At 40.1% G+C, this 72089-nt stretch overlaps 1 protein-coding gene across 1 annotated transcript; it reads right to left on the bottom strand.

Annotated features, from left to right (window-relative positions):
• Positions 1 to 16940: 16940 nt before the first annotated feature.
• LOC126262835 (serine/threonine-protein phosphatase 2A activator) lies at positions 16941 to 34859 on the bottom strand. Its single transcript, XM_049959692.1, has 8 exons — positions 34688 to 34859; positions 34514 to 34602; positions 25906 to 26109; positions 23022 to 23239; positions 22813 to 22937; positions 19268 to 19368; positions 17801 to 17908; positions 16941 to 17541 (listed from the first exon to the last, which is right to left on the bottom strand). The coding sequence occupies exons 1-8, from the start codon at positions 34698 to 34700 to the stop codon at positions 17386 to 17388; spliced, it is 1014 nt and encodes a 337-aa protein (XP_049815649.1). The 5' UTR covers positions 34701 to 34859; the 3' UTR covers positions 16941 to 17385.
• Positions 34860 to 72089: the final 37230 nt, after the last annotated feature.

The following is a 72089-nucleotide window of genomic DNA, read 5'->3' on the forward strand; positions in this document are numbered from 1 at the left end:
TGAAAAAGTTTCTCATCAGTCATTGACACTGTTTTGCCTATCACTGATATAGTTTCGCAAAAGACGTAGTGATTCTCATGTGACACACACTTGTGCATTCTGAAATGTATCAGACATGACAATGACTACGGCAGAACTGGCGCTTGGATGTAATACCACTGGACATCTTCATACGGGCACATACGAGCACATCGCACATCATGCGACTGAGCACAGATGATCTGACAGGCAAATTTGTCTCTGAGTGACGAAGGTTTCTCGGGTCTCCAGCTAGTTGGTAGCACTGATATATCACGACGTTCTGGGAAGTGTCATACTACCCTTCTTGTGGCGAAGTGTCAAGATTCGCGGAGAGTGGGGTATTTATATGTGTGGACACCCCCTCCACTAGACCTCAGGAGGCTGCAGTGGACCGGCAGCGTGTGCACAGTGGTGGGGGTAGCGGTAGCCCCCAGCGGCCGCCTCCAGTTCTCGGTGTAAGCATCCTGTCTGCATCCGCAGTGGACGACGTTGACGGGCGCGCTCCCGACGGATTGCTGCTATCGCAGGTTTCCATGCTGCATTGAGTTGGTATCCCTCATCCCGGTTAACCAGTTTGTCGTGAATCCTTATTTCTAGGGATTATTTGATAATACTTTCCCAGAAGCCAGATGCTCGGCACAGCACCTGCTGCTACAAGACAAGGCCTACAAGAGGCTGAAGAAGGATCCAACCCCGACGATGAGCAGAAAGATGATAACTCTGCTGAAGAAATCTGACTTACCTGAGCCAATGAAGAAGTGGGTGCACCCCAGAGCGCCAGCGATACCACGCTTCTGTGGACTCCCCAAGATCCATAAGGAAGGGGTACCTCTGACACCAACTGTGGACCCCATCAACTCTCACAGCTGTGGACTAGCTAAATACCTAGCGACACTGCTCAAACCCCTTGTGGAACACTGCAGCCACCATGTGAGAAACTAAGCCGAATTTGTAAAAATACTCAGGGACATGCGACTACAAAGGGAGGACCTACTTGTGAGCTTCGACGTGACGTCATTTTTCACGAAAGTGCCCCTTCAAGATTCCTTAGCACTTTTGGCTCAGCACTTTGAACCACAAACAGTCAGCCTTTTCAAACACACACTAACAATCACCTACTTTCAGTGCAATGGGGAATTCTGCGAGAAGATCGACAATGTGGTCAGGGGCTCCCCACTGGCTCCTGCGATTGCAAACCTCTACATGGAACATTTCGCAGAGGTGGTCCTTCAAACTGCCAAACCAAAGCACTTCTTCTGCTATGTGGATGACACTTTTGTCATGTGGGGACATGGCAAATAGGTGCTAGATGAGTTTCTGGAGAACCTCAATAGCATCTATCCGAATATCAAATTTACAATGCTAATGGAGGAAAATGGATGCCTCCCCTTCCTTGACATACTAATTAAGAGGAAGGCAGATGGTTTACTAGGCCACGCAGTACATAGGAAGAAGACACACACAGACCTATACCTTCATGCAACAACCTGCCACCATCCAGCACAAAGACAAACAGTACTGACCACCCGCGTACATAGGGTGCACCCCATCTGCGACAAAGACAGCCTACCATCCGAGCTGCAACACCTGAGGGAAGTCTTCCACCAAAATGGCTACTGTGAAACGCAGTCAACAGGGCGCTTAAAAGGAAGAAGGAAGCAGTGGCAACCCCAGAAGAAGAAGAAGAAAACGACTCACATTCCTTCCAAATGTGCGTCCACTCTCTGCCAAAATTGCATGACTTCTGGGCAAATACAATATCAAAACCATTCTCCGCCCACCACCAAAGACGAGGAAGCTCCTAGGTTCTGCCAAAGATCTGCTGAAGCTTAACACACCAGGAATATACAACATACCATGCGAATGTGGTAAACAATACATTAGACAAACACAGTGATGTATATCTAAACACTGCAAAGAACATATCAGCCAATAAGCCATAGCAGAATACACCATAAATGAAGAACACACCTTCAGCTTCAGAAACGCGAAGGTGCTGAGCTGAGCATCTGGCTTCTGGGAAGATGATATCAAAGAATCCCAAGAAATAAGGATTCACAACAACCTGGTCAACAGAGATGAGGGATACCAACTCTGCGCAGCATTCAACCCTGCGATAGTGGCAATCCATTGGGAGCACGCCCGGTAATGTCCTCCGCCGTGGATGCAGACAGAATGCTTACACCAAGAACCAAACACAGTCGCCAGGGGCGACCACTAACCCCACCAACTCGCACATACTGCTGGTCCATCGCAGCCTCCCGAGGTCTAGTGGAGGGGGTGACGCACATATAAATACCCCACTCTCTGCGAATCTCAACACTTCGCCGGAAGATGGGTATTATGACACTTCCCGAAACGTCGCGATATATCAATGCTACCACCCGGCTGGAGACCTGAGAAACCTTCATCAACAGTTTATGCCAGGAAAGCCTACAGTCAGAAATTTGTCTGTGATAAAACTTGCACTAACTAGTGATTGGGGAGAGGGAGGAGGTGGGAGGGGGAGGGGGATCTATTTCTCTTTGGTGTAGTCACTATGAAGAAATGTTCTCCCACAAACATTCCAATCTGGTAGATCTGTTTTTCTTTCTATGCTTTTAGTTAACATTTTGACTGTCTTTGGAGTAAAATTTACATCAGCCACATCTGCAATTTTCATTGATATACAATGTTCTTTCAGGATGGTCAACTTTACAACTACAAATATTTCAACTTGTAAACAAAAAAGAGACAGCCATTGCTACGGAAGAATGTCTCATGTGATGTATCACTTTATTCCAGTAAAAACTCAATGTTGCCAAAAATGTGATAAAAAAAACTTTGAGGGAGATCTTCAACTTATTTTGAGGTCATCTAGGTAAGGAAGTAATACATAGCCCATTAGGACAGGCTGTGTGGAGGAAAGTGAGCTGTAATTACTAGTCTCAAGAAGCCACCACCCAGCCCAACGCAGCTTTCAAAAACAGGGCTCATACCAGATACATTTCTCAGTGTAACTGGAAAATCTAAGTGGGATTTTCCACTTAATAGCTACAGCAAGAGCTAGATTAGTCATCTAATACAGAACCACATATTGTTAAGCTCACGACAATTCTGCCCAATCACAACATTAAAGTCATCAACAAAAGCCACCACCGATAATAATGAACTTGAATGACCTTGTTGCACCAAATGTCTGGTATATTTAGTATCAATCAAGTGACAGCTGGAACTGTGTGTCCTCTAGCATAGCTTGGAACACATTCAGTGAACATTTCTTAATAAGAAGGAAGAATTCTATGTTCACATATCATAGCCTCGATAAGGACATACATCCAATGTCAAATGAATCATGAAGTGAGACATAGCAAAGTGCTTAGTGAAAGATTCCATGGGAATTGGAAAAAAGGGCTTAATTCACTAAGATGGGAACTATGATGCAAATTTCCATTTGAGACCCCATTCTGGTTGAAGTACAGGATTAATGTGTGCTGCTATTTACATACATTCTAGTTTGTGCTTGTAAACTAGAAACAGAGTGATGGTTCAAAGACTTGAGTATGGTGGTAGGAAAGAAATGAGGCCATTATATTGTGGAAAAACACAGGGCTACCAGATATCTCAACACTTTGAAAGAAGATTGGTGAGAATATCTATGAAATGTGTTTTTTCTGCATCCTCACTTGGACTGGGACCCAACAATGTTATATATCAGTGCACAAAACTACATTAGCATGGAAAACAAATGTAATGTTTGTGTTCAGACACTGGGCATTACGGATTTCTACGAGTAAGTAATTAACATTTCCTTTGTAACAGTGGAGGCACTGCCCATATTTACTCAATTATAAGAGGTTTTGCTCACATTCATCATTCAAAAAATACAGGGTCATATTAACATTTTCAAATTAAACTACAGCTGCTGCCGTTGTAAATGTTTTTACATTGTATAGTACTTATTTTTATTTTTTCGTGTCCGGAAACTACAATTTGTTTGCCCAATATTGGGCAATGTCCAATGCTTCTTCTTTAGCCAGCCATAGATCGTCGAGGGTGCATCTGTGCAGGCAGCCTGGGCATTGTAGGAGATGTTCCATGTCCTGTAGAGTGTCGCAGTCGCATTTGTCGTCATTTTCGTCCAACAAACCCCATTTGATCAGATTAGATTTCACAGGAGCCACCCCAGTTCTGATGCGGTTAAGCATTCTCCAGGTTTTCCAATCACCAGAAACGCCGCTTGGTTGGTCCTCTCTTAGTGTATAGTAGATGGGGGGCTCATCTAAGGTGCAACTTAGGAAACGACGTCTGGATTTGAGTCTGCTGGGGCCACACTCTAGGCCAAATATTGAGTGACGAGCATCAAAGGTTTGTTTTAGCTTCTCGGTATGTTCATGGGCTTTCCTACTTGAGTCAGGGTTTGTGAAACCTGCGGCCCTGTAAAGATTTTCTATGGGGGTAGGTTTTATGTAGCCTGTCACTATCCTGCATGTTTCATTCAAGCTAATATCTACCTTTTTTGCATGGGCGGGTCTGCACCATGCCGGGCAGGCATATTCGGCAGTTGAGAAGCACAAAGCTTGGGCTGAAGTTCTGATCACGGTAGGTTTGGCACCCCATTTGCTGTTGGACAGCTTTCTTATTAGGGAATTTCGTGCTTCTACTTTTTTGCGAGTTTTTTCGCAATGATATTTGTATGTCAATGTTCTGTCCAGCATGACGCCAAGGTAGGTGGGAGTATCTGTGTGTTCTAGTAATGTCCCATCCCAGGTAACATTGAGCCTATACTTTGCCTGCCTCGAGTTCAGATGGAATGCACTCACTTGAGTTTTGGAGGGATTGGGTTTTAGAGAATTCTTTTTGTAGTAGGTTGACATTATAGAAAGGGCGATTTCTAGTTTATCCTCGATGGCTTCAAACCTGTTGCCTTGAAATGTTATTGCCAGGTCGTCTGCATATACAAAAGTTTTAGTTTTGTCTGGAGTTGGTTGGTCATGTTGAATAGGATTGGCGCCAACACGCTCCCTTGGGCGAGCCCATTTTTCTGATTCCGCCATCGACTCTTTTTCCCCTCAAGCATTACAAAGAACTGTCTATTTTGGAGCAGGGATTCGATTATCTTGACTAGGTGGTAGTCTTTCAGGGTCTCGTAGATTTTATGCAGTAGTGTCCGGTGATCTACTGTATCATAGGCGGAACTTAGGTCGACTAGTGCCAGCCCGGTGATTAGTTTATTCTCAAACCCATCCGCGATATGTTCCGTCAATGCTAGAATTTGACTGGTACAGGACTTTCCAGGTCTAAAACCTGCTTGGTGTGGAATTAGCTTCGAGTCAACGATCTTCTCTATTCTGTTGAGTATCAATCTTTCATAGAGCTTAAACAGGTGGCAGAGAAGGGTTACGGGTCGATAGCTCTTCGGAGACTCTGGGTCCTTCCCGGGTTTAAGGAGAGCCACCACTTTTGACTTCCTCCACAGTTTCGGGATTTGAAAGGTTTCACGGCACACGTTAAAAAGTCCAAGTATCCAGTCCCTGGCGCCAAGGCCGAAGCTTTTAATCTGTTCCACGCAAATATCATCAAACCCAGCGGCTTTCCCATTCTTCATGGTATTTATGCCATTGTTCAACTCTCTCATGCTAAATGGTTTCTGGAAGTTGGTGTTTTCCGTTGGCTGTAGGCGTGTGATCTTAGTTTTCTGACGTTTGGAGTTGATCTTGCCGTTTAGAAGGAGTTGGTTGGCCACCTGGTTTGGAGTTACGTTGGCCGGGGCCTTGCTTAGCCTTGGGTCACCATCCAATTTCTTAATCAGGTTCCAGGCTATTTTGCTACTGTGGGACATATCCATTCTTTCTAGGGTTGCTATCCACTTCTTCTCGCGTGCCTCGCTGAAGGCTGACATTAAAGCTGTGCCACAGGTGATGGTTTCATCGCTGAATGGGTCTTCCGTGAACAATACTTGATACTTCTCCAGGATGTCCTTTGAGGCATTTGAGAGCCCTGGGATATAGTGTTGTCTGCAGCCCCTAGGAATATAGCGTCTAGATACCTTTCGCAAAGTCTCAACAAAGATAAGATAATTATTTGGTGTTGGGGTCAGACTGGCTAATTCCTCATCCAGCGCTTGGGAATATTCTGACCACCTAGCCTTTTTAAAGTTGAATCTCCTACGGAAAGGTATTTTGGTTGTTTTGATTGTTGAGTAGACTTGGATTCCAATAGGTCGATGTTGTGTCTTTGTGATTGCATCATATACTCTTTAGCAGTGGTGTCGTAGATGTTCCGACTGACAAAGCAAATATCGGGATTGTAACCTCGCTTCCAAATTTTGCTGTTGAAGGAGCAGGGGAGCTTGGGGTCGTGGAGAAGTGAGAGGTTATTTGCTTCAGCCCATTGGCGTCTGTCTCGTCGTAGCCCCAGGTGGTGCTGTGGCTGTTAAAGTTGCCCACAACGAAGTGTGTCCTTTGGTTGTTGAAGCTTTCTGGCATTGAAGTGTGTAAGTTCTGGCCGGGGGGTTTATATACGGAGCATATTGTAAATGATCCACTCTCTATCGCTAACACTTCAATGTTGTTGGTGGTTGTCTTACTCGTGGAAGAGAGCAGCATCTCGGGTCTGGTAAATATTGCACTCCCATATCTTCTGTGAGGTGCTTCTACTGCCAAGCGCATTCCTTTGATATTGGGTCTGTTTGCTGTTTCATCTCTATGCGTTTCCTGCAGGCACAGTACGTCCCACTTTTCTGATTGGCATAGTTGCGATATTACATCCTCCTTATTCTTGGTGATTCCCTCAACGTTCAGGCTGACGATTTTCAGGGTTGGCCCTGAAGAGGACCTGTTTTTGTGTAGTATTTTAATATAGGGGTAGCCTCACATTTACAGATCAAGCTCTGGCAACAGTAGTCATGTACAGATTTAATCTGAAGAACTAAAAAGAGTTATAGGGAGAACATCAGCTTTGTTGCGCTCTAGAACAAATTTTGGGAGGGAACTGGGCAGCAAATTTTCTTCTGCTGCCACCTAAAAGAATGTATATTATGAACCTTGCAACATTTACCATGTTTAAAAACTGTGGTCTGCCAAAATCCGTTATTAGTCAAAACTGAATTGAGTTCAAAACCAGACAAATTATCACCAGTACACATTTCCACTGGATATGAATGCTAACAAAAATATGTTCTTTCAGAACAAATGAAACACGAGGTCAACAATAAAGCTTGCTATAGTGCTATTGCACTACAGCACTTTCAGCTTTCAAGGTTGGCTACCATATTAATCAAAGTGGTAAAATTTCTGCAGACCCAGCTGTAGGGAGACAAGTCTGCTTATATTGTTAGTGCAGTAAGAATTGTAAATAGTAGCAATTGATAACATATGCAAATTACAACCATGACACTACTGAAAAATGTGGATCTATGAGTTTGCAGCTCACAGTTTGTTCACGCAGATAATATTAAGCAAATTTTAAATTATTTGTGATTCAAGAAGCAGAGGTAACAAACAAGATGTACAGCAAGAAGAAAATTTGATGTCACAGAAGCAATGTTTATAGGTGATATCAGAGAAAATAAGAGCAGGATGGTGTTCAGTACATGCAAGAGAAATCACGTGACTACTCAAGAAATTATCCGAATTAAGCTGCTGAAGGTAAAGAGGAACTTCCCAACTACAGTTGTTGCAGAATAATTCAAAGCAAGTGCTGTAAATTGAAATGAAGTGGGTCAAAATTTGATGTTTTCTTAAGAAATGAGGTTTAAACATTAACAGGAATCTGGAAAAACTGTCTAGTGATTTACATTTTTGATCTTTCCTGGTGATAACATATTTTTACAGGAAACATTTATCAACATACAAATTTTAAATGTCTGATTCACTTTATTCCACTACTTGGGGTAAAACGGATCACCTATATATTTTCATATTTAAACCACTTGGTCCCATTCAAGATGAAAAGTGGAATACTGTAACGCCTTTAAGAAGAAACAATGGTGTAAATTTAAATAAAAAATATCTTTGATATTACAATTAAAACTGAAAATGCAGTTAAATGACCAATACTGAAACAAATGTCTTGTGAAGTGGTCCTCTTTTTATCTACCACACACTTTGAACTTTCCACAACTCTCTCTGTAAAAGATGCAAATATACCACACTTAGAGGCTGGCATATGAGTAGATTTTGATGGAAGGCAATACAGATGATTGCTTCACAATCTGGGATAGATGTTAAGTGACTTGAGAGATTTTCACACATGAGCACTTTTGGATCATCTATTTTTCGGCAATATGGCATAATTATTGTGGACAGCCATTCATGGTAAGTGTCTGCGTCGAACCATACGCCTGAGTTTCAGTTGTAAGCAGAACCACTAATTCCAACTTTAGTCCATCCTCAGTAAAAGTGCTTAGCCTTATACATTACATAAGGGTGAAGGAACATTTCCATCTGCAGCTGTAGCAACCGTAACACCAGTGTTAGTTTTGCTCCAGTCCACAATTCTACCATGAGGTTTCACACCCCTCTTCACAACTTGCACAGCTCCTGGATTATACATAAAATTTGTCTCCTCATAATTTATAACAAGGGACAATGAAAATCCTATACAGCTCTCCAAGTTTCTCAAATAGGATACAACAGATTACTGTGACATCCCAACACTTAATCTATTAATATTTTCTGAACATTTCATTGTCAGGTTATGACTCCAAAACATAAATGACAAACTAGCATACTCTCTGTAAATCATGACTAGTCCTGCCTACCCGTACAGGTACTGCTGATTACAGTTGCAATGTCTGTGCTTCCAACCTCCAGTGTGCACATACAAGAAAGCCTTCAACAAGACACCTCTCCTCCTTTTCACTTAACTCAGTCAGCATTCCATATTTCTTTATCACCTTCTTTAACCCATTTCTGAAGACTAGTAGTAGATATTAAAGTGCATCTCTTCTGAATATGAATGTCCTATCTGTGTTCAGTTTTTTCTGAACATGAGAGTATATTTCCAGGGCATTGTCTCATGCACTGTGAAGTCCTATACTTCGAATATCATGAGGTGCACTAGTTCAAGTACCATGTATTACTAACATGTAACTAAACATGCTCTGTTGGTCAATTCCATTACAACATGTATGGCCATCAGTCAACACATGGACAAAACATACTCTCATCACTGAAGACGGCACAATGCCATTCCATTCTCCAGTCGACTCTTTCGCAACACCAGGGTAGCCACGCTTGGGGGTTTCATAGCGTAAGTGGCAGCCTGGCCAGAGGCAAGCATGATGTTAGTCCTGCTGCAAGCACACAGATCTTTGGTGACACATAGGTGTAACACGGACCCAGATTTGTTCCATGGATAATGCACAGTCGGCCACAACTGCTCACAAGACACATCAATTTTGACGTGCACCTGTACTACATGGACATTCAATATTTGGTCCATGGGAGTGGGAATGTTCCACAGACCACTGCTGAAAGCAGTGACACACCACCAATACATTGTGCACAACATGTGCAGAAGTCTGTCAATACGTCCATTCAGCTTCCTGCAGATCCACGATGTAACCACATGCAAATGCCTGAAGTAACTCAATAGGAGTATGTACTCATCAGCAGGCCACAGTTGTACTCTAGAATGAATGTTACAAACACTGTTCACCTCTAAAGGCACCACAGTTACTGTCTGCAGAATCCAAACAGATGGTGTGTAGACAGGCATTCTGAGTACCATCTGATCGCTGATTAGCATGACAATTAAATCAGTAACACTACAATCCCTCAGTGCCTGGCACCACTGAACATGGTCCCTGAGGGTGTTACTTTTTTCTGGCAGTGTATTAATACAACACATTTAATTTTTATTAGTCAGAACACACGAGATAAAAATTTCTCGTCGTGCCTCATAAAAAAGGAGGGTTGTATTATATTCATGGTTATCTTGCAGCCATGTAAGTACAGTACATGCATAATCTAATTACACAATATAAACTATTCCTACCTGATGAGCAACAAAAAGCACAAGGAACACATTAGAAAAAGAAATGTGTGATATACTTCAGTATTTAAGTATTTTTATCATCATCTGTATGTGTGCTCTTTCCAATAATTAAATCTACATGGAGTTTCAAAGTGATATTTCTGTTATTGGATTCCAAAGGGCAATAATGGTTATTTCCACTTTTCACCTTTATGATAACTAATTAATCCTCTCGAACCAAATTTATAGGAAATGTTTACATACGAGCAGCACACAGCACTTCCATAATTTTTGTAAAAAGCAGTGCTTGCATTGGCAGTATGTGATTGTTCAATGTATCTTGGTTGTTTGTACATTTATTTTCAATGCACAGCAGCAATATGACTTCACACAGTCGCAGTTGCCACAATATGTATAAACCTGTTACAAATTAAACGCTCTCAACAAGCCCACTTGCAGATTCAACACTCTAATTCCTGTAACACAACAGCTACTGTTTTTCAATTTACACATCAAACTACCCATACTGTTTCCCGCTGTCTTGTTCTGTCAGTTATAAATTTTCTACTGAAATTTGGTAACAGACTACCCACAATTCATATATACACAGCTCAGCCACTTGTGTTTTTGCATCATACTGTAAGACACAAACAACGACACAGCCACAATAAATGAAAGTTTATTCTTCTTCCACATAGAAATGAACAACAGTTGAGAACAGACATAAACACAGAAACAATACAGGTACTGCTACAAGCAGTTGCTCGTAATAAAGTATTAACACAATAAGAAGGTGAGTGTCTGCCGCACTGTGCTTAAAAAGATGGTGGCTCCAGCAGACAGCACTGCAAATACTGTGCCAGGCACACAAGTCATTTGGCCCAGAAAAGGCAGCCTCCGGTGGCTGGCCTGTGCAAATGCCAGTGTGCTGGCAGTGTGCAGTGCAGTGTGCAGTGTGCTGGCGGCCTAGTGCTCCTGCACGCATCAAAGTATTACACATTGGATTACAGCACTCCCACCCCCTTGGGGAAAGGTTGCTGTGCCAATGCGGGCATCAGAGCAACCGTTGAAACATACATGGCCTATGTGGCGGAAATTGCAGGCAATTACAGCAACAGCAGAAGGAGATTCCAGACCAGAACTGGTGAGTAGGGGCAGAAGTGGCACAGGATTCCAGGCCAGAACTGGTGAGTAGGGCAGAAGTGGCACAGAACTGGACATGCATGGCCCCCACTTCCCTGTTTAGTACCATATTATAAGACTCTTGACAAGGGCATTGGTAGCAACTCAAATTTCTGGTTCCTTGACACGGTGGAGCTGCGCCAATAGCAAAAATGCTAGCTGCTCAGTCAGAGACGCTGGTATTGAAGAGCCCTAAAGGCACTGGCTCAGCCTGTGAAGGAATCGCCGATGGCAGTTTAGTATCACAGGAAGGCCTAGCAGCAGCAGGTGCAGGGTGGTTGGACACTGGATGAGAGATAGGAGGTGACAACATTCACAAGGACAGCAGATCCACCCTGCAATGCTATCACAGGCACTGAGGGGAAAAACCAGAGGATCCACAGTCCTCACCATGGCACAGGGATGCAGCTGAGTGTGTTCATGCGTCACCAGCTCATGACTTGTGTGTATCATACAGAAACTGCGGCCTCAGCAGCTGTGGATCATAGCCGTAACCCACTTTGATCAGCAGCCAAATCACCAAGCCCAGACCGTGGAGCCATGAGTAAACTGCGATGAGGACTGCACCAATGGGTGTTGGTGTTGGTGTGGTGGCATGAGAAAATGCAGGAAGGTGTGTGGCTGGCAACATGAAGCATCTCAGGCGGACTCCAATCCCCCACTGGGGTAAATCTGTAGAACTCAAAAAGGGTGTCAAGGTGTTGTCCACAGTGGAGTCTGCAACGTACTTCTTCATTTGTACCTTGAACACGCAGACGAGACATTCCATCTTGCTGTTACACTGGGTGTGAAAAGGAGCAGCAGTCACCTCACAAATGTCTTGATGGGCACAAAAATTGTGGAGAGTTTCAGACAAAAAATGTGGACTGCTATCTGTCACAAGTGTATTAGGCTATCCTTCAATTAGAAAATTTTTGGAGAGGGCCTGAAACATAGCCATGGCTGACAATAAAGGACAGCAGATAATGTACAGAAATTTAGACAACACATTGACAATCAACAACCAGAAAGAATTTAGGAAGTCTCGTGAAATCCACATGGATGTGTTCCCACAGACACCGTGTGGTGCGGGCCACAGAGAGAGTGTCGCTAGCACTGAGAGCAGGCTGCAATAAGACGTAAAATGTCACCATCACCACATCAAAACACATACCGATGGGCCAATAACTTTATACCCGAGATTCAGCAGTGTCCCTGATTTAGGAACTGAAGCACATCCTGCCATAGAGCAGCGGGGATCACAACCCTAGGCAACAGCTCATCCATAGCCAAGAGAACACTAAATACAGCAAGGTAGTGATGTAGAGCAACATAGTTATCCTAAAGATCAGAAGACCCACCCAGAAGCCTGTTCAGCCAACTATACTGAACAAGATGAACAACTTGGTGCAAAACCAGATCAGGAGTGACAACACCTGGTACCTAGGAGCCTGTAATAGGAAACCCTTCCACTGTACATTGCACTTCAACATCTAAGTGAAAAAAAAGGAGTTCATCCTCTTCAAAAGTAGACTCCATTCCCATTGCAAGTCAGGACAGTGCATCGGCATTGGCATGTTTCGCGATAGGCCCAATATGAATTTCATAGTTGTAATGAGACATAAACAAAGCCCAATTCCGGAGGCAAAGTGCTAGTTTGTCGGGCAGTGAAGTAGAAGGATTAAACAATGAAACCAAGAACTTGTGGTCAGTAATGAGGAGGAACTTAAACTCACACAAGATCACATGAAACTTTTTGAGAGCATAGAAGATAGCAAGCATTTCCTTTTCAACTTGAGAATAGCACTGCTGAGCAGAGCTGAGTGTTTTTCATGCTTATTCTATCGATATTTGGAACCATCCTCATAGCAATGTGTACGAAAAGCCCCAAGTCCATACTGAGAGATGTCCATAGCCAAAACCAGGTGGTGGCCAGGATGAAAATAACCAAACAAGGAGCAAAATATAATTTCAATTTCAACAGTCACTGAAAAGGAATATTCTTGTGGAGCTGTCCAGTTGGTTTTTAACAATGACAAGTGGGATAGACCACTCACTTGAGGTAATTGTTGGGTGACCAAAAACTGTACAATTCTGATTTCACTTGATCGCGCAAAGCAATTGGAACACGGCGCGCATGGAAAAAACAGGGCCACATCCAGGTTTCTGGCTAAAGTGGGTTGCAAAATTAGTGGCATAAATTAGCCCATTCAAGAAAAGAGACAAGAATTCAAACACGAGGTGCACTGTATCCAAAATGGAAAAACTAAAGGCACTGAAAGCATCCAGACCAAAAAATATTATGGTAACAGCATCATCCACTACTAAAAATGTCAAGGAATACACCACAGATTTATACATAATGGGAGCCATAAACTGACCCAAAACTGGAACATGCTGGTGGTTGCAATTCACCAAACATCAAGTAACCAGATGCAACACCAGAGATCCCAGATCAACTTAAGTTTGGAGATCCGTAAAGTCACTTGTTGTCCAAGCATTTGGCCACCACTCACACTTTGACAAACACTTTATTATGATTTGTAAGTAGTGGGGACACACAATTAACATCCATGTGTATGTCCGCATGAGAGGGGTGGGAATGGCACAGACACTACATGTCCTGTTTCCTACAGTTGTTGCAAGTCGCCCAGCACTTAGGGCACCCCGCCCTGCCATGTTCCATGGAACAGTATGGACAAGATGCAACCATGGATTGGAGCAATTTCTGTAGTGGCTGTTAGCCACATCATTGTCCACAGTCGCACTGACCACTACCACGTCATTGTCGTCCTGAGAACTAACCAATACCTAGTGACCAGGAACAGGTCTTGTCTCAATTTGATAGCTACCAGCATGAGATACCTCGAAAGAGTGAGCAATATTTAACACTCCAGCCAAAGATGATTCCTTGCACTGTAGTGCACTTTGGTGCATCAATTTGTCAGGAGCCAACCAAATGATGGTATCATGGACCACAGAATCAGCAAAGGGATCATCATGAGCATTGGTAACAAACTGACATTTGCAACTGAAGTTGTGGAATTCCGCCAACATGCCTGGTAGGTGGGACTCTTAATGACAACGGTAGAACAAAATTGTTGAGCAAAAGATCCGAGACCTATTAGATCCGACGACGTACCGAAAACTAAGCGCAGATCCGACGCAGCGTATCACTCGGAATACGAATCGATTAATCAAGGCGTCTTCTCTGCCGGCCGACATACAGAGAAACCTGCGCAACATGGAAGCCCTACCACCTCGGCTGTATGGATTACCCAAGATCCATAAGAACAACGTTCCACTGAGACCGATCGTTAGCGCTCTTGGCTCACCAACGTATAAACTGGCAAAACACTTGGCCTCTCTGCTCCAGCCACACGTGGGGAAGACCGACACATACATTAAGGACTCAGGACATTTCACTGAGAAGCTGAAGAAACTGAAACTTGCACCAAACGACATCTTGGTCAGCTTTGATGTTGTTTCGTTATTTACGAAAGTGCCACTCAGTGACGCTCTGGAGCACATCGGTTCCATGTTCCCGCAAGACATCAAAAAGCTCTTCCATGCATGTCTCACCACGAGCTATTTCACGTGGAATGGCGATTTCTACGAACAGCTGGAAGGCGTCGCCATGGGTAGTCCTCTCAGTCCAGTGGTGGCCAACTTCTTCATGGAACAATTCGAAGCACAGGCACTGGACTCGGCGACTTGCAAACCTAAGGTGTGGTACAGGTACGTCGATGATACTTTCGTGGTGTGGAGCCATGGTGAAGAACAGCTCGGTGAATTCCTGAGACACTTGAACAGCCTCCATGCCAACATAACATTTACCATGGAGGTAGAAAAGGACAGGAAACTGCCATTTCTAGATGTGCTGGTCACAAGGGACGGCGAAAACCTGGGACACAGCGTGTATCGAAAACAGACACACACGGACCGATACCTCCACAAACTGTCAAACCACCACCCGAGCCAGAAAAGAGGCATGATTAGTACGCTCGTAACGAGAGCAGGACGAATATGTGAGCCTCAACACCTCAAACGAGAAATGCAACACCTGGAAACTGTTCTGAGGAGCAATGGGTACTCCACAAATTACATTAGAAGTGTAACAGAGCTAAACACTCGGCGAAGTAAGGAACCAGAAAAAGAAATGTCGGGTACGGCCTTTCTGCCATACATTCCCAGAGTGACGGACAGAATCGGCCGTATATTGCGCAAACACGGCGTAAAGACGATTTTCAAACCGACAAGGAAGATCAAAGAGTGTCTTAGATCGGCGAAGGAGAAAAGAGACCCACTTGCAATGTCGGGAATATACCGTATATCTTGCACATGCGGAAAAGTTTATGTCGGAATGACTGGACGATCCATTAACACCAGGATCAAAGAGCATAAGCGACATTGCAGGTTGGGGCAGGTGGAGAAATCGGCCGTGGCAGAACACGCACTGAATGAGACCGACCACGTAATAAAATTCGCCGACACGGAAGTTCTGGCTGTAGAGAAGCACTATCACACGCGCTTGTTCAGAGAAGCTGCAGAAATCCAAAAACACGCGAACAGTTTCAACAAGAAAGAGGAAAGCCTTAAGGTAAACGGATCCTGGCTTCCCGTACTGCAGCGAACGACCGTCGCAGGTAGCAAGAGGAGAACCGCACCGGAAATGACCGCGGAGAAGCCCTCGGACGTTGGCGCGCCAGGTACATATAGTCTGCGGCCGCGAGCTCGCCTCCAGTTCACCACCGGCAATGGAGGGTGAAGCTTTGACAATGCCAGCCACTCGTGCTGGCGAAACGTCAGAAAAATCATTAGATGAACGTCGGCCGAAGAACCCGAGACAGAAGCCAATAGGCAGTTTGGCACAACGGTAGAACTTTACACATGCAAGAAAGACATGTGCATTTACAGTGATAACTGTACAACAAACATATTTCGTTGAACAAAAGCAGTGCAGGCTAATTGCACAACAACTTGTAGATTTGAGGAGAAATTCAAGAAAGGAACAAACACATGTTTATCAGTGATACCAAAAATGAGGAAGTGTGACCTAAGTTGCTTCTCATAAGCCTCCCTGCCTTCAGTCACATTGTCGTAAGGGGGGGGGGGGGGGGGGGGGGCAGTGGGTACACCAATAGCATGGAAGCCTGCATAGTCAATGTGGCCAACAAGTTTGTGATAGCAATTGTGAAGGCATGCTGCTGCTCAAGGAGTGATTGGAGCAAACCTCCATGGACATAAGAAGCAAAGGAACAACCAAATAGACTGAACACGCAGAAAACCGCACTTGTCACCAGTTGTACCATACTGTAAGAGAGAAACAACAACACAGCCACAATGAACCAAAGTTTATTCTTCTTCCACATGCAGGTGAACAACAATTAAGAACACTGAGATAAACACAGAAACTATCCATGTACTGATACAAGCAGTTGCTGACAGTAAGTACGAACACAATAGTAGGGTGAGTGCCTGCTGCACTGTGCTTACAAGGCTCCGATAGAAGGCACAGTAGATGCCGTGTTGTGTGCATAAGTCATGTGATCCATCACAGGCGGCCTTTGGTAGCCAGCCCATGCAAATGCTGTTGCCTGGTGCCTTGGCACATGTGCAAGTATTATGTACAGAGTTACAGCAGATTTACTTATAGAACTTAACAGATTTGCTTTTTAAGTGTCTCATCTTCTCTTTTGTATGTAAGGTACGATAAATGAAATAAACAAAGCAAAGAAAAATAATTTTTAGTGCCTGCTGGATAACAATTAAATGTTTACCATTGTATGTCCGTCCCATTTATACTCTGGTAGATCAGATTTTATTTTCCAGAAAGGAGAGTTCTCACAACATTTTCAAGACACTGAAAAACAGCAGTAATAACTGTAGAATAACTTACATTCCACATTCTTGCCCTTGTCAGCATCTCAACCGTAATACTCAACGCCATTCACAGAAACTCAAAAATTAACACAGAAAGAAAAAGTAAGTAACGTACTAAGATTTGTATACAATAAGTTATTTATTAAAATACATATTTTACAGTATCTAACACTGTCGCAATTTTGGTAAGAAATTTTACAAATTTAAAGTGACTGCATAAGAATCATTACTTTTTTGGTATTTCATTAGTTGAAGCATATATACAAATGATGATCCTGAAATAGCTCTAAAATTTAATTTTGTAAATGCAGAGGTATAAATTTATGTAAAATATAAAATACCATTTAGCTTTGTCTGGGTTTAATTTTTGGGTGGTGGTGGGGCACGGAATGAGTCAGGTGGCCTAGGCCTCACAGATCCTACGCCTCTTTCAGAGAAATGGCTTAAGGGGGCTGCTTCAATGGACATTAATGAACCGAATAAAACATGTTGTACAACAGGAAACTTCTCCAGCACCTGTAAAAGAAGAAGAGAGCCACATTAGGAATGGTATGTCTAACAGTGTACATTGCTTAAGAAATGGTTATGGCCACAAAGGGGTATAACAAATAAAATAATGTAAAATAAAATAAATACATCCAAAACCTGTAATATGCCAACAAGTAGAGAATACTTGAATAAGAAGTAAGCAGAAAATACGAAAAATTGATTCTGTATCAACACAATAATTCTTTTTTTCATTACATAAGAGCATTTTATTAGTTACTACACTTACTTCTGCAATGTACATCCTGATCAGACCAGAATTTATTTTGGACCATGAGGGAACATCACTGATATTCCATAACTGGTTTGAATGCTCCGCAAATAACCCAGTTTTTACCTATTTGACAATAATATCTGCATATACATAAAACTGATATGTCAGAATTTGGTACATTAATTTCCGTTGTTTTTCAAGTAAGAGTTTAAATTTCATATGTAAGTATAATTTCATACAAATCAGCAGAGTATTTATGGTGTAAAATACTCAGCATGTTGTGAGTATATAGTTTCTATCAAAACAATTATCTCTTGAAAACTTTCACAAAATAAATTATTTATTTCACACAGTATATTATTTACAAACCTGCAAGCAGACTGGTGCAACAAATGACTGAGGCATTAGATTGGTCATACAGCAAAGTCATTAGCAACAATATAATGTTCGAGTCATGAGACGGCAAGCACACACAGTAAAAGAAAAGACCACATAACACACAGTAAAAGAAAAGACCACATAACACATACATTGACAGGCTCATGGGATACTATTTCGTAGATCACTCCCTTAAGTGGGAAGAACTTTGAGAAGTACATTCTGCACTTCAAGATATGATGCATGGTAACTGATGTCCTGGAAAAGGATATCATTTACATGTTCGAGACTTTCATGGCACTGTATGTTAAGGGGAGCATTTCTTTGTAGCTGGTTAGTGTCTCAGCAAAAAGTGTCAAGGGAATGAGAGGATATATTACTGGATATTTGTTTGTGAATCAGGTAATAAAAAATAAAGCACTTTTGTAAGTTAAGGCCTTGGAAGATTTTCGTATTTCAACTTCCCACTTTTCTTCCTTATTTTGTTCTTGCTATGTGGCTTGGCTGTCCATCACTTTTTCTTCTCCAATCCAAACTTACACCTACTTAGCAATGAGAGAGGCTATGTGCTAGCTAAGGCATTGGACTCTCACTTGGGAGGAATGGAATTCAAAATTTAAATGATCAATTTCATTAACTATTCTTGTTCTATCCAACCCTGTACTCAATGATAATCACACTGACAAGAATGATTAAACCCTAATTTGCCATCTCAGCACTTTCTTACACCTGCTTAGCACACTGCAATTGATATGTTACAACTAATCTTCCTTATATGATTGACTGCACTTGTAGTTCATAATGTAACTGGTTTTGTGAGATATGTGCTGGGACCAGAATAATGACACTGCCACCTCTTCTACAGCTAGTATCTGATACATGAGCAGCAACAGATCTGCCAGATAAGATTGCCATTCTTTTCCACTTCTTATAAAAAGGGATTTCTTTTTATATATTAGTATTTTCTTACACTCAGTGGTATACGCGTTTAGTCCCAGATATTTTAGTTAGAGTGAAACATTTTCCCATTACAAAACAAATCACAGATTTATCATAATCTAAGTCGCCTTTGAAATGTTACTCTATCATCAATCGAATACATACCTGATTAATAAATTTAATACACCCTAAAAATAAGTAATCATCACAATAGGCCTCAACAACTTCATTTACTAAGAAAGATTTAGGCTCAATCTGTGAATGATCTGCAAAAAAGTAAAGAACATGAACTTAGATCAGTAAAGGACAAGAACTGCATGTTTACATTTATCAAACTTCACTTATTGCTGTGCTAACACATGCAAGTTTCCTTTTCATAAACCCTATCGTAAAGAATAAACCTGGTAACATGTGCAAAGAAATTTGTAAATTCATTGGGTAATGAAGATCACTTTGAAACAGAAATGTGAAATACATTATTGAAAGTTTATTTTCAAATCTATTGAATAATTAAATTCCTCTTATTGCTCTATGGAAGATAAGTAATATTCAGTAAACAGTCTTGTAAAATGGCTATAAGTTTTCCTTTGAATATTACAGGATTAAAAATCTTTGAAATGGTTAATTCTTGGCACTTACACAATAACTAGTCTAGATCACACATATTTGTTAATGCTTATCATGACATGTTTCAGTAACAGCAAAAACAATACGTAAATAGCAATCTTGACAACAATCACCTTGAGCCTGACACAGCTTTCTTACAAGGTAACTATCATAGAATGAAGAGATGTTGTGAAACTTCTTAAGATATATTAAGTTAAAAAGACAGTTGAATATATTAATACTAAATGACTAAAAGCCAAATGAGTATATAGACTGAAGCATGGCACCCAATGCTGGCATTCAATTTAGAGAGCACAATGCTGAATGTAAACTTCAAAAGTACGATAGCTGCTCCATGCATCTACAGCAAATGTCAAGAATCAGATATTTTAATAATTGTCATTTGTGTGGATGACATGTCAATTTTCAGTAGCTTACTCGCGCACGCGCGCGCGCGCGCACACACACACACACACACACACACACACACACACACACACACACACACACACACACACAAACAAACAAACAAACAAACAAACAACAACAACAACAACAACACACAATAACACACACACACAATATTTGTGACTAGACCAGACACACCACAAACAGTAAATTCTCAACGTATTCAACATGAAAAACTGTAACCTAAAATTCCTACAATGCTTCCCCCACCTCTCGAAGCAGTATTCCACTGCCCATCCAATCTACACAATATCATAGTCCAACCTTATACCATATCCACTCCCAACCCCTTGCCACAAGGGTCGTATCTCTCTGGATAACCCAGGTGCAAGAACTGTCCAATACAGCCACCCAGTACATCTTACTCCAGCCACGTCACAGGCTTATCCTACCCAACCAGAGGCAGGGCCATCTGTGAAAGCAGCCATGTCATATACAAGCTCGACTGTAATTTCTGCAAAGCATTTTATATGGACATGATTACCAACCAGCTGTTCATCCAAACGAATGGCCACCAGCAAACTGTGGCCAAGAGCAGAGTTGATCACCCAGTGGTGGAACACATTGCTGAGTGCACATTGCTCTATTTTAATCGTTGCTTCACATCCCTTACATTTAGATCCTTCCTCTAATTTAAGCTTCTCTCAGATGTATAGATGGGAATTGTCCTTGCAACACACCCTTTGATTCCATAATACTCTTTGTCCCAACCGACACTAGCCCCTTGTCCCAAAACCCATACCCTTCCCTGGACAGTAACTTCATTCATCCTGCACCAGCACCTACACCTTCCCAGCAGTCCCCTATCCCCAACCCACCTTCCCAGCAGTCAATCACCCTTTCGGAAACCACACTTCCATTCCCAGTCTCCTTTCTGTCCTTACCCACTCCTCCTGACACAACCCGTCAAATCCAGACAAACAGCAAGTATGCAGAGGCAGAACAATGTAGTCAGGTGGCACAATGTAGCTCTAAATGTTTATGTATATGCTGTTGAAAGGGATTCGTCTGAAGGCTAGCGAAGTTCACAATCTTGTTTATGTCCTGATAAATCAACGACTCTAATATTTTGTTTTATTGTTATTTTATTCCTTAAATTATTTATAAAAATACATATTTCTGGTAGTAATTAGAAAATGCTGTTTCCCTGTGAGGTACAGCATCCAAATATTGCAAAACCTATATCAATTTACATAATTTTGTCTGTTGCAAATAACTGATTTACAGATTCAGAATCAAAATCCAGTATGCAATATATGTTTATCCAAACCCTTAAATATTCAGGGATAGTCACTGACCTCAGCTACATAATGTTCATATTATTTCTGGTGCACTTAAAGAGGCTGTGTGAGAATAGGCAAGTTGCATCTATGTAGATACAGAATACTACACAAACAAAACTGATGAGATGGTGGCCAATTATTCTTTTGGTATTCTCGTCTGGTGAAACGTACAACTATCTCCTCACACTAACTAGGAAAATAGGCCAGAAAAATCACACTCTTACCCTGTCTGACAGTGCAAAAAGGATCATCATTAGCAAAAAGCTAGTGTAAATAGTGCCACCAAAGCATCTGTTAAGAGAGTGTGGACCTGATGTCAGAGCTGTCCAGATCTACCTGCTGTGCAGACAGTTTACACCAGATATCACAGACATCAGGACACTAACAGAGCATTCACAAGACACCACTAACCCTTCTCGCACCTGATAAGTTGTCACAGAGGACACTCATGGGTTACCTCTACCAAGCTGTTTTGCTGTCAATGTTTATCTTTTACAATTATACAAAGAATTAGGGAGTCCACAGACAACTTGCAAGGTTACTGCCACACAGTCTGCTCAGGGGCTTCAAAATGTTTACAGTTTCACTTAACATCCAGTGTTCTGTCAGACGCATTTTAATAAATTGGGGGTCTGGCATCTTCTCCCACAGCAACTACATATGACAGATAAACTGGAACATGCATTATACAAACTAGTAAGAGATTGGTAAATGAATAATGTGAGGGATGATTACTCATCTGACAAAAAATTACACTTTTTGCATAGCACCAGAGAGACAACATATTTCATTTCTTAACAATTGTGACACTGCATATAAAATTACTATCATTCCACTTGGGACCTGTGAAAGGTACATCAGCTTATTTATTTTAGTTGTAAATATTTGTCATGTATTATTGTTTTTCTGACATGTTCTACATCCTGGAGGACCTCCCCACTACGGATCAATTGGAATGAAAGTAAATCTAATCTAATCTAAACACGAAAAATGCAATGAACATTTAATCCTACTTGACGATCCAGTACAATGATGTTTGTTAACTAGAAGAAAAGATATGGCCTGTATATTAATGAAGAATTGTATTTTTCACGTTGTAACAAAACACTCAGCAGACTGCTCTGATAACTGATTAAATACACACGCATAAATTTCCTATCATAAACTAGAAATTTATTTAAAGTGTTGCACAACAATTTAAACTTCAAAATGCCTGTTATTCATTCTGTAAGTTTCTACAAGAGGACATTACAGCATAAAGAAACTGGAGGTGGATTGGGAGCTGTGGCCAAAAGCACAATCTAAAAGATAGAAAAATCAAGTAATACACTACAATTCTCTTCAGATGCTTACCTATAAGCTGAGAACTTCCCCAAATAAAAGGGACAAACTGATAATCATCTAAACTCCACACACCATGGCTTCCTGCAGGTTCCATTCTGTACGTCAGCTGAAGTTTGCGGACCAAAGTTAAGTACCTGCAAGTCATTAATTTTTATAATATATAGTCATAAAGAGGGATGTGGAAACTGAAAGAAACAGATCATTGGTAAAAAATCTACCTATTAAAAACACAAGTAACAACTGCCACAGTGTCAGTTTCAACAAAGGCTCCAATCTTGAACAAGCAACATAGCAACATAAGAAATGCCATTTCATGACCTGTACCGTAATCAATTCGAGTTGAATTTCCAAAGCCTTCAACTAAATACACCACAATTTCAGGAATAGCTCGGTGGAACTTGGGTTGTAAGGCTGCCTGCAGCAGGTGTTCTGCTTTCTAAAAGCAACAGAAAAGTAATTCACTTATTATTCACTAAAATCTTAAAAGAGTATATATCATATCACACACACACACACACACACACACACACACACACACACACACTTAAATTATAAAGGGCAAAATCACAGAAAAATGTCAAATTTTAACATTTGTTCATTAGAAGCTTTAAGTGAAGCATAATCAAGAAATGGGAGCATATTTCCTTAAAAAGCTTTATGGGTTTATGGACCAAGGTAAATCATAAGGTATTTTGCATAAAAGACTCCAAAATAATTACAAAAATTTTTGAAATCAAGGGCACACTTATCTTAAAAAATGCTGGGGGCAGGGAGGAAAATCAGAAAATAAGCATTCGACTGTATTCTGAGCAGAAAACGTACACCACATTATTATAAATGAAATTAAATGAAATGTCGTGTGGCGAGAGCCTCACGGTGGGTAGACCGGTCTTTTTAGTTGACGCCACTTTGGCGACGATGGGGATGATATGATGATAAAGACAACACAACACCAAATCCTGAGCAGAGAAAATGTCCGACCCAGCTAGGAATCGAACCCAGGCGCCTTTGCACAGCATTCCACTGTGTTGGTCACTGAGCTATTGAGGTGGACACCATATTATTATGAGGTGGTTGGTGAAACTATTCATGAAACTGTTTCATTTGTTGTAATTAATCATGCCTTCTGTGCCACATTGCTAGGTCTCTAGAATGTACTGCAGTGGCTCTACAGGCGTGTCAAAGCTGTTGTAAGGAAGCAGCACCACTGTATTATTCATGTCTCACTGTAAGTGCACCACCTTCATTCACGACTGACTGTTACACTGCCGCCGGCCGAAGTGGCCGTGCGGTTAAAGGCGCTGCAGTCTGGAACCGCAAGACCGCTACGGTCGCAGGTTCGAGTCCTGCCTCGGGCATGGATGTTTGTGATGTCCTTAGGTTAGTTAGGTTTAACTAGTTCTAAGTTCTAGGGGACTAATGACCTCAGCAGTTGAGTCCCATAGTGCTCAGAGCCATTTGAGCCATTTTGTTACACTGCCATTGTAATTGTTAGTAGCATCTCACGCTCTTTACGAGGTAGTTCAAGAACTTCACTAGCAACAAATCCTAATACTGAGAAATCCTGTACAGAAGTCTCTACAAGTCCTTGGTGGTAGTTGATGTCTATGCAACATATCCCAGATATACATTATGTGATCAAAAGTATGCGGACACCTGACTGAAAATGACTTACAAATTCATGGCACCCTCAATTGGTACTGCTGGAATTCAATATGGTGCTGGCCAACCCTTAGCCTTGATGACAGCTTCCACTCTGACAGGCATATGTTCAATCAGATGCTGGAAAGTTTTTTGAGGAATGGTAGCCCATTCTTCGTGGAGTGCTGCACTGAGGAGCGATACTGATGTCGGTCAGTGAGGCCTGGCATGAAGTCCATTACAGGGATGTTAGTGTAGTGTAACCACTCTACGCACGCCATGCTTTATGAACAGGTCCTCAATCGTGTTGAAATATGCAATCGCCACCCCAAATTGCTCTTCAACAGTGGGAAGCAAGAATGTGTTTAAAACATCAATGTTGGCCTGTGCTGTGACAGTGCCACGCAAATCAACAAGGGCTGCAAGTCCCCTCCATGAAAAACACGACCACACCGTAACACCACCGCCTTCAAATTTTACTGTTGGCGCTACACATGCAGATGACGTTAACCGGGAATTTGCCATACCCATACCCACTATCGGATCACATCTCGGCCTGTATCGCCTCTATTATTAACTTTAGCCAAAATGGAGTTCTAAAAAACAAACGCATTGATATTGTCCTTTGCTATACAAGCACCAATTAAGAACTAGTGCCCAGTGGATATATAGACAACAAAAATTGCACAAATAAATTACTGACAGACATCCAAAAAATACCATTAAACCATACATATTCAAAAGCAGTCAGCCAATCCTTCTCAATAAAAACAATCCTTCACATACATGGAACAGGAATTACTGCCGCAGTTCCAAGATCCTGGTGAAACACTGAACAACACTGTCCTGTCTGCAAGCATTACTGTCAGCGAGTTTCCTTCATTTCTTTAAACTCAATTTCTTTGTAAGAAGTATTGTGTGGCACAACTGTACAGTAATGAAGACAAGTATCAACAAAACCAAGATATTCATAAAGGAAATATTTTCATGCTAAAGCAGGGATTCTGACAAAGACTCAAACCCTGCCAAAAAAGGTCACTTGCTCTATATAAAAAAAATTAACCATTGTGTTGGAATTGTTTAATGCCTTAAAACTCTTTGAATATCCTGCAAACCTTATGATAAGCTAAGAAAACAACCAAATAAATATTTGAAAAAGAAATAGATGTGATGCAGTCGAGGGTTTATAAAAATAAGTATAGATAGGAACCTGTAATTCTTCCTGTGATGGGAGGAAAGAAAAAGACTAGAAGAAATCTAATATTATAGCGATTCTGCGTATGAAAGAATTTCACATGTGAAATTATATTAGCCAGACCGATTGTAACAAAATCACTCATTTATTAGCTACGACTTTTAAAGTTAGACAGTAGCCTTTGTACATGTAACAGTTTCAACTGATTTCTTTCTCCATTCTAATTAGCAGTTTTCTATTTTAAGTGAGAAGCAATAGATCCTTACTTCTTGAAGTCTTGCAAACCAAGTTCTGAATGCTTTGTTGCCAAATCTCTGAGCTTGCGCCTGTGGTGGAATTTCATCTATCCATTTATCCAACGTATCCAGTAAATCTAATATACCACATATTGTATCAGACTTTGAACTCTCACAGGAGAGAGCTTTACCCCTGACAGCATCGTTTAGTGTTTTTATAAAGCCAAGGTACTCCTGAAACGAAAAAGAAAGAAAAGAACACGATCAGAACACTGTCATTAGATATATTGTGTAATTTTTATTTCAAGAATGTGAAACTAACATACAAGGAGAATTGAACAATTGTGGGTTTTGGATTTTGATGAAATTTTTCATTGAGGCTCTTCATTGGGGGAAGTGCTATTTTGGCTTTTAGCTCACCACCTCATAGTTTTTATGAAAAGTTATACAGAAGTTTTCTATGCCAGTGACGCATTAATGACTATACTCAGTAGGTAATGTGGTACAGTGGGTGATTGGTAACTCCACCATACTGCAGATATACAGGGTTATTATAAATGATTTAAGTTATTTCACAGATTTGCTGTAGTTATATTATTTGACATATTGCCAAAGTGCTTTGCCCACACATAGAAAAACTGAAAAATATTTTCATGTATTACAAGTGTTCTATATGGTGCGCCCTACAATCCAGCTAATGTGAAGTCGATAATGAAGTTCTTTCCACATTCAGTGCAGCATGTCCTTATCAATACTTTCAAAAGCACTGCTGACATTAGCTCATAGTTTGTTAAGTTTATTAGTAAAGGAGGCATGAACAATGAATCTTTCTCATAACCCCACAGAACACAATCACATGCAGTTAGATTGGGAGAGTGGAGACCATTACATGAATTGCTGACCATCAACCTGACTGTTCTATAGGTTTCTCAATTTCCTGTTTAAGAATTCATAAACATTATGATGAAAGAGGAATGAAGCACCATCCAGGTGGCATAAGCTGATTTTCCAGCATGGCCAAATACTGATGTCCTGTAATAGTCTTTTTGCTGAAGAAAAAGGGACGATAAACTTTAAACCACAAGGCTGTACAGAAGACATTAACTTTTGGTGAATGTCAAATGTGCTGCATGATAGCAAGGAGAGTCCATGTCCAGCAAATTTCTTCTTAGTGCCTGTTCATTGTACCACTCAAAAAAAAAAAAAAAAAAAGCGTTGCTCCATCACTGAAGTTGAGTTTCCCACATGAACAATCCTCTTACATAAGCTGTTCCAACTGTGCTGAAAATTCAAAGGATCTTATTTTGTCGTTGGGAGTCAGGGCTTGTAGCAATTGCAAATGGTAGGGCTTCAGCTAACGTCATTTCCTTAAAATCTTCTGAACGATCTGTTGTGGTATGTTCAGCTCTCTACTTGCTCTGTTCATTGATTTCTGTGGGCTTCGTGCAAAACTGTCCCGTGTGCAATCAACCGTTTCTTCATTCACTGCCAGCCAACCTGTTGATTTCCCCTTGTGGAGGCATCATGAAGCTTTAAACTGTTCATACCATTGCCAATTTGAGTTGGTAGTTGGTGGATCTTGGTGAACTTTGTTCCGAAATGTCACTGCACTGTTAGGGCAGACTGGCAATTAAAGCACAACATATGCTTTCTCGCCATCTGTCACCATTTTGCCTAACTGCTCACTGCTGCACTCTCATGGCATAACTCAGACGTGTGGCAGCAACAATACAAAATTTTTTGAGTTGTCCTATATGAGCGATGAGTTTTGTGACAATATGTTAATTAATGTACCTACAGTGAATTTTTGAAATTGCTTCAAACATTTATAATAACAGTGTACAGTTACAAATTACAGTCCCCATCCTAATTTTGATGACACTTATTTCCTAATTAAAAATATATCTGATCATATATAAGGAAAAAAAAAAACAAGTACAAATCTGGTGTATGTAATCTTCAACAGTGACCAGTCAAGCCAGATTGACAATTGCTAATAGTCATTAAGACTTGAACAAACAAATAAAACTTATATGTTGGTTACCTAAAACACTATGAAGTGTCTAGCTAAAAGCCACAATACAAGGCATCTTTCTAGTCCTCTACGAACTTTTGTATAAAATTTAATATTAACAGAGATTTTAGTTTGATAAATCCTCATATCATCAGTCATGCATGTAAGCCACTCATTGAATTGCAGAAGGTGTTCTCAGCTGAAAAAAACAATGTACAAAATATTTATACAACTACTTCTTACAGTTTTCACACTGGATATAGACAAATCATGGAAGTCAGCAGAGAACTGCTGGCCCTTTCAATTCTGAGACCTTCTGATGTTTTTACTGCAGACCAAACATTCCAATATACAGGGTGATTCAAAAGTCATATCCCATAACGACAAAGTCTACATTGGTGATTCAATAATCTTGGCCCATAGGACAAAGTCACAATTAGTGGAGATAGCAAAAATACAAAGAAATGAATTCATGCTACAGATGTGCATTAATCATACAAACAAAACGTTACAGCATCAGTTCACTGACGAACTGAAACTTGACAGCACAATACATCCGCCATCCCCGGACACTTGTTCACACATACCTCTAAGGCAGAAGGTGACTGCATCATGCAGACAACACATCCAAACACTGGTGATTTAATCATTCTGTGAATAGCCTTATACTGATTTGGATGTCAACTGTGGTATTCTGCTGCTCCTTCCCACTGACTCACGCATAACACATAGATGAGAACCATTTCCACTTTCTTCTGAGGTGTGTACATTGCTGTACAAGCAAGTACGTGACTACACTGCAGAACAGCAGCATGCTATACAACTTCTTCCAAATGCAAATTCACTTATGTGTTTACTGTTATTGTACTTTTTGTGCGTACAATTGGTGTATACATGTACATTTTCTCTCTTGCACTACTTGTTACAATGGTAGCCTCGACAATTGCAAAGGCGGATATGATATTCTGCTATGATTTACGAAATAGACGTTAGCCTGTAAGCCCATTTCCTCTACCCTGAAAAATATCCACAGCACAGAGTGCCCCCTGAAAAGCTGTTTCTTTCTAAACTGGGGGGGGGGGGGGGGTGTACCTAATGAACAATTGCTGTACACATACCATCTATTGCGCATTTAGGCCCTAAGGATGCAAGATCATCATGGTGGATGGCGAGTCTGTCAATGGCTATTGCAGAAACGTGCCGCAGATCCACTATTCACACCCAAGGTTTTATTTACGGTGAGGCAGGGTTTACAAGAGATGTGAATTTCCATAACCAGCATGTATGAGCAGATGTAAATCCCAAGCAATTCGCGAAAGAGTGCATCAACATCGATTCTCAATCAACGTATGGACAGGTGTACTTGGCAGTATATTAATGGGGCCATATGTGCTACCACGAAGGTCAACTGGGGTGCATTATCTGGAGTTTCTCATTAACGTATTGCCGACCTTGCAGGAGGCTGTGCCATGGCAGCAATGAATACAAATGTGGTTCATGCATGACGGTTCATCAGCACACTTTCATCACAATGTGTGTTAACATCTAATGCAGATATTTCAGGACACCGGATTGGTCGGGGGGGGGGGGGGGGGGGGGGGGTTGTGCACACCTCTACCTGCTCACCTGCTCATTTGTCAGACCTCACTCCCCTAGACTTCTGGTTATGGGTACACTTGAAGGAATTGGTCTACACCACAACAATCAAAAATGTGTGGACACTGCAGGATCAACCCAGTGAACTTCAAAGGCTGTATCACTCCTTGCACCAAATGGCAGAGGGTGTATTGTCACGAATGGACACCACACTGAACACCTCCTGTAAAAAGTTGTTTATTGCAAAAAGTATGCACTTTTGGACCCATGTTTATTGGACACGAGTAATAAAAGTTCCCAAGGCATTCAACACTTTCTTTTTAACACCCTGTACATGCTTCCACACAAGCCATTATTTCTCTTATCTTGTCGTCACTGTCTTTACACTATAACTGTGTTGTTGTCAGTAGGACTGTTATGCTGTCTGTCATAAATGCCAGTTCTCCAAGCTCTCTCAATAATGTCTTGTGAACAGAATATCTTCTTTCCTCCATGGCTGCCCATCTGAGTTCACAGAGCAGTTCCATACCAGACCTACTCAGATGCTCATCAAACCTAATGGTAAATAATCTAGCAGCACCCTTCTGAATTGCACCAATATCTTCTTTTAATCCAACCAACTGGGGAGCAAAAACACACTAACAGTATTCAAGAATAGGTCAGACGAGCATTTTGTGTGTGTTTACTTTATCTATGAGCTGTGTATTTCCTACAGTTCTCCCAACAAGCTGGTGTCAACCATTTACCTTACCTAGAACTGAGCTTACATGCTCATTCCATTTCATGTTATTTTGCAACATTATGCCTAGATTTCCTGGAATGAGTTACTAGAAAATTATCAACAGGCCAGTGGCAGCCCACTGAGATATTTGTTTCACTGGCAAACAAAATGATTAAACTCCTTAAGAAGCTTCCAACCTGCTGACAGAATCACTATTGCAATGTTGGCCTGTGTTAAATAATGTGTATATATAAATAAGTTCAAAGGAAAAGAAGCAAGGAAGAGAGATTACGAATTTACGTCCCTTAAATGCGTTCACTAGAGACTGAGCACAAACTCTGAGGAAAGAAACTGAGTTTGTTCTTTTTCAAAAGGGCATTACAGAAGTGTCGGATCCCACTCATCTGCTTTGACCTATTAATTCGTCAATATGGTGGAAATGCCTACTTCTAGCATACACAAATTGGTGACAGTGACATCACTACATACACATGCCAACAAATGCAAACAAAAATAAAAATGATGCAAGAGCGTCTGACCCCAAAATAAAATTAAACTAACAGGACAACTATGGGAAATACAGAGTTTTGGTGGGGACAAGCTAACCATAAACCATACAGCTAACAATAAAAATACACTGCATCATCCGAAAACAAATACGATAAAAAAAATTTCAACTAACGACATACCACTACATTACACTTCTTACACTTCACTCAACCTATACAGCAAAATGAAGCCCACAATACCAAAAAACGAACACCTAGAACCCCAAAAAGTGGAAATGGATACTTCCCTTGACATATATATATATATAGCTCAACCGCAGCTACCAATACCAAAAAGCCAATGCCTAGAACTCCAAAAACATGGAATCTGACTTTTCCCTCGACCTACATAGCTCAAACGCAGCTCTCAATACCAAAAATACCAACATCTACAATTCTGAAAAGTGGAATTGGACATTTCTCGTTACCTATATAAATCAAATGCAGCTGTTGATACCCACTAGCGAACCACAAACCAAAGAACCAAAAACTTCAAACACCCATCTAACTCACAAAACAGCATGAATCCAAAACCCCAACAATTCAAAAACCCAAATACCCTCACATTCAATAGATCAATTAAAACACAAGCGAAATACTGTAAATATACAACAAACAAACATCACAATTACTACAGAATAAAACCAAAACAAAAATTACTTATCAACAACAGCCTCCAACATTATCACCTATGCTGGCCACCTCAAGCACGCCCGTGCCCATAAGGAAGGTAAGCAAACTGGTCCTCTCCAATATAATCTCTAAATACCCCCCCCCCCAAACCATAAAATGCCCCATTAACACCACAAACAGTACTCACAAGCTTACCCCCCAACAAACAAACAAAATTGCAGACGCACGTGTGCAACACCCCCCCTCCCCCCCCCCACACACACACACACTCACCTTCCCCATGGCCCTCAAAAACGTATGAAAAATGCAAAAATTCTCAGGGACGCTCTTCCACCAGTGACACTTACCTAAATGAGATAGCAGGTTACCCCCTCCCTACAACTGATTTAATTGCCCCCCAAAACCACTCTATGGTATTAGTACAAGCCCCAGCACTATAATCCTTAAACTGAATACTATGGTTAACTACTAAATATCAATAACCCCTCTTCTCCAAACCCCCATACATCGAAAATGCATCAGACATTACAGTACAACCCTCCTTTATACATTTCCCGATCGATCCCACTAGTTTCCTCTTACTACGACCCTGCAGAACCCTACAAACACAATCAGCAAACTATCCCCCAAAATAACAGCCCCCTCCCTATACCCACAAACTAAACTGAGGACTGCCCCCTCCTCACACCAAACTGTGACCCATCAATTTCAACAACAATCCCTGGCCCACGTAACTTCCCATTGCACTTCACATACTCCAAATACACTTCATAACAAAAAGAAAACCAATCTAAAACAGTTCTCACACTCACACCAGTCTCACACACATGAAAACTTATATGTAAGCAAGCCAATCTCCATTATGGCCAACATAGATTTCTCGAAACAGGTACCATGCCTTATCAAATGCCAGATACTTTTGCGCCCACAATGCCACACATACAGATCCCTGGTCTAAGACACCAGAACTCTTGTCAGCCTCATGTTGGGCCCAAAAGTGTGACACCTAACGTATTTTGCTATTAGCCTGAAAACCTGCAGATACATTATTACAGACAACATATTGTCACCCATAGCAGCAGTAACAAATCACTCTGTCATATCCACATCTAACACAAAAAACGTATTAGATATCATTCCATAAAACAAACACCAAACTAATCAGACATAACAAAAACACCAAACACACACACACACACACGAAAAATCAAAACACACACTTCCACAACCAAGGTTACCACACTGACTATCCAAATTCAAAACCATGTTCCCACAGTAATAACCAAGACTCAAATCAACAAAGTACTGTGTGTTAAACTCACATGTCAACATTCACTACCAGATGACACCGTCAAATACAACAGCACAACATCTACAAATACAACCAACTGAAAAACATCACGCCATAGTAACATCACACACCACAACACCATTACGTCACGGGTCCAAGCAGAAAGGTGGAACTGGAGTTTACATTGACCCCAACATTAATTGGCTAACAGAAACAAGAGAAAATGTTAAACTGTATGGTTGGACCAGAATTGGAAGCACTCCGCCTAAATTTGAGAAACCTATCAGTGTGTCGTCTTACTTGGCACATAAAGTTAAGAAAACAATGAAAATTTACAATGTCAACACTGAAGTGAGATCATTGTGAAATTATGTTAAGCAGTAGTAATGTCATTTTTAAATGTTGCTCAGCAATTCCAGTAACAGACATTTTGGTGTACAATTTTCGGACAGCTGCTGAATTTTCTATTCGTCTACAAAAATGTTTGACAATAATGCTATCACCTCACTGAGGTAGCTATTTAAAGACCAACTGTGGCATTCCAACCTCCTGAAGATTATGTTCCACTTATCAAGCAGAGACATGGATGACATCAACGACATCACAAAAAAGTTTCAAAAAACCTAACAAACTAGACCTTCCCAGGAGTAGGGAGTTTTGGATAGTGGAAGCATACCAAAAAATAATTTTAGCAAGTTCTTAAAAAATTAACAATATACATCAACAGATCAAAAATAAAAACAAATTTGTAGGCTATACAATAATTTTTTATCAGTCTCCATTTCCACCACACCAACGTAGGTCTCATAAATCCAAAGCACCCACAGCCTCATTGAAAACTACAAAATTAGATAATCACCTTGCTACACACACACAGACTAAATGACCTTCCTAACAAAACATCTGACCATCATCATCATCATCATCATCATCATCATCAATAATTGTAACACTGAACAAAAATATTGCAGAGTGCCGTTTACACAATGTATAATGTCACACTCATACTGAATGGATCACATTATTTACATCAAACAAACATTCTACATCCAATCTACTGGTAATTTGCATCTCATCACCAAAATTTTCCTAGAAATTGTGTAGTTCAGCAATCCATCCATTTTGTTAAAATGAATGGTACAGAATACGCCATAATACACCAAGTATTCCACTTATGTTCATTGGTGCGGAGTGGAAAGTCACAATGTAATGAAACCATACATTTTTGTAACCTCTTTCCTGTGAGCATGTAGCAAATACTTCGCTGCTTCTGCAAAATGTGGGAAAATTACCACAAATCTTGAACAATCCACTCGAAAGAATTAGCATTCACACTTCAAAAGAACTGATAATGAAATTATGAATGATGACAAGGATTACATAACTCTCTCAAGCTAGTTTCGTATGTTGCATTTAAAACAACACTCCTGTATTTTAAAGCTTTCCGACATTGTCACCACTTGCTTCTGTGTAGTAGTTTCAATTAAAATCATAACAATGAACAACTGTTCTGGTCAGTCAAACATGCGCATAATTGACGAAACACACTCCATTAGAAAACAATCATGGTAGAAGCCTAAGTTTTCCTACATTTCTGTAAGTAAAACTGACAACACGGATCGTTCGAAATCATGTGCTTACCGAGACATAGTTCCCTAGCTTACCCTCGAATACACTGACGTCCTATAGGTTAATGTGGGATCCGAAAATGTACACAGTATCTCTTAATGTAGGAAATAACAGAAGGATCCCTGGACAGTTATCCAGTCAGCTACCAATGGAGAAAAGTAAACTGGTATTTCAATACATATCTGATTTCTTAAAATAGTTCTTACATGGTATGCTTTTGATTTTTTCCATTTTTCCATGTCGGCCATAGAAGTGACAGCTCTTGTTGGCGTAACGTAGACATGGTCTTCTGGCACTAAAAAATATAAACCAAATTATCAGAGAAGAAAACATGTTGATTAAGAAATACATCAAATTAATAGCGTCAATTGTAAAGCTACCGATTGAGCCCATCTTGGATTTGGGGAGTACCGAATTACTCTTTTTACGACAATCGTCCTTTGTTACATTTCAATTTACGGCCGGAAAAAATAACAACAAACTACAGCGGCATCTGTCAAAACAACACTCTCTCTTCTTTCTCAGTTTCCCTTTCCGTCTGAGCAGTTAGAAAGATATTCTCCCATGCCCACAACTATCAGCGTTCTTATCATTCTATGGTCGGCAAGGACACTACCACAACTTCTACAACTACAAAAACAGCAACCTATGTTTGATTTTCTGCAGCAGTTTGTGTGTGTGTGTGTGTGTGTGTGTGTGTACCAATGACGTACCTTACAATCGTAAAAGATTTTTGAGCGAATAAAGAAACTTAATACATTTAACCATACATGCAAATTGTACACATTTCGTAATTTGTAAGATCAAGCATCGTATAAATTATAGGTTATACGCAGGAAACAGTTTCAGAGTGTGATGTGCCAGCTGTTAAACTAAAAATCAGTTATTCGAAATACTTGTATTAACAAATATAATTAGATTCTAAAATCTTGGAAGAATGGCGTGACTCCCGATATTATTTACATGCTAGCTGTTGGTTGGCTGCTTTAGGGGAAGGGACCAAACAGTGAGGCCATTGGTCCGCCAGCTGTTGGTTAGTTTGCCATACCAGACAGCATTTTTGTCACTTTGTGTTATTTCTTTTATAGATGTGTTTGTTTCCCTTGATTTATCCTCGTGGAAAATCTATTGTTGGATCCAACATATGGGTTTCGTCTTGCTTGATTAACTCTTGTCACAGCCCTACACTATACATTCATACCCGTCCATATTGAAAGTTGCTACGAAAATTTGTGGCGTCCTGTGTGAACGGTAGTTCACGATGCCACTACAGCAAGCCACAAGCTTTGGTGTCAACATTAAATGCGTGTGTGAATCCGGCTTAAGTGCTAGGAAAACTGCATCGAGTCATAGAGCAGAAATATTTTCTACACTATGATCCAGCCATAGAGTATAAACATATGGCATAACACTATACATGGATCGAGGAGTAGATTAACATTCTGTTTCTGCTTGCTATAGGTCAGGGCACGTGCAACGATGTATCTGTGCGTTGTCTGTGTCATAAATATAAAGAGGTTAGAATACCCCCTGGACTAAATCACCGCAAATCAAATGCGTCCACACGACACAGTTTCAAAATACTGCTGACCCGCCATCCATCGGTGTAGGAATGAATGTTCAGCAGCAACCGGCTACTCTCTCGCAAAGAACATTACAGTTCAGGACATTAATAATTCTGGAAATGCTGCTGTGGCCTGCGTTCGCAAAGATTCAGAGGATCCAGAAAGATTTAAATGTTGAAAACAATCGCTGCTTAAGCGACGGCATTTTTCACGTATTGACGAATTTTGCGAATTACGCTGTAAAACCGACACGTCAAAAACTTGTACACGAAGAGTAATTTAACACTCCGATTCCAGGCACACAGGAAGAAGTTACATGTGTTTATAATTTTCGACAACAGTCTCCAACAGTCTCGAAATAATATCTGACAGATACAAATCTACGAGGGGTATCCAGAAAGTAACAGACGTATTCGTCTGTCGCAGCGATTGGCGGTGCTATAAGCTGTCACCTTGTTACCATAAAGTTCCTACACTCTGTACGCATTCATCAGTGGTAGTGTATGGTTTGTGCCTCTGCTAATTGGCTTTCTGCGTCGTGTTAAAATATACGCTCAATAGAAAATCCCGCCACTTGTGAGGTGCATTCTGTGATTAGTTTTTATTTATTTATTTTTGCAAAAACACTGCAAACCAATTGAAATTTATCACGTCCTTTATGATGTGTACGGAAAAGGAATAATGAGTGAAGGCTGAGTAAGACAATTGTGCACTGATTTTAAAATGATTTTGCCAACATTCTCAATGAGGACTGCAGTGATAGGCCTAGCCTTCTAACTGACGAACTTATCATGAAAATCATCGAAAAAATTCGCGAAACTCGACATTCACGACTTCGGAACTGTCACAACATATTCCCCAAATTTCACGGAATTTGGTGCATGAAATAGTGGAAGAGAAGCTTAGTCACCATTAATTTTGTGTTAGGTGGGTTCTCAAAATCCTAACGGAATGCCCAAAAATCAGAGACTGGCTGCAGCACTGACGTTCCCTGAAGATGGCGAGAAAAATGGTAACAAAGTTGCAGACCGTATCGTAAGTGGAGACGAGACTTAGATGATCCATGTTAATTGTGAGGCAAAAAGGCTGTCTATGAAACAGAGACATTCGTATTCTCCCACGAAACCAAGGAACATTTTGCAAGTGCTGTCAGCAAGAAAGCTCATGGCTACTGTATTTGGGACCCTAACAGAGTGATTATCGCTGATTTCCTTGAATGTGGCACAACAATTAATTCAGAAATTATGTAACTATGTACATCATAAGCTAAAAACTGACATGTCTCCTGTACAGTACGATCAAATGATCGTTGACGAATACAAATACAATACCGTATGAAACAGAAAAGTAATGTCAAACACTAACAAAGTGAAGATGGGCAATACAAAACAAGAGTTGGGAAAAACTTAGTGCAAACGTTTTGTTTTTTTATAACACATGTCCACTCTCACTCAGTTGTATCCGAGAGCTCCTACAGGGTTTTGGATGGGAGGTGTTTGATAATCCACCATACCCAGATTTGGCGCTGAGCGACTACCACTTCTTCCCAGCAGTGGAGACATGGCTACACAAAGTTTTGATACTGACACCGAACTGAACGCCGGTATAAACCAGTGGTTGCAATCACAAGCAGCAGATTTCTACAGACAGTATTGAAAAATTTGTGCCACACTGTGATAAATGCCACGATTTGAATGGCGATTATGTAGATAAATAGCTTAACTGTACTGGTGGGATCGGTAAAGCCACAAGACATATTCGTTTCGTAATATTTCTCGAGTTAAAGGTCATATATCGTTGAGGTTTTTCGTAATCTTGGATATATATTCTCGTCAACCATTGCAGGAAGTGGTGTGCATTGTTGACACTCAAAGGTGAAATATAGCAAGTTTTAATCGTTCGAACCTCACCACCACATATGTGTAAAATCTTTTTTTCTGTTGTTAGGTAAGATAACTTTTCAAAAAGTTAACTTACTTTGATAACTGGCTTATATAAATGTACTGATTCGTTACTAATCATGCTGCATAGTTTACTTTTTCAGCACAGTGACTTTGCAGAAAACAGCTAACAGGCTCCCATAGAAGCCGAAATAGAGACAGTTGTCAGTGATTCACACCTATTCGATTCAGACGCTGAAAGTGATACTGGAGAAAATCAATTTATCACCAGTGAGCATGATCCACTCTCTGAGGCACCCTCAGATGGATTTATTGAAGACAATGAAGATGAAAACTACAATGCAACTAGCTATTACCATGGTAAAAATCCTAGTTGGAGATGGTCTGAAACGCGTAAACGACATACATAAATTCTAGCTGAGAATATAATTCTCTAGAACCGTGCCCATCATACACAAAAGAGTTAGATTTAATTGAGTTAAAAGCTTTTGTTGGGTTTTTATATTTATCTGGACATATGAAGTCATGAAATGAAGTTGTTGTTGTATTATTTGCATCGGATGGTACTGGCAGGGACATGTTCCACACAACCATGAGTGTGACACATTTTTTGTTTGTTCTATCTTGTCACTGATTTGATGATCACTCCGCCAGAGCAGAAAGAAAATTTTACGATAAACTAGAAGGCATGAGTGAAATATGGAATCTGTCTGTTTCTAACTGCAAGTCTTACTATTCACCAGGTGAAAACGTCACTACTGACGAAATGTAGTTTCCATTTCTGGACAATGCAGTTTCAAAAGGTACACGCCTAAAAACCTGGAAAATATGACAAAAAATACTGTGAATTTGTGACTCTTGTACTCAGTTTTTGTGTAATGCTTTTGCGTACATAAGTAAGGAGCAACGAAGCGATATATTGTCTGTTAATAATTGGTTTATGTTTTTGTAATTATATGAAAATCCCCCGCATGCACCATAGATCTTGCCGCGGGTGGGGAGGCTTGCTTGTCTCATTAATAAAGATGGCCGTACCATATGTACAACCACAACGGAGGGGTATCTGTTGAGAGGCCCAGACAAACGTGTAGTTCCTGAAGAAGGGCACCAGCCTTTTCAGTAGTTGCAGGGGCAACAGTCTGGATGATTGACTGATCTGGCCTTGTAACACTAACCAAAACGGCCTTGCTGTGCTGGTACTGCGAACAGCTGAACGCAAGGGGAAATTACAGCTGTAATTTTTCCCGAGGGTATGCAGCTTTACTGTATGGTTAAATGATGATGGCATCTTCTTGGGTAAAATATTCCGGAGGTAAAATAGTCCCCCATTCCGATCTCCGGGTGGGGACTACTCAAGAGGCCGTCGTTATCGAGAGAGAGAAAACTGGCATTCTACAGATCGCAGTGTGGAATGTCAAATCCCTTAATCGGGCAGGTAGGTTAGAAAATTTAAAAAGGAAAATGGATAGGTTAAAGTTAGATATAGTGGGAATTAGCGAAGTTTGGTGCCAGGAGGAACAAGACTTTTGGTCAGGTGAATACAGGGTTATAAATACAAAATCAAATAGGGGTAATTCAGGAGTAGGTTTAATAATGAATAAAAATAGGAGTGTGGGTAAGCTACTACAAACAGCATAGTGAACGCATTATTGTGGCCAAGGTAGACACGAAGCCCATGCCTACTACAGTAGTACAAGTTTATAGGCCAACTATCTCTGCAGATGACGAAGAAATTGAAGAAATGTATGATGAGATAAAAGAAATTTTTCAGGTAGTGAAGAGAGACGAATATTTAATAGTCATGGGTGACTGGAATTCGATAGTAGGAAAAGGAAGAGAAGGAAACGTAGTAGGTGAATATGGATTGAGGGTAAGAAATGAAAGAGGAAGCTGCCTGGTAGAATTTTGCACACAGCATAACTTAATCACAGCTAACACTTGGTTCAAGAATCATAAAAGAAGGTTGTATACATGGAAGAAGCCTGGAGATACTGACAGGTTTCAGAAAGATTATACAGGGTGTCCAAAAAGACTTCCTCTGATTACATAAATTGATAACTCAGGTTAGAAGTAAGATACAAATATGAAACTTGTGTCGAATTGTTTACAACTACCAAAATTTTTTTTCTGTTTTGGGTTCGCAGTACGTAAGTAGTGGATGAGGTGCAGTGCCCAAGAAGCCATGTTAACCAATCAGGAGAAGGCACAGTGTGTCCTGTGGTACCATGACACACACTCACCAACCACAGTGAGGAGACACTTCCAGACAACATTTGGAAGGAATCCACTTGATGTCAAGAGCATTAAAGCCTGGCATGAGAAGTTCAAGAACACAGGATCGTTTGCTAACCTTCTGAGGTATGGTCGACCAAGAACCTCAGCAGACAGGGTGGAAGCAGTAAGGCAGTCTTTTCTGCGAAGTCCGAAGAAATCGGTGCGCAGGGCCTCACGTGAATTACAGATGCCAAAAAGCTCTCTCCATGACATTTTACACAAGCGTTTATTGTTTTGTGCATACAAAGTTCAAATCGTTCAGGCCTTGTTGCCCAATGACAGTACACGTCGATATGACTTTATGGTCTAAATGCTATCACGTATTGAGGACGATGATGGTTATCTCAGACGAATTGCCTTTTCCAACGAAGCGACCTTTTTTGTCAGTGGAGTAGTGAATCGCCATAATGTGCGCATTTGAGGTTCACAACCCTCTGGCGAGGTCATAGAGTGCACCAGAGGCAGCCCAAAGGTGAATGTTTGGTGCGCGCTATTGCACGATCGAATTATCGGGCCATTGTTCTTCGCTGAGGCTACCATGACATTTGCAGTGTATCTGGACATGTTGCAACTGTATGCGGCTCCTCAGCTGCTCAGTATCACCCCGATGTCTTGTTTCAGCAAGACAGTGCACCGCCTCATTGGGGTTTGGATGTCCATGCCTATCCCGATATGACTTTTCCTGGGTGATGGGTCAACGGCTTGGCCTCCACGCTCTCCTGACATAACCCCATTAGACTTGTTTTTATGGGGTTATGTCAAGGACGAGATCTACCGAACACATGTACCAGATCTTGAAACCCTGCGGCAACCGATAACCACAGTCATTGAATCGATTCCTCCAGTGATGTTGGCTAATCTGTGGGCGGAAATTGAATATCGCCTAGATGTGCTACGTGCTACCAAGGGTGCTCATGTGGAAGTTTACTGGCGAGTGGAAAAAACTTGGATAGTTTGTAAACAATTAGACACCAGTTTCATATTTGAATCTTACCTCTAGCCTGAGTTATCAAATTGTGTAATCAGGGAAAGACTTTTCGGACACCCTGTATAATGGTAAGATAGAGATTTAGGAACCAGGTTTTAAATTGTAAGACATTTCCAGGGGTAGATGTTGACTCTGACCACAATCTATTGGTTAAGAACTGTAGATTAAAACTGTAGAAGAAGAATGGGTAGCTTTGAGGGATGAAGTAGTGAAGGCAGCAGAGGATCAAGTAGGTAAAAAGACGAGGACTAGTAGAAATCCTTCAGTGACAGAAGAAATACTGAATTTAATTGGTGAAAGGAGAAAATATAAAAATGCAGTAAATGAAGCAGGCAAAAAGGAATACAAACGTCTCAAAAATGAGATCGACAGGAAGTGCAAAATGGCTGAGCAGGCATGGCTAGAGGACAAATGTAAGGATGTAGAGGCTTATCTCACTAGGGGTGAGATAGATACTGCCTACAGGAAAATTAAAGAGATCTTTGGGGGAAAGAGAACCACTTGCATGAATATCAAGAGCTCAGATGGAAACCCAGTTCTAAGCATAGAAGGGAAAGCATAAAGGTGAGAGGAGTATATACAGGGTCTATACAAGGGCGAGCTACTTGAGGACAATATTATGGAAATGGAAGAGGATGTAGATGAAGATGAAATGGGAGATACGATACTGCGTGAAGAGTTTGACAGAGCACTGAAAGACCTAAGTCGAAACTAGGCCCCGGGAGTAGACAACATTCCATTAGAACTACTGACAGCCTTGGGAGAGCCAGTCCTGACAAAACTCTACCATCTTGTGAGCAAGATGTATGAGACAGGCGAAATTCCCTCAGACTTCAAGAAGAATATAATAATTCCAATCCCAAAGAATGCAGGTGTTGACAGATGTGAAAATTACCGAGCTATCAGTTTAATAAGTCACAGCTGCAAAATACTAACGTGAATTCTTTACAGAAAACTGGTAGAAGCCGACCTCAGGGAAGATCAGTTTGGATTCTAGAAATTTGGAACACCTGAGGCAATACTGACCCTATGACCTATCTTAGAAGCTAGATTAAGAAAAGGCAAACCTACGTTTCTAGCATTTGTAGACTTTGAGAAAGCTTTTGACAATGATGACTGGAATACTGTCTTTCAAGTTCTGAAGGTGGCAGGGGTAAAATACAGGGAGTGAAAGGCTATTTACAATTTATACAGAAACCAGATGGCAGTTATAACAGTCAAGGGACATGAAAGGAAGCAGTGGTTGGGAAGGGAGAGAGACAGGTTGTAGTCTCTTTCTGATGTTATTCAATCTGTATAATGAGCAAGCAACAAAGGAAACAAAAGAAAAATTTGGAGTAGGTATGAAAAACCATGGAGAAAAAATAAAAACTTTAGGGTTCGCCGATGACACTTAAAGTAGTAAAGGAGTTTTGCTATTTGGGGAGCAAAATAACTGATGATCGTCGAAGTAGAGAGGATATAAAATGTAGACTGGCAATGGCAAGGAAAGCGTTTCTGAAGAAGAGAAATTTGTTAACATCGAGCATAGATTTAAGTGTCAGGAAGTCGTTTCTGAGAGTATTTGTATGGAGTATACCCATGTATGGAAGTGAATCATGGATGATAAATAGTTCGGACAAGAGAAGCTTTCGAAATGTGGTGCTACAGAAGTGTGTTAAAGATTAGATGGGTAAATCACATAACTAATGAGGAGGTATTGAATAGAATTGGGGAGATGAGGAGTTTGTGGCACAACTTGACGAGAAGAAGGGACCGGTTGGTAGGACGTGTTCTAAGGTATCAAGGGATCACCAATTTAGTATTGGAGGGCAGCGTGGAGGGTAAAAATCGTAGAGGGAGACCAAGAGATGAATACACTAAGGAGATTCAGAATGATGTAGGCTGCAGTACATACTAGAAGATGAAGCAGCTTGCACAGGATAGAGTAGCATGGAGAGCTGCATCAAACCAGTCTCAGGACTGAGGACAACAACAACAACAACAACAACATGAAAATCCGACAGAAAATGTTCTGATTCTGTTAGGTTCTCTAAAATGAATAAGCCACACCTGCCCCCTGAATATAAGCCTAATCAGAAGCTTCAAGTTGGTACAGTAACTTATGAACATAAATATAATATGACAGTTTGTTCATATGTTCCTAAACAGAACCAGGCAGTTGTCTTACTATTACACTGTACCAAGTTCAAGAAGTAAGCAAAGAAAATGGAAAGCCAGACATGATAAATGACTAAAACAATGGCAAAGAGGAGTTGAAACTCTGGGTCAACCTTGCAGTCACTACTCAGTTTCTAGACGAACTTGGGAGATGGCCAATGATCATATTTTTGCCATATGAAACATTGCTGGTGTAAATAGTGTGAATGTTATAAAGTCTCTTGACAATTACAAGGAAACGAACTGTGGAGAAACACAAATGCAGGTTGGTATCTCTAATTTGCCTGTATACAATACATAGGGATTTGACAGATGTTCCTCAAGATCTACTGGCCATCATACGCAAGCGCTTAGGGGTACAGATCCTTCAACATGACATCAGTGAAGAAACACCAAGGAAATGCAAATGTGAACTATGTCCAACGCAGGCAAACTGAAAAATTACAAATCGGTGTGAAAGTTGTGGCATGTTCATACCCATTTTTATGTGAAAATTGTTAATAACTTTCTCTCATTTGATACAATATTGTATTTTTTCATAATATTAAGGTTGACATAGAATGCTTGTTGTATTTGTCCACAGTCATAGCAAAAACATGTGAAAAGGGCGTTATTTTTATTTGTTGTTTGCTTACTCGGTTAGAATGTGAAAACTGTTAATATCCTTTTCTCTCCAGGAATTTAATCTATTTGTCCATATTAAACAACATTTATTGTATTTTATAATTTTTATATATTTTTTATTTTGGGAGTATAAGATCCCCTCAGCATATTAGCACAAACTGAATACACCAGCACAGTTAAGAGTTGAGATGTACCTTTAAACGGCATATAATAAAATTTGGTTTTCCATGGTGTTAATTTTTTATTTCAAAACGTCTGTTACTTTCTGGCTAGCCCTCGTATAAAGACTGTCCTGAAGAAGGATTTCACGAAAATAATTATCTCAGTTATGTAATATATCAATAATGTGACAAGTGACAGATATTTTTAGATGTGTTATGAGACTCATGTATGAGACAGCCTAATTATGGATTATAATTACAAAGAAGTTAAATCAACTAGTCACCAAAGGCACGCCTAATAACTGGGTCAGATCATATATTTGTGAACATAAACAAAAAGTGGACGTAAAACACTTCGGCTGCAACAGAATTACAAACCATGACTCAGAATACGAAGAGATGAAATATGGTGTACTGGGGCCAGTGCTGTTCCTTTTACTCGTAAATAATCAACAAACAAACATAAATCGTCAAAATGCTTATCAGTTGGCTGATGACACAAGTTTTCTCACCAGGGCAAAAACAGAAAACTTCCTGCAAGGAAACATAAAAAAGACAATTGATAGCAAAACAGAATGGTCTACAACATAAGCTGATCATAAATGAAGGGAAAACTGTAGCACTCAGCTGCCATAATGTCAATGATAAGATCATCCAAACTATTAATATCCAGTTATCAAACAAAACTGCAAATAGATTGCTACTTACCCTAAAGAGAACGCATTTTGTTGCAGAAAGGCTTGTGTCTTTTAGCTGTGTCAGTCTGCAACTTAAAGTGTCTTCTTTATGATAGGTAGCAATCTTTCTTTTTCTATATTGTTGATATTCCTACCTGGAGTATCCATTGTTTAAAATTGTAAATATACTTAGGTTGGAACTTGAATAGTGGCAACACTGCTGTGGAGGCACTATGCAGTGTAATCTACTATTGTCGCTGATAGCACACGTTGTTGACATACCTGCCTTTCCTCCGAGCAAATGGAGTCGCCCGTCCCACGTCACCAACGTGCGCACAATCGAGGGAAACACAGTCACTTGTGAGCGAGTGGTCTTTTCGAAACAAGAACAACGCAGTTGGATCAAGATTGAATGTACCAGAGGTTGTACAGCACGACAGTGTCATCAAGGTCTTCAAGAGGCGTGCGTGGAATTGGCATTGCTGTACAGAACAGTGACATGTTGGGTAAAAGCCTTCAATGAAGGTCGGCAAACTGTGGCAGACATGCATTGGGCAGGTCGTCCTAGCGTCTCTGAAGAAGAAGTGCATGCTGTTGTCGCGTTAGTGGCCAGTGATCGACGCCATACGATTCGTGAGCTCGCCCTCGAATCCGGATTGGCGCATATGACTGTGCTTCGCATCCTGAAGGAACGCCTGGCTATGCGAAAAATTGCTTCACGCTGGGTTCCGCATGACTTGATGGACATGCAGAAATGGATGCGGTATGACGCTGCTCAGACGCACTCGGAGCGCTATGAGCGCAAAGGAGAGACTTTCTTACGCCATATCGTAACACTGGATGAGACATGGGCCACACCATACAAGCCAAAACTGAAACGCCAATCCTACGAATGGCGTCATTATGGGTCACCGCGAAAGTCGAAAGTGCGTCAGAGCCCCGTATGGTGAAAGTGATGGTGATTCTCATGTACGACAGTGGCGGTGTTATCCTAATGCATTATGTTCCTCCACGGTAGACCCTTCAATGCACAGTATTACTGTTCGTTTTTGGAGCATCATCTGCGACCCAAAAGAAGCGGCGACACTTTCTGTGCAACACACCCATCATTTTGCACAACAATGCGCAGGCGCATACAGCACAAGGTGTGGCTGCTCTGTTCAGTCGATGGGACTGGGAAGTACTGTACCATCCACCATGCTCCCTGGACTTAAGTCCTTGTGACTTTGATTTGATTCTGAAGACGGAGGAACCAAATCATGGCATTTGCTTCAGAACTGTTGCAGAGATTCGACAGGCACTAGGCCGCTCCATTCACACCATCAACAGAACGGGCTCTGCTAACGGTGTATTAAGCCTTCCACATCGCTGGCAACGGGTTCTACACAACGCTGGTGACTACTTTGAAGGACAGTGACAGGTGCAAACATGTAACTCTTTTGTATCAGTTGTGAATAAATAGTTGCCACTATTTAAATTCCAACCCTCATAGTTGACATGACAAAGTCGCTCATGCTTTGGATCCAGGATGAAGTCAGGTGGGGAACTCATACTGACAATGTCATCAAAAAATTGAACAGTCCTGCTATGTGATAAGGATTCTTGAAGTATGTACTATGCAAATGTTCACTCACATCTGAAGTACAGAATCGTTTTTTGGGGAGCTGTCCACAACAGCATTATCTGTTCAGAGTCCAAAAAAGAATCATAGAAGATACCACACACAGAAAATCTTGCAAGCCACTCTTCAAAAAATGCAAATCCTCCCACTTCCATGCTTGCGTGTATATGAAGCTGTACTATTCATAAAGCAGTACGCAACTGAAAATCGCACAATCTTCTTCAGAAATGAAGATCTAGACACCCACAATACAGGGCAAAAAAATGGATATTTATAAGCACCATACAAAAACTAAGCAATGGAAAAATGGCGTACTGCACCTTGGGAAGAAGTTAACCAAGCAACATACAGTTAGTAAACAGAGGATTCAAAGGTGCAGTGAATGCGTAGCTCACTGGTCATTGCTTCTACAGCCTGAAAGAGTTCTTTGATCAGTCTGGGTTCAGGAGAAACTAGATTATCTTTCAAAATAAAGGTCAAGAAACGGAAAATCTTTATTTACAGCTTTTGACAATGTTGAGAGGAATACTCTCTTTGAAATTCTGAAGGTTGCATCGGTAAAATACAGGGAGAAAAAATTCTTTACAGTTGTACAGAAACCAGATGGCAGTTTGAGTCGAGGGGTACAAAAGGGGAAATGAGATTGAGAAGGGAGTGAGGCAGAGACTACACCCAGTTGTTGCAGTAAAACAATAGATTAATCGAATTTTATAAGTTAAGTACCTTTTTGTATGTACTGATTACCTTTGCCTGTTTTGTTTGATTTGTGGAGTTTTTGCATCTTGCATTTTGTTAGTGATAATTAAAAGTGTTTTTCAGTACATCTGAATCTAGTGTACGGTTGGTGACAGAATTCAGGAAAGCCCTTGCCTCTTTGTAGCACAGCTTTACTGTCTGTTAAGCCAGCATAACATCCAAGCAGACCAAGTGCTACCAAGACTGTAGGTGTGAAGTCGAAAAACTACCCAAACATTGTGAGACTGTTTTAGATAATGTGAGAGACTATATTGCATCCGATTTATTTATATCATATATTTACCTGCTGTGTTCAATAAACTAACGAAACGACGCTATTTAGTATGTACTGTACTAATAATTTAGTGAATTAGAATTTATCATGATAAAGATACAAAGAAAGTCTTTTTTAATACAGCAAAAGTCTCAAATTGTAAAGAATTATCAGGATAATAAGCACTTTCGGCCATCGAAGGTAGATACATAACGAAATCCTCTTAAATCATTCAGTGGCACAATCAAGTCAATACAATTTGCAAAAGCAGAAGAAGGAGGTGCTAACAAGTGTGCAATTCAGCAAGTTTTTCATCTTATATCTACAGAGTACATAATCAAGGCAGCGATGAAACTTATGGAAGAGAAATTGCCTTAGAACTTTTTACTAATTTTAGATCTAACTGTTAGTGGCTCTTTTACAGAAGAGGTACACAACATGTCTCCAGCAAGGTTAGAACACCAAATTAACACATTCCTCTATTTGAAAAGCGATCACTTTACCACTAAGCTACCACACAACAACATCAGTCAGCACTCCGTTGTTGCCCAAGTGATGGCTAAAGGCCAGTTCACACTGGCCACCACATCATGTCAGGTACCATCCCACCAAAACATTCTGCAATGCATTTCAAATGGCGGAATCCACACTGGTCATACCGTCCCATCATGTCATGTCACAGCATTGTCAAAGTCTCTGGCAAGAAAGTTTTGGTGGCTGCCATCATCTGTCAGTTGTTAATCATGTGAACACTTAGCTCATTTCCTACCGACTTACACCCTTGTGCGATCTCCATATTTCGTGTAGCCATTGTTTTAGTGGTTAACATCAGTTGTTTTTTGTCCATTATTTGTTATAAAATTGTTTCGTTTAGTTATTTCTTGTGCTAAAATTTATAATAAATGACAAAAGAATAATTGAAGCAATGAGGCAACAGTCTGAATTGCATGGCATCATTGTACTACATTACTTGCCCTCTACTACATTTATAAAGTGTACTTGTATACTGATATGGTATTTAACATTTTACAATGAAATGAATGCAATATGGGTGCAACTTGAAATGAAAAAAGTACTGTGAACTGAATCAGATTGATTAGTAGGTGGAATTTATTTGTATACTGTCAGGCATTTATTGATTTTTATAAAGAAATGGCCTGAAACCTTCAGACACTGAAAGTTGTTTGTCTAAATGTGTTTGTGGCAGACGTATTTATTGCTAAGTAGGTCTCTGGGTTGTGTGTGACACAGTTCTGCAGGCATCGGTGGTTAATATTTATGTGGTTTCACTAGCTAACCCCAGTACAAATAAGGCACTTGAACTATTAAAAGCCAAATATAAGACCTAAAGAAAACCTATTAATCTTGAAGGGTAAGGTATTGTGGGGGATATGACTATTGGAGAAAAATTTGCACAGGACAAACAACGAAACTTAACCTTACGTAAACCAGTTTTTCATCGTATGTTATGGCAACTCATAACACTGCTTTTCTTTTAGTAATTCTGAAGACAATTTGATGTAACAAATAAAATAACTGATGCTTCAACTTTAAAACACATGAAATGAAGATTCCTCTTTCTCGACCTCCTTATTTTCTCTTTCTGCACCATATAACGACATTTTTCGGACCCACACTCTTTTTTTGTGTTGTTTTGCACTGTGTCTTTTTTCCATCCCTGCAAACTGCAAACTGTTTCAGCCCAATGAACATTATTTTCGTATAAATGTGGACTCACGTATATAAGTTACCACGCTGTGTCTGTGCACTTTGTGCGTAAAAACAGTTGATAATCGGCTTGGGATGATCGCATTTCCCCCCCAAAAAAAGGTTGTGGACAGGCATGCAATTTGAGATCACTTGACTTGAAGTGATGGACAGTGTGAATACACCTTGACATGACGGTGCCGTGATGTAATGGTGGCTCAATGGACAGTGTGGATTGGCCATAATACAGAGAATTTACACCACAAATAGTTTGGTGGTTTTCCTCTTCTGTAGGTGCAGTAGGTATTTTTGTTTTTCTGCCTTAAGCAAACTGTAAAAAGCTCATTCACTAGAAGTGATTTGCTTTTTTAGCATCACGAGATGCTATTAACATACATACATACATTAATATTAGTTCCACAGATCATGAATATGACATTTCGTAATGATGTGGAAGATGTCGCTTTAACATAATTTTTTTTTACAGTTAGTACTTCATATTTAAAAATTCATCTATTGAGTAGAAGGAGTTCTCATTCAGAAACTCTTTTAATTTGCTTTCAAATGTTGGTTGGCTATATGTCAGACTTTTAAAGCTATTTGGCAAATGACCAAAGGTTTTTGTGGCAGCATAATTTACCCCTTTCTGTACCAAGGTGAGATTTAATCCAAAATAGTGAAGATCATGCTTTCTTCTAATGTTGTAGTTATGTATTTCGCTGTTATTTTTGAATTGGGATGGGTTATTATTGACATATTTCATAAGTGAATATATGTATTGCTCAGGTACTGTGAATATCCCGGGTTCCTTAAATAAATGTCTGCAAGGTGATCTTGGGTGGGCTCCAGCTATTATTCTGATTATAAGTTTTTGTGCAATGAATACTTTCCCTCTTAATGACGAATTGCCCCAAAATATGATGCTATATGAAAGCAGTGAATGAAGAAAGACATAGTAGGCTAATTTACCGATATGGTTATCACCAAAATTTGCAATAACCCTAATAGCATAAGTAGCTGAACTTAACTGTTTCAGCAGATCATCTATATGTCTCTTCCAATCAATTTCTCATCAATCCACATACCCAGAAATTTTGAATAATCTGCTTTAGCACAGACTTCTGTTCATAGTCTATATTTATCAATGGTGTTATTCCATTTACTGTACAGGATTGTGTAAACTGTGTTTTCTCAAAATTTAGTGAGAGTCCATTAGCAGAGAATCGCTTAATAATTTTCTGAAGACATTATTTACAATTTTCTAGCTGATTGTTGCTTGTTGGGTGTGATTACTATACTTGTATCATCAGAAAAAAGAACTAGCTTTGCATCTTCATGAATATATAGTGGCAAGTCATTAATAAATATTAAGAACAATAATGGTCCCAAGACCGAACCCTGTGAGACACCTTTCTTAATACCTTCCCAGTTAGAGGACTCTGCTGATTCTTTCGGACTATCTGTACTGTTAATTTCAACCTTCTGCATTCTTTCAGTTAAATATGAATTAAACCATTTGTGCACTGTCACACCTATGCCACAATAATTAAGCTTATGTACAAGAATTTCATGAGTCCCATAATCAAAAGCCTTTGAGAGATCACAAAATCCGCAATGGGGGATGTTTGGTTATTCAATGCATGTAATATTTGATCAGAGAAAGCATATTTTCTATTGAAAAGACTTCTGATAACCAAATTGACATTTTGTTAGTACTTCATTTATACAAATATGTGATGCTACTCTTGAATACATTACTTTTTCAAGCATTTTGGATACAGCTGTCACAAGTGAGATTGGGTGGTAGTTGTTAGCATCAGACCTATCCCTTTTTTATGCAATGGTTTAACGATAGTGTATTTGAGTCTATCTGGAAAAATGTCCTGTTTCATTGAGCTACTACATATGTGCCTGAGAGTTCTACTCATTTGTTTTGAACAGGCTTTAAGTACTCTGTTGGAAATGCCATCAATTCCACGTGAGCTGTTACTTTTGAGTCAATTTATTATTTTCATAAATTCAGTAGGAGAGGTAGGTTGGATTTCAGTCTTATTAAATTTCATATTTATTGCCTCTTCCATATACTGCCTTGCATTTTCTAATGAATAGCTGGATCCTATTTTCTCTACAACACTTAAAAATGCTTATTAAAAAGTTTTATACTTCTGACTTCTTGTTAACAAACTTTTCATTGAGTTTGATAGAAATACAGTCTTCCAGTGCTTTCAGTTGTCCTGTTTCCCTTTTAATAATATTCCAAATTGTTTTAATTTTATTGTCAGATGTGCTAATCTCAGACACAATACACAGACTTCTGGGTTTTTAATAACTTTTCTTAATACAGAGCAGTAGTTTTTATAATGTTTCACTGTTTCGTGATCATTACTCCTCCGAGCTATAAGATACATTTCCCTTTTCTATTTACAAGATACTTTTATCCCTTTAGTAAGCCATGGATTTTTGCATGGTTTCTTACAATTATATTTCACTGTTTCCTTAGCGAAATTGTATTCAAATATACTCACAAAAGTTTCATGAAATAGGCTAAATTTTAAATTAGCATCTGGTTCCCTGTACACCTCATCCCAGTCTAACTGTTGCAAGATTTCCCTAAAATTTTGAATTGTTAAATCGTTAACTGAATGCACTATTTTGGAGGACTGTTTTGCATTACTGTATGTAACTATATCATATACTGTAATTAGCTGTGCGTCATGATCAGACAAACCATTCTTAACAGGAAAAATTTGTATTTGATTAAACTTATCTTGGTATATGAAAACATTATCTCTCAGTGTGCCGCTTTCCTGTACCAATATGAATAAATATTATTATGAGTAAATAACATTCATTTTAATATTATATACTTGAAAACAGCTTTCATTATAAATGCTTGCATTGCCACCACCTCTAATACATAACACAAATAAAACGAAAACATAACAGTCACTACGTTTACAAGCTATATGTCTTCCGAACGACGAAACCTGAGTTCCCAAACTGTTTTTCGCTGTCGGGTTACATGTTAAGGTCTGATAGAGAACTGCTAGCCCAGTTAAATGTGGCGTCTGGAAAGTAGCTGTTCCAATTTCTGATTCAGTCAACACAATCGTAATTTCTCTTCACTTAAATATTACAGATAGACAGCTTCATGCTCAGTCTAATATTTCTGTTTCTCCTTCACTGCGCATTAAGTCCATATTAACCGAATATTTTGAAAATAAGACGTATCCTGACAACCCAGCATGTTTCAAAAACAGATATGCGTTCTATTGGAGCGAAAATCGATTGCAGAAGTGGAAAATCGGCAACTGGAAACGGATTTCCATAGTCGATTTTGGAGTGCTTACATGACCAACCAGACCAACCAGAAGCGGTATTGGGAAACCGGTTTACGAAATTCGATTTTGGTAGCCCCATGTAAATGAGGTGAGTGTTAGTGAATGACGACATTTGGTAATCAAATTCACCCCATTTACATGGGGATCCCAAAAGCGGATTTCGTAAACTGATTTCTCAATACCACTTCTGGGTGGACATGCAAACAATTTACAATCGATTTTGAAAAATCACTTCTAGTTGCCTGTTTTCCAATTCCGCAATCTAGTTTCGCTCCCATGTAAACACAAACGGTTTTGAAACGCGCTTAGCCTGTCAGGTTTCGTCTTATTTTTTTAAAAAAATTTGGTAGATCATTTCGAGCCCAAGACAGTAAAATTATTTGAACATGTGCTCACCACAACATATTTCAAATACGATGGAGAATTTTATGAACAGGTTGATGGGGTAGCCATGGGTTCGCCTCTTGCTCCAGGGATGGCCAATCTCTATATGAAGCACTTTGAGGAGTTGGCATTAGAAACGACGTGGCTTAAACCTAAACACTTCTTCCATTACATTGCTGACACGTTCATTATATGGGAACATGGAAGAGAAGCCCTGAATGAATTCCACAAACACCTGAACAGCATACGGTGTGGCCGTGCGGCTAAAGGCACTTCAGTCTGGAACCGCGTGACCGCTACGGTCGCAGGTTCGAATCCTGCCTCGGGCATGGATGTGTGTGATGTCCTTAGGTTAGTTAGATTTAATTAGTTCTAAGTTCTAGGCGACTGATGACCTCAGAAGTTGAGTCGCATAGTGCTCAGAGCCATTTTGAACAGCATACACAAAAACATACAGTTCACAATGGAATTACAACAAGATGGATGTCTTCCATTTTTGGATATCCTTATAAGGAGAAATGCAGATGGCACACTAGGACATGCAGTATGCAGAAAGAAGACCCACACGGACCTGTATCTCCATGCTTTGAGCTGCCATCACCCAGCATAGCGGCACATCGTTCTAACGCCGTTGGTTCACAGAGCATGAGCCATCTGTGACAAAGACAGCCCTCCAGCTGAGCTGCAGCACCTTAAGGATGTGTTTCGTCGGAATGGTTACAGCGAAGTGCACATTAGACATACATTGAGGAAGAAAAAGAGTGACACAGCCATCCACAAAGAAGAGGAAGAGGAAAAGAAACTCGCCTTTATCCCCAACATTGGGCCCCCGTCAGCCGAAGTTGCGAGAATAATGGGGAAAAACAACATCAAAGCAATTTTTCGACCACCTCCAAAAACAAAGGAGTTACTGGGCTCGGTGAAGGACAAATTGCAGTTACAAGTTCCTGGTATATATAGTATACCATGCAAGTGTGGGCTCCAGTACATTGGTCAAACACAACGGTACATCTCACAACGCTGACAGGATCACATTAGATGCGTACGGCTGGGGAACAAGGACAAATCGGCCGTGGCAGAACACAGCCTCGATGAGGGACACACCTTCCAATTTGAAGAAACGAAAATGCATTGTCGAGCCAGTGGCTTCTGGGAGAGCGTCGTCAGGGAATCAGTTGAAATAAGATAACATGACAATCTCGTCAATAGGGACGAGGGCATGGCATGGCATGGAATCCTGCAATAGCAGCTATATGCCTGGACTATGCTCAGCTGCTAACGCCCCAAGATTCTAAACTAGACTAACACGGCCGGCGGCAGCGTCGCGCAAGAATATTTCATCAGCAGTATACACCAGGAAAGCCTGCATTAACGTATGAGTATTTACAACGTTGAAAATCAGAGAAATTTTGTATACATACATTGTTACCACATGCTGTGCTTTTCCTGGATTTCTTATGTTTGTTTATTTCACTTGTTTCCCTTCACAGTTTGTCACATGCAACCGTACAGAACTTAATATAGAAAGATTATTTGCATCGAAATTTTGCTATTGGGAATGTTATGGTTAGGCCCAGTATTAACTACAGTAATTCTATGTGGAAGATGTGTGTGTGTGTGTGTGTGTGTGTGTGTGTGTGTGCGTGTGTGTGTGTGTATTTGCAATATGTTTCACTTACTTCTTCTGGTTTCCCAGTTATCTTTATCATGAAAAACTGCACTATGTAACTTGCACTGTCACTGTTTACAAACTACAAAAAGAAGAAGGCGGACATATTCAACTGGTCAACTGTCCACCATCTTGTTTTTGTAGTTTGTGAACAGTGACAGTCAAAGTTATTTAGCATAGTTTTTCACAGCAAAGATTATGGGGGAAAGCAGAACATATAAGTGAAACACACACACACCATATTCCACATAGAATTAGTTAATGTTAGACCTAACCATAATATTCCCAGTTGTTAAATTTACAAGTAAATAACTTTTCTATACCATGTTCTGTATGGTCACTTATACTGACCTAATCATCTTACCTGAAAACGAAGTTTCCACCACTGTTGTCATGAATTGCAGGCCTCTGTCAATTATATGACTATTCTACCTATAAAACCTGTCAGAATAATCCCATCGCAGAAGTTCAACATAACCTCCAATCCCTGCTTAAGGCTTCAGGACTTTCCCAGAACCTCCCCTGAATTTATTTCCCTCCTAACTGCTATGACATCCCACACTCTCATGCTCTCCAAAATCCACAAAGCCAACAATCCTGGACACCCCATTGTGGCTGGTTATTGTGCTCCCATTGAAAGAATTTCAACGCTCACTAACCGACACCTCCAACCAACTGCCTACTATCTATCTGCTCACGTCAAAGATACCAGTCACTTCCTTCATCAGCTCTCCACCATCACCATCCCTTTACCTCCTGGATCACTTCTCGTCTATACACCAACATCCCTCATGCCCACTGAGCGAGGTGGCACAGTGGTTGGCACACTGGACTCGCATTCGGGAGGACAACGGTTCAATCCCACATCCGGCCATCCTGATTTAGGTTTTCCGTGATTTCCCTAAATTACTCCAGGCAAATGCTGGGATGGTTCCTCTGAAAGGGCACGGCCAGCTTCCTTCCCTGTCCTTCCCTGAACCTACGAGACCAATGACCTCGCAGTTTGGTCTCTTCCCACAAACAACCCAACCCTCATGCCCCTGGTCTTACCACTATTGAATATTATCTTTCCCAACGTCCTTCAGGCTCCAAACCCACTACCTCATTCCTTGTGAACCTTACTGAATGTATCCTAAATCACGACGTCTCCTTTGAAGAGAAAATACACAAACAATTGCCAAACCCATAGTCTGGTTCATTGATAATATCTCCATGATCTGGATTCAGGGCCAAGACTACCTATCCTCAATCTTTCACAACCTCAGCCCCTCCCTCCTCCCCATCTGCTTCACCTGGTCCTCCTCAACCAGGAGTGCCACCTTTCTTGACATTAACCACCTCCTCTTTGATGGTTCCACCCACACATCTATCCAAATTAAACCCACCAACCACCAACAGTACCTGCATTTTGACTGCTGTCATCTCATCCACACCAAGAAATCCCTCCCACACGCCATTTCCCTTCACACCCCCAATCCTCACATCACCGTCAAGAGCTAGTCATAAAGGAATGCCTCCTTCATCACACACTACCACCTGGGGCTAGAATAACTGAACTGCATATTTTGTCGGAGCTTTGATCAGGACATCCTACCAAAGATCCTTCACACTGCTGCTAAAGCGGTGTTCTGTCGCCCTCTCAACGTCAACAACATCTTAGTCCATTCCTATGCCACTCTCAACCCGAGCCCCTTGCTGCTGGGATCATACACCTGTGTGAGACCCAGGTGCAAGACCTTCCCAATTCATCCACCTGGCACTTCCTGTACCAGTGCTGTCACAGGCTTATCCTAGCCCATTAGAGGCCAGGCCTGCTGTGAAAGCAACCATGTCACGTGCCAGTTCTGGTGCATCATTGCACAGCCGTTTTTACTCATATGACTAACAACCAGCTGTCCACCAGGATGAATAGACACTGCCAAGCTGTGGCCAAGGGCAATGTTTCCCACCCTTTGGCACAACATGCAGCTGAACATATCATACTTGATTTTATTTGCTGCTTCACAACCTTGGCCCTCTGATTATGATGTGTAAAAGAGCCAGTTGACGTTCTGAGCATTCACAACACGGCCACGATAGAAGAAATTTTTAAAGGAGTAGAAAATTATGTTAATAAAAACAGTCTACAGTGGAAAAACTTAAGGTGTCACAACTAAAGGTGGCAATAACATGTGGGAAAACAAAGGTGTCTTTGCCCTTGTGTGAAAGGCGTTAGAAACCGATGGTGGATCAAAATCATTAACATACATTGCATCATTCATCAACTGTACACGAAAAGTTCTTGGATATGACTGGCTTTAGATCGATTCTGCGAGTTTATTTAAGAGATTGAGGAAAATGACTAACCTTATTTTACATCAGTACGCTGGCTTTGCTGTGGAAAAGCCCTGACCTGGTTTTTTGAGCTCCAAACAATAGTCAAAATTTTCTTGAATGAAACGAATCGTCATTTAGCTGAGTTACAAAAAAAATGAGTGGTTATGGAAGTTAGCACTTCATACAGATTTAAAGAAATCTATCAACAACCTCAATTTAAAATTATAAGGTGAAAATCAGCTACTGCCTAATTTGTACCCTCCTATTAAATCCATTCGACATGAAATTGTTTTGTTTCAGTCTTACTTGAACAAAATAAATTTCACGTGTTTTAATATGACAAATGTTCAGTCGGCCATCAGAGACTCTATTTCGGGTAGATTTCGCAATTGAAACTTTGAGAGCTTTAAAAATAAATTTTTTGAATCTCGTTTTCCAAAGTTTGATGCAATTGTAAGTGACATCAAGATTTTTCATTCGCCAATAAAGGAACTCTTACCTCAGAACTTGGAAATGGTTGATTTGCAATGAAGCGATTTTAAAAATATAGATCGTATTTACATTCATCATTTCTGAAATGTTTTCAGTCTTGCACTCACACATGTTGCTCATGTCTTTTTTCCGCATTTGGTCCTACTTGTCTCCAAAATGAACTATAAAAAATATATTTACTGATCTAAAGTAACTGACGAGCATTTGAAGTTGGTGCTGATAATTTCCGGTAGTAAACTTGATCCGCAACTGCAAACAATTGTAAGCGATGCAACACATTTTTTTCTCGCCCAGTTTTGGGTGAAGAAAAGTTTAATTTGTATGGAACATCGTCGAATACTCCCACTTCGGCCTCTATAGTTTCATGAAGTTCTGAAGATAGCGGCGTTGTGCATAATGTTCAAAATGTCGTCTGTAATGGAGGTGCATTCAAGCAGAAAAGTGTCATTTAGCTTGCTTTGGTGGAGAACCAGAGCATCGTAGATATTCATAGATGCTTGTAGAATGTCTACAGAGACCAGGCAGTGAACAAAAGCATGATGAGTTGGGCGAGGTGTCCATCGTCATCGCAACAAGGTCGGGCAAACCCATTCAGTCTCCAACATACCGTTCGGCTGCACACAGCTGTGACGCTCGAAATGCGTGTGGAACACTGATTTGATGTGACTGACAGATCACCATCAAACACCTTGGTGCTCAACTGGACGTCTCTGCTGGTAGTGCTGACACACTCGTCCACCTCTTGAGGTATTCAGAGGTGTTTGCTGCTGAGTTTATTGCCGCCTAACAGAAGACCATAAAGAGCAATGAAGGATCATCTGTGTGGAACTGTTTGCACATTACAAGGCTGATCGTAACAAGTTTTTGTGGAACATCATCAGAGGTGGTGAAACATGGATTCATCACTGTCCACAACTCGTGGTCGTGCGGTAGCATTATTGCTTCCCGCGCCCGGGTTCCCGGGTTCGATTCCCGGCGTGGTCAGGGATTTTCTCTGCCTCGTGATGACTGGGTGTTGTGTGATGTCCTTAGGTTAGTTAGGTTTAAATAGTTCTAAGTTCTAGGGGACTGATGACCATAGATGTTAAGCCCCATAGTGCTCAGAGCCATTTGAGCCATTTTTTTGATTCATCACTTAAAACTGCAAATTATACGTCAGTCCATGGAGTGGCACCACACCACCTCTCATTCAAAGAAAAAGTTCAAAGCCTTAACCTCAGCCAGTCTTCTGGGACTCTGAAGGGATTGTTCTGTTTAATGTCCTCCCTCATCGTGCAACAATCAACTTTGAGGTGTGCTACGCTTGGGAAATTAAAGAAACCACTGCAGTGTTTTCATCGCCATATAAATGCATATGAACTTCTTCTCCATGACAACGCCAGGCCTCACACAAGTCTGTGCACCTGAGAGGAGCTCACAAAACTTCGTTCAGCTGTTCTTCCCCACCCAGCTTACAGCCCAGATCTCACACCTTCTCGACGTTCATCAATTTGGCCCAATGAAGGATGCACTCTGTGGGAAACTGTACATGGATGATGGGGAGATTATTGAGGCAGAAAGACGTTGGCTCGGATGTCAACTTGCACAGTAGTACCATGCAAGCATACAGGCTCTCCCAGTAATGTGTCATAAGGCTATCACATTGAATGGAGATTATGTTGAAAAATAGAGTTTTCTAGCCAAAAGAATCCTGAATAAAACCAACCTGCTTTCAGAAAAAATATGTTGCATTACATACTGGGAGCCCCTTATACATAAATCTCATTAATCTTAATTACAATGTGTAATTTCATTATGTGACTTGCCTATGTATGTCACTTAGGTACGGAAAATTTTCAGGAAATCTAATATAAGTAATTACAGCTAAAATGTTCACTTACATTATATATGTCAGTTAATGTGTATCTTAATCAGTCATAAAATAAAAACTGATTATTGTAAGTATTTTGTATGATTTATTTGCATTGTAAATTGTATAATTTACAGTGTCACGTAGATTAGTGCACATGATTTGTTCCTGAATTTTACTTGTCATTAACACTTATTAAGTGAAACACTTTTTGTGTAGGAGTCCACGTTGAATAGATCAGTGCACTCTGTCCCAAAAAATAGGTACTCAAACAGATTTACAACACAGTATTGTAATTTTTATAGTACAGTACATCCTATTTTAGATGAAGGTTTTTTAAAAATATTTTTTTTGCCTGCACCTCAAAATTTGCACAAAAAGTATGCAGCATTATTGTTAATTAAATTTGTAGTGTGCGTAGCTACTGCATTGTGTGCATCTTGAAAGAATTTGTGTTAGTTAACAATGTCAAATCAGAATTGGAATTCATAACAGATTCTGCAAGGGTTCTCATGCACCAGTGAAGAAAAGATTTTGCAACATTGTCTCAGAAACTGAAGCAGTGCTAAGCAGTGATAGGGCTGATAATGACTGTGTGAGGCACATTGCGATCAATACAGGTGACTGCATACAGCATTTTTGGAGCTTCTACTTTCCAGAGCAGTAGTTTACAGGAGAACACGGGACTTAGTGTATTTTATAATGCCCAAAGAGATCGAGCCAGGCCAGAAGGTGGTTTTTGAAATGATTTTTAAAGACTGCTAAAAATAACACTTACCAGGATCTTTATGTGGACTTTAAGTGAGTCAGTTTATTACATTTTCTTCTACTCTTTGTGCAAATCACTCGTTATGGGAGATGCTCAATAAGTAAGGTTCAACTGTAATAAAAAAAATTACAATGGACCAGATACCATTCATGTCTGACCTGTTATCACACGCCGGACTGAAGGTGTTAGCAGGCCAGTGTCGGTCCATGGGTTGTAGTTTGCAGATCCTGAGTTAGACACAGGTTTCAGCATAGCCAATAGGGAACGTGATGAAAAGTAGTGATCCTGCAGCTCAATAATGTTTGGCCCCACGCAAGCAATGGGCATGTGTGCAAAGTTGATATCACTGGGGTTCGTTGTTGTGCCACACCCACCATATTGACCAGATGTTACTCCGTCTGATTATGCTTTACTTAATACCATGAAGGGCATGCTGTGAGGTAAGAGATTTGGCAACAACAAAGAATTGCAGCCAATGTCCATGGGTGGGTGCTTAGTACCCCAAAACGACGGTTCTGTGATGCAGTAAAGAAGTTGCTAGGACAGCGGCACTGGTGTATTGATGTCAGTGGGGAGTATGTTGAGAGGTCCCTTGTACGCTGGAATATGTTGAGAGATCCCGTGTACATCAATTCATGTGCATTAATTCATGTGCATTAATAAGTAGGGTACAAAAATTACTATTATTAATCATTTCCAAATGTCCCTTGCAATAGAAAGTGTAATGAAAGCTATGATATTACATTTTGTAGGAAAATGCAGTGTTTTATATGATACATAGCGTGGCTTTGGGAAGAATACATCTAGCTTTTATAACTAGAGCAAAGGATAAACATAAGAAAGTATGTGGAACATTCCTTGACATTTCAAAAGCCCTTCATTGAGAAATATAGTGGGGATACGTCGTTATCAGGAGAAAGAAAACTGGCATTCTACAGAGCGGAGCGTGGAATGTCAGATCCCTTAATCGGGCAGGTAGGTTAGAAAATTTAAAAAGGGAAATGGATAGGTTAAAGTTAGATATAGTGGGAATTAGTGAAGTTCGGTGGCACGAGGAACAAGACTTTTGGTCAGGTAATTACAGGGTTATAAATACAAAATCAAATAGGGGTAATGCAGGAGTAGGTTTAATAATGAATAAAAAAATAGGAGTGCGGGTTAGCTACTACAAACAGCACAGTGAACGCATTATTGTGGCCAAGATAGACACAAAGCCCATGCCTACTACAGTAGTACAAGTTTATATGCCAACTAGCTCTGCAGATGATGAAGAAATTGATGAAATGTATGATGAGGTAAAAGAAATTATTCAGGTAGTGAAGGGAGACGAAAATTTAACAGTCATGGGTGACTGGAATTCGTCAGTAGGAAAAGGGAGAGAAGGAAACATAGTAGGTGAATATGGATTGGGGGGAAGAAATGAAAGAGGAAGCCGCCTTGTAGAATTTTGCACAGAGCATAACTTAATCATAGCTAACACTTGGTTCAAGAATCATAAAAGAAGGTTGTATACCTGGAAGAATCCTGGAGATACTAAAAGGTATCAGATAGATTATATAATGGTAAGACAGAGATTTAGGAACCAGGTTTTAAATTGTAAGACATTTCCAGGGGCAGATGTGGACTCTGACCACAGTCTATTGGTTATGAACTGCAGATTGAAACTGAAGAAACTGCAAAAAGGTGTGGATTTAAGGAGATGGGACCTGGATAAACTGAAAGAACCAGAGGCTGTAGAGAGTTTCAGGGAGAGCATAAGGGAACAATTGACAGGAATTGGGGAAAGAAATACAGTAGAAGAAGAATGGGTAGCTCTGAGGGATGAAGTAGTGAAGGCAGCAGAGGATCAAGTAGGTAAAAAGACGAGGGCTAATAGAAATCCTTGGGTAACAGAAGAAATATTGAATTTAATTGATGAAAGGAGAAAATATAAAAATGCAGTAAATGAAGCAGGCAAAAAGGAATACAAACGTCTCAAAAATGAGATCGACAGGAAGTGCAAAATGGCTAAGCAGGGATGGCTAGAGGACAAATGTAAGGATGTAGAGGCTTGTCTCACTAGGGGTAAGATAGATACTGCCTACAGGAAAATTAAAGAGACCTTTGGAGAGAAGAGAACCACTTGTATGAATATCAAGAGCTCAGATGGCAACCCAGTTCTAAGCAAAGAAGGGAAGGCAGAAAGGTGGAAGGAGTATATAGAGGGTTTATACAAGGGCGATGTACTTGAGGACAATATTATGGAAATGGAAGAGGATGTAGATGAAGATGAAATGGGAGATAAGATACTGCGTGAAGAATTTGACAGAGCACTGAAAGACCTGAGTTGAAACAAGGCCCCGGGAGTAGACAACATTCCATTGGAACTACTGACTGCCTTGGGAGAGCCAGTCATGACAAAACTCTACCATCTGGTGAGCAAGATGTATGAGACAGGCGAAATACCCACAGACTTCAAGAAGAATATAATAATTCCAATCCCAAAGAAAGCAGGTGTTGACACATGTGAAAATTACCGAACTATCAGTTTAATAAGTCACAGCTGCAAAATACTAACGCGAATTCTTTACAGACGAATGGAAAAACTAGTAGAAGCCGACCTCAGGGAAGATCAGTTTGGATTCCGTAGAAATGTTGGAACACGTGAGGCAATACTAACCTTACGACTTATCTTAGAAGAAAGATTAAGAATAGGCAAACCTACGTTTCTAGCATTTGTAGACTTAGAGAAAGCTTTTGACAACGTTAACTGGAATACTCTCTTTCAAATTCTGAAGGTGGCAGGGGTAAAATACAGGGAGCGAAAGGCTATTTACAATTTGTACAGAAACCAGATGGCAGTTATAAGAGTCGAGGGGCATGAAAGGGAAGCAGTGGTTGGGAAAGGAGTGAGACAGGGTTGTAGCCTCTCGCCGATGTTATTCAATCTGTATATTGAGCAAGCAGTAAAGGAAACAAAAGAAAAATTCGGAGTAGTTATTAAAATTCATGGAGAAGAAGTAAAAACTTTGAGGTTCGCCGATGACATTGTAATTCTGTCAGAGACAGCAAAGGACTTGGAAGAGCAGTTGAACGGAATGGACAGTGTCTTGAAAGGAAGATATAAGATGAACATCAACAAAAGCAAAACGAGGATAGTGGAATGTAGTCAAATTAAATCGGGTGATGCTGAGGGAATTAGATTAGGAAATGAGACACTTGAAGTAGTAAAGGAGTTTTGCTATTTAGGGAGCAAAATAACTGATGATGGTCGAAGTAGAGAGGATATAAAATGTAGACTGGCAATGGCAAGGAAATGGTTTCTGAAGAAGAGAAATTTGTTAACATCGAGTATAGATTTAAGTGTCAGGAAGTCGTTTCTGAAAGTATTTGTATGGAGTGTAGCCATGTATGGAAGTGAAACATGGACGATAACCAGTTTGGACAAGAAGAGAATAGAAGCTTTCGAAATGTGGTGCTACAGAAGAATGCTGAAGATAAGGTGGGTAGATCACGTAACTAATGAGGAGGAGGTATTGAATAGGATTGGGGAGAAGAGAAGTTTGTGGCACAACTTGACTAGAAGAAGGGATCGGTTGGTAGGACATGTTTTGAGGCATCAAGGGATCACAAATTTAGCATTGGAGGGCAGCGTGGAGGGTAAAAATCGTAGAGGGAGACCAAGAGATCAATACACTAAGCAGATTCAAAAGGATGTAGGTTGCAGTAGGTACTGGGAGATGAGGAAGCTTGCACAGGATAGAGTAGCATGGAGAGCTGCATCAAACCAGTCTCAGGACTGAAGACCACAACAACAACAACGTATTGCAAATGAAATAACTGACATTACTCTCACCTGCCCTATCTGGTGGCACACGGCCAACAAGGAAATAATTCTTCTCAATAATATTGCACTAGAAGATAGTCTCTGAACAACTGGATAAGGATGGAGTTTCATTTTCTGCCATATTTAATATTAATATTGAATCATCTTCTCATGTAATTGCTGTTCCAGATAAGGTCTAATACATCAGACATTATATACAGGGTGATTATAACTAATCTTCTGTTACCTAATCCAGTGTAGATGGTTCTGAAAATGAGAATGTATGAAGCATTCAATGACTAGTGAAGCACGATCTACCATGTACACACATACAAAAAAGTTGCTTTGTAAATGATAAAAAATGCATAGTTCTGCAAATCAGCGAAAAATTAGACTAAAAATATTAGTGTCTAATTAAGAAAGAAACCAAAGACATGCCGGCTGATGGCATTTCCAGATGTAGGCTAGAAACCAAGCAAAAATTACTACCACTAATGACGCTTTACGTCAAAAAAGGGAATCAAGTCTGGTGAGAAAAAATTACATTTCCTTGTAATAGGAGCAACAAAAAGATTCACACAATTATAGCTTTCAGCCATTAAGGCTTTGTCAGCAGTGAATACACACACACACACACACACACACACACACACACACACGCAAATGCAACTTGCACACATGTCTGCAGTCTCAGAGAGCTGAAACCACTCTCATCATTAGTTTCATCTGTTTGGCTAAATACAGCTCTCTCTATGGAGAATCCCATATGAAAGCCAAACTGTGTAGATGTCAGTAAGCCATTTTGTGTCATATGGCCATGAATCCTATCATAAACTACTCTCTCAAACACCCCCTTTGAGAACACTGGCAGTAAGAGTAGGCTGATGATATGATAGTATATTCCTGCCCCACTTTTGTGGATGGGCGTCACTATTGGATGTTTCAGTCTGTCTGAAAATGTTCCAGTTTTCATTGACTGGTTATGTAAATGGCATAATATATGACTGATAAAGTCTGCACATGATTTTAGACTCCTGTTTGATATTTCATCATATCCAGAAGACCCAGAGCTTTTAAGTTCTTTAGGAGCTGTGCTTTTGAATTGAAGTGCAGTATTTGGTGTGGTTTGCATGTGATCTAGTAGCTCTATGGCTCATTATGGTTCCTTGTTCTTTCAGTTACAGTGGGAAGAAGCTATTAAAATCAGACGCTGCAACTTTTAAATTATTGTTGTCTGATCCACTACCAGAGAACTGCGAAGTCCATGCTTGTTCTGATTTTATGTTCCTATTTGTCTCACTTTTTATGATGTTCTACATGATTTTTACTTTACTGTTTGACTTGCTGAGATTTTCTGCATAATGCTCTTGTTTGGCGTTCCTGATTACACTTGTTAGAATTTTACAGTATTTTTTCTGTAATGCAGTCTCACTGCTAGGTTTTACTAGCCCTTCGTTCTATATATAGGTCTCTCTTTTTGGCACATGATATCTTGATGCCAGCTGTTATCCATTCTTTCTTACCACAATAGACTGATTTCTTTTTAAACTGTCTCTGGCGGAAGCAGGCCTCAAAATGTTTGAGAAATAAGTCCCAGGAATGAATTGAATTTTCATTCGTTGTAACTGTCTGGTACACTTCTTCCCATTGTTCATGGTGTAAACTGTTTCTAAACAAGCTATTAGATTCTGTATTTATTATTCTAACGTTTTTAGCTTGTGTGTGATCATTTACTTTTTTCAACTTCGAGTTTTACATTTGTCAGTTGACCATCATGATCAGACAGACCATTTATTATGGCTTGTGTTTTTACATCATTAAAATTTGTGGGGTCTAGGAACACATTATCAATCAAGGTCTTTCTGTACCCATACAATCTTGTTGGGAATGAAACCATCAGGAGTAGGTTGAAAGTTGAGAACAATGATTCCAGTTGTTTATGACTTCTGTTATTTAAAAGAAAATTAATGTTAAAATCGCCAAATACTATAATCTGACTGTTATTCCTATGAAGTTTTGTAAGAACTAATTCTAGCTGCAAGAGGAACTTTTTCATGTTACCCATAAGTGCACTGTAAAGTGTAGTTATTATGAGGAACTGAGTTTCCAATTCTAATTTGACAGCACAGTATTCAAAATGTTGTTCAGTGCAGTATTGAGGTACATGTATGGTTTGTGATCCAAAAGTATTGTGCATATAAAATGTCAACCCACCTTGCCTTAAGTTGGTCCTGCAGTAGTAAGAAACAATTCTATAACTATTTAAATGTATTTTATTGATTTCTGTAGCTGCCAAGTGATGTTCCGTTAGGTATAGCACATTAGCAATAGTTTCATCAACGTCAACTGTGCCTTGAAGAGAAAGCATTAGTTCTTCTTCTTTCTTTAAAAGGCTTCTTATATTTTGGTGAAATGTTTTTAAGCTACTCAGATAATCTATTGCACTTCTGACAGGTTTCTTGACATAAGCTAAATTATTAATAAGAAGAGGTTAACTATCTTTGGCCCGAGAAAAGCATGTTCTTTGAGAATTTTTTTCTCAGGATCTGTTATAGATATCAATGTCAAATTGGGATAAAATGTTTATTGATATTTCCTCTACAAAATGGAATTTTTTAGACCGGAAATGTCTAAGAGCAAAGGCGGAAGTGCTGTCGGAACGAAACAAACTTTCGATGTAGACCTCCATGCGCGGTATGTCACAGGTCAACCGGCTCGTCTGAAATCAAAATTGCGTTGACGTTAGCGAAGTATATAAGATTCTTTAGGTGTTGTACCTCGCTTAAGTTATTTGGACCATAGGAAACAAAATGGCGGCCATTTGAAAAAATAGGATTTTTTTCATCGATGTGTGTTTCCTCCCAAGCACCGGTACAATATCTCGTCCTCCAAAAGGGCCTCATAGATCGGATGAATCACTTCTTGAACTTCTTTGGAGAGCGTCCAGATGTCTGGTAGCCTCTGCAATGCGCCACTTGCACCAACTAGTTTCCGCAACCAGACAATTCTGGTGTTGTGGGGTGGTCATCCGTCGAAAACTTGTGGAAATACGTTGCCCAAATTGCCCTCTTCATCTGTTCCACCGAACTTGAATCTTTTGAAAGCTAGAGTACCTGGTTCAGTACAACACATGAAGGTAAAAATAGTCACTGTTCAAGAAATTGAAAGAGTTATTAAATCCCTGAAAAATAAAATCTCTACTGGAATTGACAACATTTCTAACAAATTATTAAAATACTGCTCCAGCCATGTAAGTATAGTCCTTAGCCACATTTTTGATGCGTCACTTAAGCAAGGAATAGTTCCTGAGAGGCTTAAGTATGCAATTGTAAAACCACTGTATAAGAATCGGGATAAGACGGATACTGCTAACTATAGGCCAATATCAATACTGACAAGCTTTTCAAAGGTTTTAGAGAAACTAATGCACGCCAGGATAGTTAAGCATCTCAGTGAACACAATAGCTTCAGCAAAAGTCAGTTTGGATTTCAGAAAGGTTTGTCAACCGAAGATGCAATATTTGCATTTACTGGCGAACTCTTGGAATCTATCAACGAAAAACTGAAAGTGATCGGCATATTTTGTGACCTAACAAAAGCATTTGACTGTGTAAATCACCAAATTCTTTTACAAAAAGCTCCACATCTCGGTATAAGTGGTGCAGCAGGGAAATGGCTCGACTCATATCTGTCAAACAGGAAACAAAGAGTTGTAGTAGATAGTCAAGATGGTGTCCCAGTATCTTCAGAATGGGGTACCATCACATGTGGAGTGCCGCAGGGCTCAGTTCTGGGCCCCCTACTTTTTATTATATTTATAAATGATCTTCCTCTCTCTACGGAATATTGTAGATTCACCATTTTCGTGGATGACTCTACACTACTTATTGATAATTCAGTAGATAAACTTGAGGTAACGGCAAATAAGGTTTTAAATGAAATGGTGAACTGGCTCAACATTAATGGTCTTATTTTAAATTATTGTAAAACAAACTACATTCAGTTCCACAAAACATCCGAAGATGAGGAAATATTTGTAAAGATAGGTGAGTAGAAAATAACCAGCGTAGATTCCTCAAAATACCTAGGCTTGCATATTGATAGCAAACTGAATTGGTCAAACCACATCGTGGATCTGTGCAAAAGAGTAAGTTCAGCAACATATGCATTGCACATTGTTTCTTCTTATAGAAATATGGAAACCATGAAGTCAGCATATTGTGGTTACTTTCATGCAATTATGGCATTTGGAATTATATTTTGTGGATATCAGCCACTGGCTAAAATAGTACTGTGCGTACAAAAAAGAGCCATAAGGATCATGTGTGGAGTCCATCCTAGAGCCACATGCAGGAATCTTTTTAAGAAGCTTGAAATACTTACATCCACTGCGCAATATATATTCTCGTTGATGTGCTTCATAAGGAAAGAAAAATCCTTCTTTAAGCTGAATAGTGCATATCACAGTCACAATACTAGAAGGAAATATGATATCCACTATGAACAGCCAAATCTAAGTATGGTGCAGGAAGGAGTCCATTTCAGTGGCTGTAAGATTTTTAATGCCCTCCCTTCAAGAATTAAGTGTTTGGTAGATGATGATCTCTTGTTTAAAAAAAAACCTTAAGGCAGTTCCTATTGCAAAGATCATTTTATACATGAGAAGAGTTCCTGAACTACAGTGTTTAACATTTCTTGTATTGAAATTGCAAATGTATGCCCAAATTTGTATTTGTAATACCGAATATTTTTATTGTAAACATATATTTTGCAATATTTATTTCTGTGTAACACTTATTATTTTGTAATCTTTATCTATCTCTAAAATGTATTTTTGTAGTGGGACCTGAGTTACTGTTTACTGTTTTTTGTTTTGTAATCTCTATCTATCTCTAAAATGTATTTTTTTGTAGTGGGACCTAATTTACTGTTTACTGTTTTTGTTTTGTTTTATGTATTACCATAAATTCTGGCCAAAGCTTGTAAAATTGACACGTTCCATGTCCTGTGATAGTGTCACAACATGGATCACCGGAACAAGAGATAAATAAATAAATAAACCGGAATGCCATCAGATTGCCAAGCCATAGTAGGCTACGTTGTAGGCTCTTTGATCACTTTATCAGTTTTAGTCATGGGCAAGCACATAGAATAATTTTTCGCAGCTACAAATTCGAAATTCCTGAAAAACAAAAAAAAACGTGTTCGTGAAAAAGGCCGATTTCAGGCAGGTGTATTTTCTTGTTCAACAGCGAATAACAAACATTTCCGTTCTGTATTTGGAAAAACCGTTTCAGGGGTGAATTCTAAACACTTTTATGGATCCAAAAATGCAATTTTAAAAAATCGATATTTTGAACCGAAAGATAGTAAACCTCCCCTTAAAGGGTACAACATTTACTCTGGAACTTTCCCTATCTTCCAGTCTAAAAAAGGGTTTCTTTGAGTGTTAACTACTTTCTCTTTTTAGTAATGGGAGGTACAGCATTTTATAACTTCTCTTGCATCTGACATGAGAGAATTATATGTGGTTGTTTCAATTACTTTTTGAGTTATGGACTTTCTTCCACGGTCATTCAAATGAAGGCCATGTGTGGCATGGAATCTTTGGTCAGTACTTCTGATGTCCAGAAAGTTCAAACTGTCAGCATATGTTTGAGAGCTGTTTATTTGCAGCATTGGTCTCTTTGTTCACAGATGACCAGGATGGTAAATCACACCAATGTGGAATTTTTACATACATAACATTTGTTTTTTCCCAGGTAACTGAGGCTTTCCTTTAGTTCTTGGTAGGCTACTGAAGTTTCATTCTGATACACATCATTTGAGGCACGAAATAGTACAAAATAATCTTTCAATAATAACTCACCAATTACCACTGAATGAATGAACTTTGTTACTTGACACAGCAATGCTTCAGGCTTGCTGAAACCTGTTGCCTTCACAGTTTCTGCCACTTCATTTACCCAAGAAGTGATCCCACGCCTGTGAATGTCAGCAAGAATCACAAGGTTTCTCAGGTGATTACAATCAGAATCGTGTTGGCAGATGTTTTCAGGAGTAAGAACAGCACCACACAGAAGTTGTTTAATATCTCCTTGATGTGTAGAATCAGTAGAGTTCCTGAGAGCTATGTTCAGTGTGTCTTACAAAAGCATACTTTATCAGTATTGTCACCGAGTACTTCAAATACACATATTGTATTTCCATGTTTTTGTAAAGTTCTCATTTCATTTTAATGAGGAGTTTATCTTTGCACATCAAAAGTGAAATTTTGATTCACGCTTTACACATATAATACCACTTTTAGCAGTTTTTCTGGATCCTTTACATACACCATCACGTTTCCAGAATGAGATTTTCACTCTGCAGCGGAGTGTGCGCTGATATGAAACTTCCTGGCAGATTAAAACTGTGTGCCCGACCGAGACTCGAACTCGGGACCTTTGCCTTTTGCGGGCAAGTGCTCTACCAAGTGCTCTACATTATATTTTGTGTATGTCTTTTGTTTGATTATCTTTTGTGTCTTCCTTGTGCTACTGTCTAGCTGTAAAAATGACAATGGTGAATTGGTCCACGTCTGAAGTAATGTTGTACAGTTGAAAAATTGGTAGAGCACTTGCCCACGAAAGGCAAAGGTCCCGAGTTCCAGTCTCGGTTGGGCACACAGTTTTAATCTGCCAAGAAGTTTCACCATCATGTTTGTTGCCCCAAGTCCTACCACTGGTATCTAATAACAATTCAAGGTTTATTGTATTATCACATTCAGTCTTTTGTACCTTGAGATTGCCATGTTTATATTTTACAGTATTTATCTCTTCTAACAGCATGGCAATGATTCCATCTTTATTATTTTGCCAAGGCCGTATACATTACACCTGTTGCAACACCATTGTTTTCATCTTGGATTAACGTTTACAGATGTAAAATGATATATAGTTTTACATATTATGCACATTATGCCCTTTACAGCACGTGTCCTGCAGCAGCAAGTACAGATGTCTGCTCTCACAGTTCCTACAATGACGTGCTCGCTCCTTGTATGATTTCATTTTCACAATTTTGTGCCGCCCTGTTTCTTCTTTCAGAAACTTTATTGACAGTAAAACTCACAGTACACACATAACCATGATATACATTGAATTTGTTACACATTAAGCACTTTTTATTATTTCTGTTGCTCTTATGCTGGGAACTAACATACTCGCAATTTACTATTGGTGCCACCTTGAAACTAAATATCATTCCACCCACTACCCTCTGACACAACTCCATTGCAATTTTGAAAAGACACAGTTTTTTCAACTGTTCATTATTTATTTGGGTTTTGAAGTATTGCTTGCTGGCATTAAATCATTGCACCAAAATATTAATGCTATTGCTGACAAGTGTACATAGTATGCACTTTAATGACTCCTCCTTTATTTACAACAATTTACTTTCCAACAAAAGAGTACAACACAGGCACATTTTTTACAGCTAGACAGTAGTACAAAGAAAATACAAAAGATAATCAAATAAAAGATATAATGCAGAATATAATGTTCAACTTCTTGGTCGTTGACTATTGCACTCACCACTTTAGCTCCCACCCCTCCTTTTGGGGAACTAAGCTTGAACAAATGAGTCACCGTCACTCTGGAAATCTGGAGTACCCTGGGCCTCAATATAGCTGAATTTGATATATCTACCAGAAGGTCTGAGGGGCTGGAGTGGAGGGGAGGGGGACATGTCTGGCATGACAGGCTGAGGAGGATTGGCCAGAGGACCCACACACTGAGGGGGGAGGCTGTGGTAACCCAGTAAATGCCAGTTCCAGGTGGTCAACTGAAACTGTGACATGTTTTCCATTTTCATCAACTATGAAGATTTTTGTGTTATGGGAAATTACAGTGTGAATAGTCCTAAATAAATCTACATTCTACATTTATACTCCGCAAGCCACCCAACGGTGTGTGGCGGAGGGCACTTTACGTGCCACTGTCATTACCTCCCTTTCCTGTTCCAGTCGCGTGTGGTTTGCGGGAAGAACGACTGTCTGAAAGCCTCCGTGCGCGCTCTAATCTCTCTAATTTTACATTCGTGATCTCCTCGGGAGGTATAATTAGGGGGAAGCAATATATTCGATCGGCAACGGCCTTGCCGCAGTGGATACACCGGTTCCCGTGAGATCACCGAAGTTAAGCACTGTCGGGCGTGGCCGGCGCTTGGATGGGTTACCATCCAGCCGCCATGCGCTGTTGCCATTTTTCGGGGTGCACTCAGCCTCGTGATGCTAATTGAGGAGCTACTCGACCGAATAGTAGCGGCTCCGGTCAAAGAAAACCATCATAACGACTGGGAGAGCGGTGTGCTGACCACACGCCCCTCCTATCCGCATCCTCATCTGAGGATGATACGGCGGTCAGATGGTCCCGATGGGCCACTTGTGGCCTGAAGACGGAGTGCTTTATTATTTTTATTTTTATAA

This window comes from Schistocerca nitens, chromosome 6 (genome assembly GCF_023898315.1).
Source record: "Schistocerca nitens isolate TAMUIC-IGC-003100 chromosome 6, iqSchNite1.1, whole genome shotgun sequence".
Taxonomy (NCBI): domain Eukaryota; kingdom Metazoa; phylum Arthropoda; class Insecta; order Orthoptera; family Acrididae; genus Schistocerca; species Schistocerca nitens.

Excerpts from the sequence above, each read along its gene's own strand:
- LOC126262835 (XM_049959692.1), bottom strand. Across the intron at positions 26,110-34,513 it reads AAAAATCAAAAGCATACCAT|GAGTACCTTGGCTTTATAAA; the intron begins GTAAGAACTATT and ends TTTTCGTTTCAG. Across the intron at positions 19,369-22,812 it reads GGGAAGTTCTCAGCTTATAG|ATCATTCACAGATTGAGCCT; the intron begins GTAAGCATCTGA and ends ACTTTTTTGCAG.